Source organism: Nuphar pumila, chromosome 15 (genome assembly GCF_984573655.1).
Source record: "Nuphar pumila chromosome 15, dmNupPumi1.hap1.1, whole genome shotgun sequence".
In the NCBI taxonomy this organism is placed as follows: Eukaryota; Viridiplantae; Streptophyta; class Magnoliopsida; order Nymphaeales; family Nymphaeaceae; genus Nuphar; species Nuphar pumila.
Window position 1 is genome coordinate 46063079 of NC_143263.1, and position 72089 is coordinate 46135167.

At 39.6% G+C, this 72089-nt stretch overlaps 2 protein-coding genes across 2 annotated transcripts; both read left to right on the forward strand.

Annotated features, from left to right (window-relative positions):
• The first annotated feature begins 16495 nt into the window (after positions 1-16495).
• LOC149815318 (phospholipase D alpha 1-like) lies at positions 16496-28455 on the forward strand. Its single transcript, XM_089988450.1, has 3 exons — positions 16496-16799; positions 24806-26702; positions 27914-28455. Exons 1-3 carry the CDS (start codon positions 16692-16694, stop codon positions 28345-28347), a joined length of 2439 nt encoding a protein of 812 aa, XP_089844576.1. The 5' UTR covers positions 16496-16691; the 3' UTR covers positions 28348-28455.
• Positions 28456-42788: 14333 nt separating this feature from the next.
• On the forward strand, positions 42789-44406 carry LOC149815319 (uncharacterized). Its single transcript, XM_089989830.1, has 2 exons — positions 42789-43251; positions 44035-44406. Exons 1-2 carry the CDS (start codon positions 43098-43100, stop codon positions 44310-44312), a joined length of 432 nt encoding a protein of 143 aa, XP_089845956.1. The 5' UTR covers positions 42789-43097; the 3' UTR covers positions 44313-44406.
• Positions 44407-72089: the final 27683 nt, after the last annotated feature.

Genomic DNA, 72089 nt, shown 5'->3' on the forward strand with positions numbered 1-72089 from the left:
ATGATGTACACAAGAAATCGCAATATTAACGAAAATCAAGATGCAGTATGGCAACATGTTTTCTGGTGTATTTCATTGATATATTATTTCAAAAATGGATGTCTAAACTTAGGCAAACACGCAAGAACCAGTGAAACGCTAAGTAAATCAATGAAGGCAAATATTAGGAAAACTTATGATACAAAATAAAGAGAAGGAGAAAAGAAAGAACATATAACTAAAATCAAGAGAGAATAAACACATATTGCAAGCATTAAACCAAAGATATTGATGTAACCATCCCTGCCAAACTTCCGATCCTCAGGAGCATATGTCAATTAAAATATCAGAAACAACATGATGGACCGATCTAGGCAAATGGCCTCAAGGACAAATGCATAGATGGTAAAAATGACCTAAAATCGAAATGTTGAATGGGAGGAAGAACAAAGAAATGATATGTTCAGATATTGAGGATATGATACAGCATAGTGAGTGCTTATGAAAAGCACATGATGGAAGTGTCGTTCCTGAGAAAATGGATTGTTGAATGACCCAGCAAGCTCTATATCATCCCTTATAGAAACATGATCTTAGAGCATGCCTATCGCCAAGGCGATTTCAATCGTTCCAAATCGTAAATTGCTTAGGCAACAACAATACATAGTAGATAATGGAATGCACAATGTCATAAACAGGGAATGGCGAAAGGAGATTGAAAGGGTGAACTAAAAATTGACCAGGAAGCAACATAAACAGGATCTTACTCATATATAGAGTGAGGAGATCCGGTGAAATGAATCGTGAAAATGAATGTGGGGATTTAGAAGATCCTGTTGGTATTGCACGAGATGAGCCGAAGTTGCTATAAGCAATCCAACACCACCCATGGTGCATAAATGGGGACTAAAACAAGAATAATGAGATTGGTTTAAGGCAACAAATACAAATAATCAAGATAAAGCGATGATGATGAGCAACATGAAAACCAAAAATTTGGCTTCAAAAGCAAAGAGCACCATACGAAGCAGAAAATCTAAAAGGGGAAGTCAATGTATAAACTTAAAGCCATGAATCAACAGGAAAAATAGATTAAGATTCAGATGAATTACCTAAAAGGATTGGATTCGATTCTGAGTCCGTGGAACAGACATTTTTGCTCTGAATCTTATATTTATAGATTTGTTGGAAAGCTGTGCAAATTGCACACAACTTTTATTTGAACCACCTCTGTCGAAACAGAGCACACAGGTCCCAAAAATCTGTTTTTTAGAGTTCTATTCAGACTCAGCATCATATAAGCTTCCATGTGCATTTGGATTCTGGATCATGGATCGGTGTGTACCGAGTCCACACCGTACCATTGCATCATTTTGGTATCAGAGCGAAGGTTGCCAGTTTTTTTGATTCGACACAAGTCCCAGTGTGTTGGAAAGTCAATTTTTTTTAAGTACCATTCACCATGGTGGGTCAGATCGGCGATCGGAGTCAAAATGACCTTAATAGAAGAAGAGATGATCGTGACCAACGATACGAAGTTCGAAATCTTTAAAGATAACTCGATGAAGCTAGGCGCTAAATTAAAGAATTAACTCATCAACTGGCCGAAAATGTGAGAACACAAGAACGATGAGTGGAGCAAACACGGGGTTCCCAAGGAACACGCGAGACCCAATCTTTTGACTTTGACGATGATTTTGAGTCAAATCGTCACAGCCCAGAAAGAAGAGATAACTTCCAACCGAGGAGATCACATTGGGATTTTGGTCTCCGTTTCAAAATCTCAGAATTCAAGGGAATTGGAACTTCCGAAGAGTTCTTAGATTGGATTAGCGAAGTTCGTGAAATCCTAGAGTTCAAAGAAGTTCCAGAAGATCGTTGTGTGAGATTGATATCCCTTAAACTGAAGGGTCGAGCTGCAACTTGGTGGCGACAGCTCAAGCAAACATGCAGACATCAGGGTCGTGCGTCGATTGAGCGTTGGGAGCACATGGAGGAGAAGCTTTGTGCTCAATTTCTGTCATTGAACTATCATCGAGAATACCAATGTCTGAAACAACGAACCAGATCGGTGGATCAGTACACCAAGGATTTTCATGATCTTGTTGCATGGAACGACATCCATGAAAGTGAGAAGCAGTGAGTCTCGAAGTACATTGGAGGTCTGAACTTTCAATTACAAGATATGTTGAATTTTGTTGAGTGTTGGACAGTGTCTGAGGCACACCAAAAGGCACGTCAATGGGAGAGGTCCACCCAGAGAAAGACCTTAGCTAGGCCTAGTCTTGTGACTAGACCAGTAGTGCAGGCCCCTACAATCCTCAATGTGAAAGTTGCCCCACCCTACTGTCACCCTAATGCGTCAAACCCACCTAGGGTTATGAGCCAGAATGGCCTGGTAGTAAACCAGGCTAGGACCTCTAGTTCGAGCATCCCCATCAAGTGCTATACTTATGGGAAACCCGGTCATAAGTCCATAGAATGTCATGGCAAGGCCTTATTCGTCAAGGGATCTCATGAGGAAGAGGATGCTCAATTCAACCCCAATTTTGATCCCATTTATGATCTGAAGATTGAATCCTTTGAAGAAGAGTTGGAAGAGGAATGCGTAGACGAGGAAGTGTTGCTACCTGATAGAGGCAAAGCCCTCATCTTTAGACAAATTTGTTTAGCCCCGCGTTAGGAAATGAATGATCGTTGGCTTCGGACGCACATCTTTGAATTTGCTTATACCATCAATGGAAAGGTGTGTTGCTCCATCATTGACTCTGGTTGCTATGAAAATGTGATATCGGTCGAAGCCATGACCAAATTAGGCTTGAGTTACCGGACTCACCCCCCTCTATATCATATGTCATGGCTCCAAAAGAGCACTGATGTCTGTGTCGAGCGACACTGTTTGGTCAAATTTTTCATTGGAAACATTTATTTCGATAAAGTCTAGTGTGATGTGCTCCATATGGATGCGAGTCATATTATTCTCGGAAGGCAGTGGCAGTATAATCGATCTGTTATCCATAATGGCTAATCTAACTCATAATCATTTACGTTCGAGGGACGAAAGATTCATTTGAAGTCATCCAAGGACTTACCACCTTTGTTTTCTTCATCTTCATCTTCATCTTCATCTTCATCTTCATCTTCATCTTCATCTTCATCTTCATCTTCATCTTCATCTTCATCTTCATTTGCATCATCATCTCGTACTCCATCTACCACCCAAATCTCCCACCCCACTTCATCTAAGCCTACTGCAATGAAGGTTAAGCTTTCAAGTGCTTTTATTGCCAGACATGAACTCCAAGAGGCTCTCAGTCAATCAAGCATGTGTTACTTCCTATTCTCTGTTGATTCTAGTTCATCACCTGGCGAGCTTAATTCTATCATTGTGGATTCTAGAGTTACACCAGTGTTAGAAGAATTTCATGAAGTCTCTCCCGATGAATTACCTGATGGATTACCCCCTCTGTGGGAAATCCAACATCATATAGACTTCCATCCAGGGTCAGTGTTACCACATGCCCCACATTACCGCATGAGTCCTATGAAGTATGAAGAATTTCATAGACAAGTTGAGGAATTATTGACTAAGGGTTGCATTTGTGAGAGTCTTAGTCCTTGCGCGGTTCCTGCTCTTCTTGTGCCAAAGAAGAATGGGATATGGCGAATGTGCATTGATAGTCGAGCTATCAACAAAATAACCATCAAGTATAGGTTCCTCATTCCAAGATTGGATGAGTTTTTGGACCAACTAACTGGTTCAAAAATATTCTCTAAATTAGATCTGCATAGTGGATATCATCAAATACGAGTTAGACTTGGAGATGAATGGAAAACCACATTCAAAACTCGTGGTGGTCTCTATGAATGGCTCATGATGCCATTTGGATTATTCAATGCTCCATTTACCTTCATGAGAATCATGAATCAAATTTTCTGACCTTACATTGACAAATTTTTGGTCATCTATTTTCATAATATTCTCATTTACAGTCAAACTGAGCCCAAACATATGAAACACTTACATTTAGTGTTCGACATCCTTAAACGAGAGCAATTTTATGCATCCATAGATAAGTGTGTCTTTTGGGCCACTGAAGTTTTGTTTCTCGGTTTTGTGGTGTCAACCTCGGGTATATCTATTGACCCTTCGAAGGTCGAGTCTATTCAAGATTGGCCTATGCCAACTTCTATCACTGTCGTTCGCAGCTTCCATGGATTAGCTTCTTTCTATAGGAGGTTTATCCCACATTTCAGCAATATAGTTGTGCCATTGACTGATTGCATCAAAGGAAAGACTTTTCAATGGAATCTGGAAGCTCAACAATCTTTTGAGCGTTTAAAATCCTATCTTTGTTCGACGTCTGTGTTGGTCTTACCCAATTTTGATCTTGGTTTTGAATTATCGTGTGATGCGTTTGGAGTAGGAATATGTGCTATTTTGAGTCAAGAAGGTAAGCATCTTGCTTACTTTAGTAAGAAGTTGAATGAAGCTAAATTGAAGTATAACACCTATGATAAAGAATTATATACGATTGTTAGAGCCTTAATGCACTGGAGGCATTATTTAATTCATCAAAAATTTATTCTTCATACTAACCATGAAGCTCTCAAATACGTCAATGGTCAGCATAAATTGAATGCACGTAGAGCCAAATGGGTCGAATACCTGCAAGAGTTTACTTTTGTTCTGAAGCATAAGGCAGGAAAGGATAATGTTGTGGCGGATGCCTTAAGCAGAAAAACCATTCTTCTATCTACCATGAAGTTATTAGTTTGGGGTTTTGAAGAATCCACTTCATTATATGAGTCAGACAGTTATTCTTTAAAAATTGTTAATGAAGTGAATAATCATTCTCATGATAATTTTTCTCTAGTCGATGGGTTTTTATTTAAGGGCAATTTGATTTGTATCCCAGATTGCTCCCTAAGACAATGTTTAATTTCTGAGATATATAATGAGGGACATTTTGGTCGTGTTAAAACTATGCAGTTGGTTTCTTCAACCTACTTTTGGCCCCACATTCGAAATGACTTGAATAAATTTGTAGAAAAATGTCATGCGTGCCATATCGCTAAAGGAAACATCACCAATGCAGGGTTATATTTGCCTTTACCTATTCCTGAGAAACCTTGGCAAGATATAACCATAGATTTTATTTTAGGATTGCCTAAGACCACTCATGGTCTTGATTATATTTTTGTGGTCGTCGATCGATATACAAAAATGACTCGATTTATTTAGTGTCGAAAAACCATGGATGCGTCTCACATTGCAGATTTATTTTTCAAAGAAATTTATAAATTACATGGCATTCTAAAAACTATCACTTCTGATAGGGATGTTAAATTTATAGGGCATTTTTGGTGACAATTGTGGAAAAAGTTAGGAACCAACCTCCAATTTAGCATTGTGTACCATCCGCAGACTGATGATCAAACTAAAGTTGTTAACCGATCTTTTGGAAACCTATTACGAGCCTTAATTAATGATAAAACCTAAGACATGGTCACAAATACTTGCACAAGCCGAATTTGCTTTCAATAAGTGTAACGCCCCAAAATCCCAGCTTGGAAAATCCTTTAGATTTTTAGGGTAAACTCTCTCTTTTTTTGAAAATACATTGCGTAAAGCGGAAAAACCAAAAAGAAAAAAACAAGTGGAAACTTTGGGCAGGTTACAAAGGAAACAACAAGAAGAAATATTTTATTTATCATAGTTTATGAAATGATACAACATTTTCTTTTACAAAAGACAACTGCCAAGATCTTCAATGTTCTAGAGTGTGAGTTCAGTCCTCCGACGCACATCGAGCTCCATCGCACCACGAGAATTCACCACTTGTATCCCCATAAAACAGGGTCAGTACTCTTGCGAGCTGGTGAGAAATCAACCATGACAATCCATTTACGCAAATCATAGCATTAATAACATAATTAATCCAAGTGATAACATAAGTGAACTTATCATGTCGAAACAGGTAAGATATCGCAAGTAGTGCATATGTACAAGTGAATATATATGTGCATCGTGGTGAGACAGTTAGCATATTTGAAATAATTAAACAAGTGTAACTGCATCGAGTAAGGAGAAATGCTAGCCATAAGAAGTAATGTCAAACAGTAACATACATAAGCAAGTACATCAATCATTTAAGCAAATGAGCAAGAAGATACAACTCTTGCTCCATTCAACAACAAGCAGTGAGATCATGATCAAACGACTAACATGATTAACCTTAGCATCCATGTGGTCATCGCAAAATTTTTCCTCTCTTGTGGTTTCTCTCTCTTCCTTATTTTTTCATTTTCCAACCTCTATTTTCCTTCTTTTTGAAGGGAGAGAAATAAAAGAAAGAAAAGAAAGAGAGAAGAGAAAAGAAAGAAAGAAAGAGAGAAGAGGAACTCTTTTGTGGGGTTTCACTTGACCTTGATTTGAAAATATTTAGCAAATTACTTGCCTCCGTTTTGAAATATATTGCGGGAAAAATGGAGAGACGGGATTCGCTCGTCGGTACGAGGTTCGACTAGACAAAATTGCGCCTGCAAATGGAAGTCCTTTCACGGGATTCACCCTACCTGTGGATGCATCTATGTTAACAAGTTCGGAGGGTTTTCCACTTCTTTGATGCCCCAACGAGAGTTGGACCAGTTGTACCCTTTTGTTCAAGATAACCTGATTTTGGCAATTAACTCAAAATCTAAAATAACACAAACTATGTCTCACAAATGATTTAAAGCAAGCAACCATCTGTATATGGAATGGTTGTGGCAGGTATTGTACAGAGGGATAATGCAATGTAAAGGCAATGGATATGAGGCTAGTGATGGTGAATTGCTGTGAGTACTTACAAATGAACAATACACTGAAAGTGGAAAATATGCATGCAGGTACTGTGAGAAAAAAAGTGGTGATGAATGTCAAGGTAGTTTGTAGATACCAGTATGAATTACAAAAGGTACTGTTATGGTGAACAATGCCTTTTGCAGAAAATGCAAGTGCAGCAGTGTGTAAGGTGGGTTGTGTGCACAAAGTGTTGGGAGGCAGCTACGTGAAGCTATAGTGTTGAAGGGTATGTTACATATGATATGCAATGGAGGTGAAGGTGGAGATGCGTGTTGTGTAGATGTAATGGGCAACCTGCTTGGGCAATAAGAAGGGCAATTGCACACACAATGGGGTGATGTTGTAACAGGTAGCAACAATAGGGAGGGTGAATCTGAAGGTTATGAAAGCTCAATCCTGGAAAAGAGCACCATATGTTGTAGAGCCGATGCTTTCTGAATGAGAGGAAGTTCCTTAAATTTAGAAGTAGTGCGAGAACACCCAGATAGGTGATCAAAAAGCCTTGACTCAGTGGCACAGAGGTGCTGCAGAAGATTTTTTATCACTAGTGCCTATTATCACACGTATCCCAACAATTTTTTGCTAGGACACCTAATACAACTCCTGTTGACAATCCTTTCATAAGTCCCCTCTTCAGGATCGTTTTGCCATGCAAAGTCACTGCAAAGTGATGAACCCATGTCCATGTGAAGAAGGCAAGAGAATTCTCAATGTATAAACTGCCTGCAAACCCCATTTGATCAAACTATAATACCCCACCAAATCATGAACTGGAGATTCGGGAATGCTAAGGGGATAAACCTATGCTGGGCAGAACCGCACGTCAATGTACCTCGAAAGGTAGTATCTCCTTGAGATACTTCAACAAGTAGCTAAGATATATCACCTGAACTTCAAAATACCCTTTTAATCATGGTTTAGAAAAGAGAGTCTGGAATATCAACAAGGATTCAGAGATGCAGCAGTGAAGAGTCTCACCTTCAGAAATCATCCCATTCTGGGTATGAATTCACATAAAGTTATTGTATTTGTCTTCTTCATTGAGGACATATAGGAATTCATGAATGGTCTCTTGCTTTTGGTAATATTTTTTTTTTTGTGAAGAGATAGGTGGAGAGAATTTCGCCACTTACGTATGTGCACACTGTGAAGACTGAAGATACATTTAGCATATACGAGTGTAGTGAAGATGAACATAATGGCATGCAGATACATGGAATTCCTTAAGAAAATATAATGGGAAAACATCACTTAACAGAGAAAATGCACAGATTCAATATGCCAGGCGAGGATGTTCTGAACCAATACAACTCTGCAATGCAACAAGCATCAACAAAGCATATGGTGATGCAAGAGCATGAAAATTTTGTATGAAGATAATGTTAAGATCGAACATGGATGTAATGCAAAATAGAATGGTGAAATGAACAGTATGAATGCAAAGAATATGGCGCCATGATGTATAATGACTATAACAGTATGACTATAATCTTTAAATTTAATGGCTTAGCACCATACTTATACAATAACAGAGGACTGGTGCTCACATTTTACGACAAAATCAAATGATAGGTGACCAACACCTTATCTCAGAGAAATCGAATCTGGATTTTTTTTTTTTAGCAAACCAAATCTAAATCCTCTTTTAATCTGGAACGACCAGTAGGTTATGATAGACACAGGGTTGGTGTTGTGGGTTTGGTCATAAGACATTCAAGATAAATCATGGTGAATCAATTGCAGGAAAAGGGAAATTTACAGAGTAGCTGATGAGCGTGATCTGATATGCAAAATAGGTTGAACTAATGAATGCAGTTGATCCAACAAATGTTGTATCCAAAATGATAAGCATGAATCAACTTAGCTGAAAGCAAAACAAAACTAAAAAAATTGAAACTAACACATTTTTAAGAAAGAATTAGAGGATGCGACAATGTTGAAAACGACCGACGATGCTAATGAAACAAGCGAATGTAAAGCATGTGGATATTCATGAACAAAATAGAAAAAATGATAATGAAAGTATCAATACAAAACCAAAGAAAATTGGTTAAAAAAAAGAAGAAGAAGAAAGAAATTATTGGAATCAGATGATTCTGTTAATATTGCACTATTATGGATCGATTTGCTATAAGCAAATCGATATCACATGGGGTGCTTAAATGGAAAGATGAGCAAGGAAGATAGAGAAAAAAAATGAGAGAGGATAAGGGGATCCTTACTGTATGTAGAGTGAAAAGAGAGAGAGTCTCTCTCTCTCTGGATGCAGCTGCACGTATTTGCTTCAAGGTCGACCTTCGCGGCTCTACTGATTCGCTGAGCTTCGATTTAGGAGGGAGCAACGCCTCCTGTAGGCTGTTGGAGTATGAGGTTAGTCGCCTCCTTCAGCCAAGTTGGGAGAAAAGAAGAAGATACAGAAGGGGAAGAAGAAAATTGGGACAAAGGGGAAGGAGGAGAAGAGGGGAGCGATGGTGAGCCAGGAGGGGTGAACGACAGATGCCCTACCCCTTTCTCGGTACTTTCTTATATAGAAGGAGGAGAATGATCGAGAAGAGGGAGAGGTCGTTAAGAATCGATGGCTGAGAGAGGCGAGGGTGATCGGAGGGTTGATGGAGCTCTCTCTCCTGCGGTTTCTCCTTGGCAGCGGAGGAGGCCGTTGGGGTTTTTCGTGGGAGGTCCAAAAGATGTTTTTGAAAATTGTTAAAAGGTGGATCCCTTTTAAGAAATTCTCTAAAAGGTGGTTCTAAGCAAAATAGATGGGTTTTCCAAAAGGGGGTTTTAACCCGTCTCTTTTTGTATTTTTCTATTTTTAATTTTTTTTGTTATTTTCTCTATATCTTCCATTTTTCGGTGTTTTTTATATAAAACTTTGAAGCTAAAGGTTTTTTAAACTAATTTTGTAAAATTTTTAAAGACTTTTACAAGAAAAAGCATTTTCTGAGAATTTGGGTTTTAATTTTGACAATTTTTCAGGAAATGGGTATAGGTCCGGATTTTGAGGAAATATTCGAGTTTTGAAACCTCGAATTGAGAAAATACAGGGTTGTGGATCCAACTGGATACCGAATGGACTGTCTGAACCTTTCAAAACTATTTTTGGTATTTTTGAAAATTTCAAATTTAAAATTAGATAATGAGGCTCAGATTTAAATTTTAGCAATGGATCCGGATCCGAAATTGAGTCAGATATATAAAATGAATTTGATTCCAGTAAATTCGAGAAATGACTGGAATTTAGATTAAGAATGACTCAATTTACTCAGAAAATGGGAGCCAATGGCAAAAGGAGAATATTTACAAACTTTTGAAATATTTGGGGTGTTCACATCCTGACAGTGTCAATGCAAAGACCGACATCAATCAACCTCTCTTTAGTGGTAATGAGAGTCCCGATCACGGAATTGCCATCCCTACTTCTGATAAACTACCAATGCCTATTGAAATGGATCCATCGATTTATACTAGTAAAGAGGATCCAGCAGACCGTACGGCTCTTACATTGCCCACTTTAGAACCACATCGGACTCTACATCATATGGTGACCCGAAGTATGACAGGTATCATCAAACCAAATCCTAAATATCTTAATCTTCATGTTTTGTATAATTCTATTTCCAATGAACCCAAGTCCATCAAAGAGGCTCTAACTCATCCGGATGGAAACTTGATATGGATAAAGAAATCGCAACCTTGGTTGATAATCACACTTGGGACTTGGTTCAATGGAAATTGTCTATGAACATAGTGGGTTCAAAATGGGTTTTTAAAACCAAACTAAAAGCTGATGGAAGTTTGGACAAACTTAAAGCACAATTAGTTGCTCGCGGTTTTAATCAAATAGAAGGAATTGATTTTTAAGAGACTTTTTCTTCTGTTATTTAGTCTGCCAGTATTAGAGTTGTCATTATAGTGACCACTATCAAACACTAGGTTATTAAACAATTAGATGTCAAAAATGTTTTCCTTCATGGTACCCTGAATGAAGTTGTTTACATGAAACAACCACCAGGTTTTGAAGATGAAAAATATCCCAAGCATGTATGAGAACTCAAGAAGGATTTGTATGGTTTGCATCAAGCGTCTCGTGCCTGGTTTGAAAGATTAAGAAATTTTCTATTCAACTATGGCTTTTCAAGCTACGTATCAGACCCTTCCATGTTCACTTTTTATTCCAAGCAGGATATCATGATTTTACTGGTTTATGTCGATGATATAGTTTTGATGGGTAACGACAATACTCTGAACATTTTTTTGGTGAATTACAAAAGGAGTTTCCTATCAAAGACCTTGGTAACCTCCATTATTTTCTTAGCATCAAAGTGGTCTATACTGAAGATGCTATATTTCTTTGTCAAACAAAATATGTTAAAGAAATTCTGGAATGAGCAAAAATGCTTGATTGCAAGTCAATGAGCACACTGATGATTTTTAAGGGACAAGTGAACAGGGAAAGTGATCAAGATTTTGAAGATTCTACGCTATACAAAAGCATTTTTGGTTCCCTGCAATACCTCACCATTACAAGACCATAACTCTCTTTTGGATTTAATTATGTCTATCAGTTCATACACGCACCAAAAATTGGACACTTTCAAGAAGTTAAGAGAATCCTCCATTACATTAAAGGCACTATCGATTTCGTGATGAAAATTTTGTCTCACAACATCCTGGAGTTATATGCTTTTTGCGATGCCGATTGGGTTGATTGCCTTATCACAAGACGCTCTACTATTGGGTTTTATACCTTTATCAGAAGCAATTGCATATCATGGAATGCAAAGAAGCAAAATATTTTTGCCAGATAAAGTTCTGAGGTAGAATATCGTGCTATGGCATCTACTGCCACTTAACTCACTTGGTTGCTCTCGTTGTTGCGTGACATTGGGATTCCTATTATAAAGCTGCCTACTCTTTATTGTGACAACAACAATGCTCTTCACTTGTCTATAAATCTTGTCTTTCATAACCAATCTAAACACATTCAGATAAATTTTCACTATGTGAAGAGATGGTTGCTCACGAAAATCTCATTACAAAGTTTGTGAAATCAGACAGCTTGGAGACATCTTCACCAAGGCATTGGGAAAATCTTCATTTGGAGTTTTGAGGGGTAAACTTGGCATATGCACTCAGCTTAGTGTGAGGGAGACCAAGAATTTTTTATAATGAGGAATGTGTTGGATAAAAGAAAAGACACCACATTTGACGCTACATTTGTTGCTACTTCTGTGGATAGAAAGTCACGATCAACCAAAGATTTGGTTATCGTCAAATCACAAGTGATTATTTATAAGAAGAATCCACCGGCTATGGATGATAATAAATCTCAATTCAAAGAACCAGTTCTACAAATGAAGGAGTCGGTTCCACATATGAAGGAGTCGTTTATTATAAAAAATGTGTAAATGGATAAAGAATTGGTTACAAATATTATCCAGCCTCAAATGAAGGAATTGGTTCCACAAATGGAAGGATCGGTTACTAGATACAAAAATTGATTGGTGGACTCTCTCTCAGCCTTAACGTTTTTCTATCTTCTTGGATTCAAGCATATGTATACTCTTCTATCAAAATAACGAAGATTGTTTTCTCTTTCCGTGGATGTAGGATACCCATATCCGAACTACATATATTTTGTGTTTCTTTTCTCTTTTCTCTTTAACCCTCACTTAAAACCCTGTTTTGTAAGATGTGAATGGTGTTGAAAGCGGAGAAAGGGGGTGGCGATAGGCCATTTTCAACTGCGTTGTAACAAAGATGTAGTTGATAACTCAAGTCTCATCTCTCATTTTCTTCTCCACTCCCATCACCCATCTCATTTCATCTCCAACACTGACCCCCAAACATATCAATAGAATTCAGAGTCGTTACTGAATTTGCAATAATAGAATTTTGAGTCAGATTCAATTGTAAATGGAAAAAACTATGACAATCTTTTACATGTTTGAATATAGAATCCTGAACCAAATCTGACCCCATTAGTTGATCTGCTTTAAAATCTTTTAAGGGCTATTTTTTTCAATCAAGGTTGTTGATCTTGCAATATTTTTTGGCAATCTCTGGTCTAATGGTTAATGAGTCCAAGAGCCAAGTTATTCTTCTTAATGTGGATGAGGTGATGAGTATGGTTGCACCTATTATATTCAGATGTCCAAGGGCATCCTTGCCTCTACACTACCTTGGAATACCACTCCACTTGAGGGTTACCAGGGATTCACATTGGGCAAAGGTGAAAGCTAGGGTGTGTAGAAGAATGAAAAGTTGGTTGAGTCATCTGCTTGCAGCCTTCAGAGGGTGGTCTTGGTGCATCATGTGTTGGTGATAATTCCTTTTCACCTAATGCAAATTCTCAATATGCCAAGGAGTGTGAAAAAGCAACTAACCCGGATGATTAAGAGATTTATTTAGGGTGGGCCAGATGCCCAGAAAGAAACACATCTCGTTTCATGGGATCTCATTTCCAAACCCTTGAATCATGGTGGGTTGGGTATTCGGGATTTGAAAACCTTGAATATGGCATTTCAAATTAAGTGGCTTTGGTCCTTATGTTTAATTTGGGGATAATGATTGAGCCTTAATCATGGGGGCCAAATATCTGTGTGGCCTTGGTGGTGGACCAAGAATAACAAGTGATGGTTGGGCTTCAGAATTTGGAAAGCATGGAGCAAAGTACTTGATTGCATTATTGATAGGGTAATAGTGAAAGTGGGTAATGGATTGAGCACTCTTTTTTGAAAGGATCCTTGGCTCCTCGATTCGCCGCTTATGAAAGTCTACCTTTTCTTATATCGGGCAACGAGGAATAAAGGTTTCGGATAGATGGTCATCTATTAGTGGGTGGGATGTAATGAAGACTGTCCCCTTACCCCCAAGTTGCCCGTGAATGAATGCAACTCATGGGTTTCCTCTCCTCCATTGTGCTTAATGAGGACCCTGACCAGTTTTGGTGGAAGACGCTTAGGGGCCCCCGACTTTCATTGGTGACTATATCTTCGAGCTAATGGTACAATGGCTCCCCAAGCATGCTTTGTGGGGGTGATGGACTTCCGGCTAAGGCATCTTTTACAGGTTGATTGGTGCTTTTAGATATGATTCTAACAGATGTCAACCTAAAAAAAAGAGGTTTTAGTTTTCCTAATCGTTTTTTCACTTTGTTTGGCAAATGAGGACTCAACACCTTTTTGTGGCCTACCCTAAGATTCAACTTCTTCTTACACATGCTTGGGAGGATAAGATCATACCTTGGGAGTCTACCGTGTCTGCTCATAGCAGAGGAAATTATGAGTTGGTGTTTGAAGTGGCTATTCTTGTGATGATGCTAGATTTTGACTGTAGAGGTGTGTATGGTTGGAGCGGAATGACAAGATTTTTGGGGGGCAAGCATGCCTCCTTTCTCTCGTTGTTGCACACTATTGGTAGGATGCTTTTGGAACGTTTGCAGCTCAAGTGTCCTGGTTCGAAATTACATTGGGTAGGAAAATACCGCATTGGTAAGGCTGGTTCGGCCTCTACTGATGCTCACTGATTCTTCGTGTCAATGTTCTTGTTTTTTTGCTCATCGGCTTTCTACTATTTTTTGTATGTGAACTGTGGTGACTCTGTTGGTCATACATGACCAAGGATAGCCATGTTTCACACATGGATTTATGCGTTGAAGAGAGAGGTGGGTCTCCTCTCTTTACAATGCATGAAACCACCCAATAGTGAGGTGTGTTTTATTTGGATAAGCATGATATGTGAAGTAGTTATCGATTTTCTCTAATCGGTAGATCCCTTGATACTTGGTAACGGCTACTTATGGGGGCGTGAAACCTCTAGCACACTCTCCTTTATTAAAGGAGAGGATCTCACGTAACGAAATCAATGTAAAACAGAAGTGAGAAAACCCATCGAAGAAGACCTTTTACAATACCTCATATCTTCATCACCTCTCATCCTAACATACTCCTCGTCCCCCATTCCTTGACTTATACTTTAATATAATGATTATCTTTCTCTCAAACAAAAAAATGAAGTCCCCACAATTTCATAAGAAAACGCTTCCTAGAAGGAAAGTATGAAACTTCACACTCAGTTTAGAACATGCCTCATTTTTCATATGAAATAGGTTGTTTCCCACAGACTTGAGAGAGACAGTCGGGCCCTTATAGAGTCTTAAGGGAGTGTTTGTTACACCACCACCAGGAAGCCACTTTTCCTTGAAAGGAACACTCAGATGGGAAAGTGCTTCCCCATAGAGGGAGGTGTGAACCCATTTTTGGCTCTACCACGTGTCTCCATATTTACTTAAAAAAAAAAAAAAAAAGACGGCCTCTTAACTATGAAATAGGGCTTCTTTCATAGGAAAGAGCATCAAAATGCCCCCCTAATAAGGGTTCATGTGTTAGACCAGGTGAGAAAATTAGAAATGCCCTTCACATGGACGACACTTTTCCCGAAACAATCATGCGGCAGGGTGGGAAAAGTTTCTCCGAGGGAGACTACAAAAGAATTTCCATCCAAAATCTTCAGTTTCATCCGAAAATGGTGGAGTAATGTGGGGGCACATACATAGGATGAGTGTTTGTTTCGTGTCGGATTGAAAATTGACACATAATATTTGTTATTAGTTTTCACTCGATACAGAACGATTCACTTGAGTATCGATACAGCTGAATCGATGGCCCAACGATTCAGGATCGACTGAAAACATTGGTCTAAATCTCATTTGGGTAAGTGTCTACTTTTTCTTAGACGAATGTGTGGGGGCAGAGCATGTACGGTCTTTAATAATTGAAGCAGTCAACATGAAGAGAGCATCAGCTCTCAGAAAATCGATACGGTTCACTCTTGAATTGGTTATTTTCTAATAAATATAAATATACTTAAAATTATTTTTTAATATTATTTTAATAACTTTAATAAGTGTCATATTCTGATTGACACATTTCATTTTTTATTATTTTTTGGCCGATTCAGAATGATTCATTTGAGTATCGATATCAGCCAATTCACTGAATCGTTGGCCAAATGAGATTGCTAAAAGGAGCTGCCTTGCAAACCATTTATTATTTTCATAAAAACCAAGAAACCACTCCCAGAGTAGGAGACCTTACCGTGCTGGATTAAGCCTGCCAACCTACGGTTGCTTCTCCGATGGCATAAAACCGTGGCTAGTAGGGAGTTACCTTGCTTGTGCTTGAGCAAGAACTTGACGTCAGTGAGATTTGAACCTCAACCACCCGTCTAGCGGCCTAGGCCCCGTCCCACTACGATAAACCCTTTGGGGCTAGGGTACATATACTTAGCCCAGTCAGGTGCCCTACTTGAGCATCTGGTCTTACAAGGATTCCCAAAGCAATGCCTTCCTTGCGGAGCGATGTGAAAATGAGGGTGACTTGCAGGGTGGTGGTCCAGTGCTATTTCCGCAAATTTGTCACAAAGCTGGGGCGTCCAAGTAAAATTGGAACCTATACATACGGAATACGGTTGCAAATACGTATGAGAATGCGACCACTATATAAGCCTTACTGCTGCCATCTAAATGCAACTCGGGATTAGAGCCAAGACTGTTGTGGTTTCTCCGTAGTCTGGAGTCCCTCGCTCTGTCTCCTTCAGTTCAGATACGATTTCTTTTTCTTTTTTTTCATCTCCTTCTCAGGAAGGTTCTCTTGGCTGTGATCTCTCCCCGTTGCTTCGTTTCTTTCTCCAGTTTTTCCTTTTTTTTCTGGTTTTACGTTTGGAATTTGTGGAATCTCCCTTTTGTTTCACGAAAAAGAGATTTTCTTACCGTTTGCATTCAACTCGCCCTCCCGGATCGGGAAATTCGCTGCAAAAACAGTGATCTTTAGGATTTCGGTTTGGTTTCGAGAGAGACCGATCGCTAATGGCGAATATCCTTCTTCACGGTACGCTCCACGCGACGATCTACGAGGCGGACTCGCTCTCGAATCCTCACAGAGCTACCGGAAGCGAGCCGAGGTTCTTCAGGAAAGTAAGATCTTCGCTTTTTACTTGGTTCGGATTTTGGAACTCAGTTGATTCGAGCTTAGGGTCTCTGTGATTTTTTTTTCTTTTTTGTTGGCGGGAGAATGATTATTTGAGAGATCGGAACTGAATGAGGCCTGTTATAATACTCTTAATTTGCAAATTTAGTGTTTTTGGAATTTTCGCCATTTTCTTGCAAGAAAAACAGAACATTTTGACAGATTTCTTTAAATCGAGGGTACTAGTCCTCTTCTGTGAGGGATTGCCGGTATGATTCTGCAATGGGCGCAGATCAGGTCATGCTGAACATGAGCGTTTTTGCTCATGCTGACATCGTGGCCATCCGATTTGCATTTTAAAAAGCTCAGAGGTCAACAAAACCACGTGGCATTCATCCAAAATGCAAACAGACGGCCACAATGTCAGCATGAGCAAAAACGCTCATGTTCAGCATGACCTGATCCGCTTCCAACAGTAGCTTGTTTATTTGGATTTTCCTAGTGCTGAAATTTTGTAAAGAAGGGGCACTCAATGAAAGAATGTCGATTTACTTGAACGTTCGTGCTGAATTACTCGAAATTTTGGTTTTCCTGTGATTGAAGTACGGAACAGAGACCTTAGTGACTAATCATGTCTCTTGCTCTTCTCTTTTTTGGATTCTTTATGATGTTTAATCTTGAGAGTACGTGTCGTAGCAAGATGAGTACAAATGTTTGAGGTGCGCTCGTGCTCGCACACGCATCCACTTAGATTTTGCATATTCAGCACGTGCACATACATTATGGTACGTGCACACGCACATCAATAGTTCATAGATGTAGATTGTAGACTACGATCAGAGAGTCTGAAATACTAGAGTCTGCAGTGTATATGCGTTGTTCTCCCGATATTCTGTATTGTTTAGTGTTCATAGAAGTGATCACTTGATTTCCTGCACTACATTTGGTTAACGCATGTCTGCCTTATCTGAATCCTGGACTCGGAATGCATTGTCGATACTGAATTGGTATCAATTTTCATAAACATCATCATGCCAAATTTCACCCAAATTCTGTATTAAATTGCCCTACGTATGTCACTATGTCAGTTATGGATTTGGATACCTCCAATATCTCAACTGAGCCTGTTAGATGTATCGACCAGATATCCCTGTAACCCATGCAAACCATTGTTGGTGAAACACGATAACAACTATGTAACAGCGACACACTATTTGGGCGGTCGTACCCGTGTCCATACAGGTTTGGGTACCGGATGCACCATGGGTCGGATCCCTCACTGAGCTAAATCGGGTCTAATTCAGATTCAAAACTCAAAAAAAAAATGCCTCCCACCGAAACCCTCAACTCTCTCTCCCTGATCTCGCTCCCAAATCCCTTCCCTCGGTTGTCCCTCATCTTCTCTCCTCTCCATTTCCCTCTCCCTCGGTTCCCCTCTTCCCCCTCTCTGCTTTGAAAAACAAGAGGAAAAATCGGAGAGAAAGGAAAATAGAGCCGAACTATTACCATCAACATTACGAAACAGGTTCAACCAACATTGAACCTGTCGGACAACCAAAAAGGCCCAAGACATGCCAAGGAGCCCCAAAAAAAAAGAAAAAAAGAAAAACAAGATACAAATACAGTTAGTCCAGCATCACCCTAGATCATGAGGGAGCCATGGTGGCAGATTGCGCTGAAGATCAGGGATGCTGATGCGCAAAATGGCGTATACGTCCGCCAAAATAAGGTTCACCAGTTTATTGAACACTGCCGGAATATGTTAAAAAATAGCGTTGTTGCGAGTCATCCATACGGCCCACCAGGATGAGAGAGGCCAAGTTCGTCAAATAATCCGCTATTTGTTGCAATGACGAACTGGCTGAGGACCCCACAACAAATCGTTGGCGAATGATTCCTGAGGCACGTTGACCCCCAGCTTATTCAAGGTCACCTTAAAGATGTTTTGAAAAACATAGCACTCCCAAAAAAGGTGAAACGTAGATTCTTCGGCCGCCTCACACAACGCACATTTACTCAGCAGATGGAATCCGATGGATTTGAGAAAGTTGTCAGTCTACACCCGATCGTGTAAGATTAGCCAAGCCAGGAAACGTGATCTAGGAGTCGGTCCCTTGCCCCAGATCAGGCTCGTCGAGAACCGGTCCACCCCCGAAGGAAGGAGAGCGAGGTAGCTTTCTTTTGAGCGGAAAGATCCGTTCGGAGCAAAGTTGCGTCCAAAGAACTGAGACTGTGAGTCAACATTTCTATTATTTGAAAGAACCGCAGACCATTATTGGATCCATGATCAACGCAGCTTTGGCATTATTCGCTTACGCACGCTTGTAGCCCCCACCAACGACTCCATACCCTCGTATTTAACTAGAAGAACACTTGCACACGGGGACCTAGGTTGGTGTGCAAGTCAGCTCTGCTTCACGACGAGTATCATACTCCTCAGCCTGGGATCCTTGATTCCCAAACCTCCCCTATATAGAGAAAGTCAAAGGGTGTCTAACCCTATCAAGTGACGCTTATTGTTGGGACCTCGCCCAGACAATAGGAAGTTTGCCACTACCCGAGCTAGCTTCTTACTAACCCCCATAGGCATAAGGAACATAGACATAAAAATTCTGGCATAGCATTAAGAATGTGCTTGATGAGAGTCAGTCTACCAGCGATGAAAATGTAGGAAGCTTGTCAGCCCGATATTTTATTCTGAACCCTTTGAAGAGTAGCGCTCCAGGTTGTCGTTATTACACGACTGATCTGAAGCGGCAGACCCACATAAGAAAAGGAGTTTTTCGATACCGAGCACCCAAATATCCGCTGGCCCATGGCCAGCATTGACGGAGGGACATTTACCATGGACAGACAACACTTATCGTAGTTCATGGATAGACCTGGCATCGATAGAAAAAAAAGGACAAACTTGAATCTTAACATTTGTTGGATAGAAGCCCTTCCAAAGATAATTATGTCATCGGCGTATGTCAAGATCTGACTACAACACTCCTGTATATCGAGAGGCACATTTAGACCACACTCCACTGCCCTCTTAACCAAAACCACTAGGCCTTCAGAGACGACGTTGAAGAGTAACGGAGACAGGGGACATCCTTGCCAAAGACCACGACCAAGTTTGAATTGTTTTTCCTTGACCCCATTGATCTGAATCTGTGACTGGGCATTGGTTACCAGCTCATGTACCCAGCTAGAGAAACGCCTACCGAAGCCCAAGTTCGCCAACATGTTGAAGAGTAACGGCCAATGAACTTAGTCGTAAGATTTATGAAAGTCAAGCTTAGGAGTGAAGAAAGGTCGTTGATCTTGAGAGTGTGCAACACTTCTGTGGCCAAAATGAAGGAATGTTGAAGCCTTCTATTAGGAATGAAGGTGAATTGAGCCTCCAAAAAAATCTTAAGAGTAACTGACCGTATCTTATTAGCCAAGACCTTGGCAATAATGTGATATAAACCCCCTAACACTAATATAGGGCAGAACTGCGAGATGTCTGATGTGGCTTCCTCCTTAGAAATAAGCGACATAATGGCTAGGTGAGAATGAACCGGCAATCGGCCGTTGCAATGAAACTCAGCGAAGACACTAAGAATGTCACTCTTAATGCATTGCCAGAATATGCGAAAGAAATCCACCGGATACCCATCAAATCCTGAAGCCTTCCACCCAGACGAATCCCGCACTGCCGATATAATTTCTTCTTCAGTGAACAACCCCTGAATTGAGTTGGAGAGTGCCTGATCCATGGACAAAAATAAAGTCGTACCCATATAGTCACTTGCAGCTTGACTGCAGGAATACAGGTTAGAGAAATAGTTGGTGACAACATGAAGTACCTGATCGCTCGAGAAGGAGACACCGTTGATATACATAGAATGAATCACATGTCTTCGATGCCTATGAGATGCTAAAGAATGAAAGAACCTTGTGTTATCTTCACCCGCTTTAAGCCAAGTCACCCTTGACCGCTGCTTCCAGCGAATCTCATCATTTAGACGCCAAGATTGCAATAGAAAAATCAGCTCGACCGATCTAGCATTGAGGCTTTCAATATCTAATGCATTCATATAGGTTGTATCCAAGAGAGACTGATTGATAGAAGACAGCTCGCGCTTCCAATCCCCTATATTTTGGAATTTACTTATTTTATTGGAGATAAGCCTAGATTTGATGTCGCAAGATAAGCGAAAAAGCTTAATCATGCATCGTGTAGCTGCCTAGACCGTATAGCAAGGTCTACTCCAAGGTTGTTGGACTAACGACTCGAAACCCACCTCCTTAAGCCACCATTGCTCAAATCTGAAGGTTCTGTCGCCGGTGAAGCCTTGGCCCCATCGAATAACAATCTGACTATGGTCCGAGACGGATGGTGAAAGTAGGCAACATGAAATGTCATTAATAGAGCTCAGCAGATTCGACGAAATGAGCACCCTGTCTAGCAGACGGAAGCATGATCTAGATCGCCGATTGGTCCAAGAGAAAGCTTCACCTACATGGGGAACGTGGTACAACCGGTTCATCTGAATAAAGTTTTGGAATCCCCTCATTGAAGCCGAGTAGGTTACCAAAATGCTTGAGTCGATAGGTGACAGAAGGCAGTTGTAATCTCTCATGATAATATGTTGGTCTCTGAATGAAGCAATGACCTTATTCAAGTCCGTCCAAAACTCCTCTCGACGGCTTTGGCGGTGGGGACCGTACACCATTGTGACCACAGTTGGAGTCGTCTTTGGCGGTATGGGAAGAGCGATGGATATGGAAAATGCTCCTTCGTCCACCCATTGTAAGGCTAGAGAATGCTTCCCGAGGATGAGGAGGCCTCCCACATATTGAATCGTAGGCTTGAAGAAGAAATTTGCACCACGCCAGATTTTGGAGACGACGGAGCTTGAGATATCCGTCATCTTTGTTTCACAAAGTGCAATCAGATCGGGCTTTTCTTGACGGATCCAACTCGCCAGGAAAAGACGCTTGGAGGGGCAATTCAGTCCCCGAATATTTCAACACAAGATCTTCATAACTGAAAGTCCAAAAAATTTCGAGGAGTGCGGATCCTCACAGACCGCCTAGGAGAAAGCCGAGACTCGCCGGATGGAGATAGCGAAGGTCGATGACGTCTTCTTATTGGTAGACCACCCCACCTAGTTTGAGATGTGACTCCCCGACCGAAGGAGATTGGGTGCTGACGTTCGTGATACGCCAATCATCTGCGACCAAGGTCGGTAAACTATCTGCGATCGCGGCCAAGGACTCACGCATAATAGAATCGACGCTGAGTAATTGGGGTTGGGTAAGCGCTAGGTCGAGACGTCGAGCTGCTTCGTCCACAGATAGACCCATAATTGATGAAAGATGACTACTCATAGAGTGTGAACCTGCAAGCGATGGATAGACCGAGTTTGAGGAAACCCGCAAGCGACGGAGAGAGAGGAAAATAGAGATAAGAGGGAACGAGAGAGAAAGAGGGAAGAAGAAGAAGAGGACAAGATAGAGGAGGAGGAAGAAAGTTGTGGAGAGAGAGAGAAAAGGATGTGAGGGGATGCATGGATTTCTCTCTTTCTCTTTCTCTTTCTCTTTCTCTTTCTCTTCTTCTTTCTTCTGTTGGTGCTGGAGGAAGAGTTTACAGCAGAATACCTGATGGGTCATGGCAGCTCTCTCTTTCTCTCCATCTAATGTCTTTCATAACACTTGGTTTGCATGATACGGTCTAATGGACCCAAGTCTTATTTGGATCCATTTAGACCTATGCCAAATTCATATTCGGATATGTTTCTCTTTTTTTCTCTCATGTTTTTTCTTTTTTTTTAATGTCTTCCATAACACCTGACATAGGTGTTATATGTTATGATAAGACCTGAGTAATGTCAAGTATGAATTATTCATACCTGGGTCAGACCTGATCTTGATCAATTTCAGCTTAGGTCCGCGTCAAAGCTGACCCATGTTAAAGTCAAAACCCAAGTCTTAGTCCGATCAGATCCGGATCTGTTTTAACCTAGTTTTGAATCAGACCTATGTTAAAGCTGACTCAGATCCAAATTAGACCTATGTCAGTCCAAACAATATATATATATATATATATATATTTGTGTCCCCGTACCTAAAGTTTTTAGAATTGTTGTGTCGTACCCTCCGAACCCATACCGGTAGGGTAACAACATAGACATCATACATTGCATGAACACTTATACAATCAACACATGCCCATGACTTTCATTTTTAGATATTCTCGAGTTTTTTTTTTCTTAGTTGTATTTATTGATATGCTTGAGTCTTGAATTAGTTCATAGCTGTTTATAATTTGGAGTCTTAGGCATACAACGTGCATAGTGGCGGATCCAAGATTTTGCTTAAAGGGGGAAATTTTTTTATAATAAGATAAAAATAAAATAGTTTAAAATAAGATTATTTATGTGCCTCGTCCCATATAAAAACATCAAATTGGAACACCCAGCATCTCAGAAATAAAGATAAAAAAATTGACCAGATTCATGAAATACTAAAAGAATCGGTGAAATGGGTAAGCACAAAATTTCAAAAAACTCAAATTTCAAATACATAAATTGATAAACCAAGCAATCAAGCATTGTTTTCAAATACATAAAGGTCTTTCGATGGATGAAAAGTTCAAAATTTCGGTGTTTTCTGGCATCCGAGGCTTCATCGAGTGTTGTGACAACCACCCATATAACGGAAAACCAACAGTCAGAAGATTTCATGTAGGTTTCATGAGGCTTTCATTCGATTAACAATAACCAAACGCTTCAATCTAGTATGGCTTCAAAGAAAACACTAGACTTTGGGGTTGTGTCGGAGAACTTACCGTAAAATGATTTTTTATGAACTAACTAGGATTCTTCAACCGGCTCTTCGGGTAAGGGCTTCCTGCCACCAAAGAAACTTACTTCTGGCACTTGAAAACAAAAAAAATGGGTTTTCAGAGTCCTATATATCTGGGTTTTTTACTACCCATTAGAGAGAGAGTACCAGAACTAGTCCGCAACGGCTTCCAACTCAAGAGCTCAATGGAGATAGAGGGATCGAGAATGTCATCCCTTATCAACCGATCTCAGCTCATCCCTTATCAGCCGATCAGTGAGAAACCATAAGAACAAAAATCATACCGATCTCGGCTAAAAAAATGCCATTTCTTATCAACCGATCTCGGCTAAAAAAATGTAGTTTGGACCGTTAATCTTATATACATAAATGCACACATAAGAACAAACATCATACAATAAAGAAAGGAAACAAAAAACAAAAAGTTCCCTCTTTCACTAGGGTTTGACAACACCTCGAGGCTCTACAAACTAAAGCCCATCTGGTGAACTTTGAGTTCACTGCCCATTGAAATGTCATTCCCAATTCCCCACCTCCCAGGAAATTTTCAAAACTTCAGCATGGGCTCCAGCCCCTCCTCGCACCCCTGATCCGCCCCTGCATGTGCACAATGATGCGTGTGCATGCGTGCACGTATGTACTTTGTAATGCATCTTAAAGTCACCTTTTCTTGTTCATAATTTTGGAACAAGTGAATGGAAAGGAGATTCTATTTGTGCAATCAATTAAAAGGTTAATGCCAAAAGGTTTTCTACAATCACACTATTGTCCATTGACTGATCATGGCATATTAATTTATCCTGTGAACTTTGGTTTTGTTTCTTATTGTAAAACCTTGATGGGTGAGAGTGGAGGAGTTTAACTTATGCATCCCTTCCACAGAAAATGGTACATATCACTAAATGATCCTTGCAATTTTATTATATACTACTTGTTTACTTTTGTTCTTCATTGTGTTTGCAACTGGAAATTTGGAGACCATCGCTAAGCAAACAGTCTCAAAGAGCGGCCTTTCAAAACGTCTTTCATGGATCAGGAGGGTATCGTTTTGCCGCCCTAAGGTTTCATGACATTCTATTTGAGCCTCAATTTCTTTAGTTATATATTTTGTTGATGCTTCATTGTTTCTTTCTTTTTGTGATTCGTTATTTACTCTTGGCAAATCCTTTTACAGTTTGTTGAGGGCATTGAAGAGACGGTTGGATTGGGCAAAGGTGGTAGCCACCTTTATGCAACTATAGATTTGGAGAAAGCCAGGGTTGGCCGAACCAGGATCATACACAATGAACCTGTTAACCCCCGATGGTATGAATATTTTCACATTTACTGTGCACATATGGCTGCCGATGTGATCTTCACCATAAAGGAAGAAAACCCCATTGGTGCATCATTAATTGGAAGGGCCTACTTGCCGGTTCAAGAGGTCCTAAATGGCGAAGAAGTGGACAGATGGCTGGATATATGCAATGAAGACCGTATGCCCATTGGTGGAGGAGCTCGGATCCATGTTAAACTCCAGTTTTTTGATATCTCTACTGACCGATCATGGTCAAGGGGGATAAGGAGTGGTAAGTTCCCTGGTGTGCCATTTACATTTTTCCCTCAGAGACGAGGATGTAAAGTTTCCCTTTATCAAGATGCTCATGTGCCTGACAATTTCGTTCCTAAGATCCCTCTCGCAAATGGGAAATTCTATGAGCCCCATAGATGTTGGGAAGATATCTTTGATGCAATTAATAAGGCAAGCCACTTGATTTACATTACTGGATGGTCTGTGTATACTGAGATCACGTTGATTAGGGACTCGAAGAGGCAGAAGCCAGGAGGAGACGTTACTCTTGGTGAGCTTCTTAAAAGAAAGGCAAATGAAGGTGTGAGAGTTCTTATGCTAGTTTGGGATGACCGTACCTCCGTTGGTTTGCTTAAGAAGGATGGGCTAATGGCTACACACGACGAGGAGACAGCAAATTATTTCAGGAATTCGGAAGTTCATTGTGTATTATGCCCTAGAAATCCTGATGATGGTCGAAGCTTTGTGCAGGATCTGCAGATCTCTACCATGTTCACCCATCATCAAAAGATTGTGGTGGTGGACAGTGAAATGCCTAATCGAGGAAGTCAGAGGAGGATTGTAAGTTTTATTGGTGGCATTGATCTTTGTGATGGTCGATATGATACTCAATATCACAGTCTCTTCAGAACTTTGGATACTGCTCATCATGATGATTTCCATCAGCCCAATTTTGTTGGTGGTTCAATCAAGAAGGGGGGGCCTAGAGAGCCATGGCATGACATACATAGTCGCCTTGAAGGGCCAATTGCATGGGATGTGCTGTGCAACTTTGAGCAGAGGTGGAGGAAGCAGGGTGGAAAGGATTTGCTAGTTCCTCTAAAAGATCTTAGTGACATCATTATCCCTCCATCTCCAGTCACTTACACTGAAGACAGAGAAACTTGGAATGTGCAGTTATTCAGATCGATTGATGGAGGTGCTGCTTTTGGCTTCCCAGAAACTCCTGAGGATGCTGCTAAAGCTGGGCTGGTTAGTGGGAAGGACAACATCATTGACCGAAGCATTCAAGATGCTTATATAAATGCTATCCGTAGAGCCAAGGATTTTATCTACATTGAGAACCAGTACTTCTTGGGGAGCTCATTTGATTGGATGGCTGATGGCATTAAGCCTGAGGATATCGGTGCTCTGCACCTAATACCTAAGGAGCTCTCTTTGAAGATTGTGAGTAAAATAGAAGCTGGAGAGGGGTTTGCTGTCTATGTTGTGGTGCCAATGTGGCCAGAAGGAGTGCCTGAATCTGCTTCAGTTCAAGCAATTCTTGATTGGCAAAAGAGGACAATGGAGATGATGTATACGGATGTTGCTCAGGCTCTACATGCTAAGCAGATCGAAGCAGACCCAAAGGATTATTTAACTTTCTTCTGTATTGGGAATCGGGAGACAAAGAAGAGTGGTGAATATACACCTGAGGAATCACCAGAGCCAGATACTGACTATATTAGAGCTCAGCAAGCAAGAAGATTTATGATATATGTTCATTCCAAGATGATGATTGGTAAGATATCTCTATCCTGTAGACAATTCGTTCCTTTCATTTCATCAGCTGAACTTTTATTTGTTGATTGCTTACTACATCAAAGGTTCTTATTATTATTTGTTTGTTCTAAACTGAACTCATGAATATCATCAATATACCTTCCTAACATTTTAAAATTGGAAGAGGTTCATCCCTGTTAAAATTAAGAAAATCCATTTCTCTATTGAGAACTTTGCTTTTAAAAGTTCTTCCACCATGAGATATTTCTGAGATGCATCTATTGAATGACTAATTTATCAAGTCATTTCCCATCATGCCTGTTAGATGAGGAAATTCCATTTCTCTTTTAAGAACTCTTGGTTTGCTTTGAAAAGTCCTATCATGAGATATTTCTGAGATGCAGTTTACCGGATGTCTAATTTGCATTTCTGAATGTGCACTAGACAAATATCATGTTTCTTTATGTAATGCCTGACTTTCACAGGATTAGTGATCTGTTAACTTTGTAGTTTTCAGAAAAGCGAATCTCTTCAGGATTGTGTGGATCCTATGAAATGGTAATACACTCATTGGGCCTTGTATTAAAATTTCGTTGAAGAGCTCTTGTCTCTCCCCTTTTCTTCGTAAGTTTTCAGAACGGCACCTAACTCTGGCATAATCCAGAAATGCATCTAATGTTTGGATATTTTCAAAAGGCAAAAAAAAAAAAATCATTTTTAAATCTCAATGCAGTAGCACTAACCTATCTTGGCTGATACAAAGATATTACCATTTTACCCTCGAGGAATTTGAATGCCAGCCTTGGTATGCAAGGCTTATGAATTAAGATGGGTTTTGTTTTGATATCTTCCTCCTTTAATTTTTTATTTTATTGTTCTATATTTGTCCACATGCTACACCAAATTGGTTCAACTTATAGAACAGGGAGTTCAAAATTTGGTGCAGAGAGAAATTGTGATGAGTAAATTTTTAAGATCACATGATGAGATTTCTCTGCATATTTAATGCCAAAACTGTCCATAAGTTTGCTTGATTAACCATAACAAAATTTAGGTGCATTTTAAAAGCATTGATCCATTTTTTGTTTATGCAGAAAACTTAGGTGCCAGTTTGAAAAATACCCTCTCTTGGAAGCAAATTTCTCATGAAAACTTGGATTTATGTTCTCAACTGCAGTACTAACCTGTGAATGATAAAAAGCTTATATCATGATCTCCATTTCTTCGCAGTTGATGATGAGTACATAATCATTGGATCCGCCAACATAAATCAGAGGTCCATGGATGGAGCCAGAGACTCTGAGATCGCCATGGGCGCCTACCAACCATATTATCTGGCAACTAGAGAACCAGCCAGAGGACAAATCCATGGCTTCAGAATGTCATTGTGGTATGAGCACCTTGGCATGCTCGATGATCTGTTTTTGCAGCCACAGAATGTAGCATGTGTCCGCAAGGTTAACAGAATCGCATACAAATATTGGGATCTGTACTCCAGTGAGAACCTTGACCGAGACCTTCCTGGCCACTTGCTTAGTTACCCAGTTGGAGTTACAAACGATGGCAAAGTCACTCAGTTACCAGGATTCGAGTTCTTCCCAGACACCAAAGCTCGCATTCTGGGAGGAAAGTCTGAATATTTGCCGCCAATCCTCACTACATAAGAGAGTGGAACTAGGTAACTGCTATCGAACCATTTCAGTTTCTTACGTTTTCATCCTAGCAGAAAGTTTTAAATTTGAAATAATGATCAGAAATTGTTTAAAATTGCCAAATTGTTGTTAGATATCTCTGTAGAAAATGTTTTTAAGTCCATGTATATGATGACGGTGATCACCTGTGTATATTTTCATGGTGCTTGATGTGACTTGAGCCTGTTAATTGACTGCCAATGTCCATAAGCTTTCTGACTTTGTTCATGCTAGATCTTTATATCTCGTTCTTCGCTTTTTGCTTGTGCAATATGCTGAAATGTGACCACAGGGGATTCATATACCCAAAAACAAAACCACTAGTAAATGAAGGGGTAAGCTCACTGAGTTTTACGCTGTCAGCGGCAGGCAAAGCCACGGCTAGGTCTATGATCCTTGGGGTAGTTTCTCTGTGTAAATATATAATAAAAAAGAAAAGAAAAAAGGGATGGGCAACAAGGAGCCGGCGGGAGGCTCATCGTTGTTTTTTAGCGATTGAGAGTAGGCCCCCTATACCTATTATAAGAGTGTGGACACGGGATGACCTGTTTCAAGCCTGCACGTGCCACCTATGACCCAGTTTTAGACGTCGGCCTGCCTAACCACCCCTGTGGACAGCTAATGGGATTGGTGAGGAGCCTTAGTTGCTGTCGATCCACGTGATGACATTCGTCTGCGTGACTGCTTTGCTGACCGCCTTTTCGAGTGCGGATCAAGTCAGGGTGCCCCTGGTGGTATCGCTGTCAGGGGTCCCTTTAAAACTGTTCATCCATGAGATGAATGCCACTCCCGTCCATTCGAGCTCTCTCTCTCAATATATATAGTAACCCGTATCATCAAACGCATAAAATGTTTTGGATGATACATCTGGCTCAGGTGTCGCTATCACGCTTGCATCAACAATGAAAAGTACTTTTAACAGCAGTCGCAACTCCGTTTAACAGTTTTTTTTTCTGCTCAGGGTATTAGCGGCGGTTTCTGGCCTAATGCCTGTTTTCTTACTGACATTAACGAACGAGTGTTGTTTGACGTTCGTTCGACAATTGCCTGTTTGATGTTATGGGCAATCGTATATATATATATATATATATATATATATATATATATATATATATATATATATATATATATATATATGATACAGTGTTTGCGGAGCACCTACTCTCCTTTATTAGTGGTTTGGTCTCAAAAGATATTGCACTTTAAATATGCATGCAGCTTATACTTTCTAAATTGTCACTAAAAAATAGGGTTTACTTTCTTAAATGACTCTCTCTCTCTCTCTCTCTCACACACACACACACACACACACATGATATCACATGCATCCACGCCCAACGACCTTTGACTTCAAAAAAAAAAAATCGTTTTGTAAAGTCTCTTGTTAACGCCTACGTGCACCCTACACTAGTTTGGCTAACACCTACACCCTACACTAGTTTACAAAAGTTCATCAAAAAATATAAAACTTTTGTTACACAACAAATTTGAAAAAATAAAAATAGTTTCACACATTATACGGAAAAGAAATACAATGTATGTAGGCTCTGTTGTGAATGAACATAGATGCATGTGCTCACATGCCATGTTATGTGAGAGAGATAAAAAGTAATCCCTATTTTAAATGCTCGGTTTTCTTTTTAATGAGAATTTGTAAAGCATGCAGCAGCTACCATTTAAATATACACTGCATATTTATTGTGCAGCACAATCATATTTAAAGTGCCTCATAATAGTTGGGTCTCAAAAGATCCAATAGTTAATAAAAAAAGATTTGGTGTTTATGGAGTTTATGGAGCGCGCGCGCACACACACACACATACACACACACATATATATATATATATATATATATATATATATATATATATATATATATATATATATATATAACCGACGGATGGATGACCACAGTAAAAAACAACACAAAAAAAAAGACAAAAACATGAATTTGCACGTCTTTGCCTCAGTTTTTGACTGCCGCTAAAGTACCCAGCAGAAACTGGACCTTCAGGGGCGGTTGTAAAGAGAATTTTTTGCTTTTTTTTGGGCGCTGGGGCCAGCACCATTCCACTTTTGCTGCTTATATATATATATATTGGTAGCTGCCTAACCCTTATGTGCACAGCTATCTACCGGACACTTAGCATTTTTTTTCGCAAAACAAAATGCACAAAATGCTGAAACAGCGTAAAAAATGCCAAAAAATAGCTTAAGTCCTTTATAGGTTTCAACAGCTGTTTCGAGCACGGCTAATTCTTTTTCAACATGAAAAAAACTTCCCTTCCATGTTTTTTCTGCTGGTCGTCCATCATGCTCTGCAATGGGCAGCCAACGCGATCCCGTAGACAGCTGCGCACCTAAGAGTGCCACAGCTACCACTTTTTCTATATATATGAATTCGGATTAAGTTTAAATCTAATCCAAACCCACATATTTGGGTATAAAAGAAGAGAGGAAGGGGGCAAAAGGGTTTTGCCTCTCTCTCTCATACTAGAAGAAGAAAAGGGAAGAGGAGGCAGGTACATCTCTCTACCGCCCCTTCTTTATTTTTTCCCCTTTTCCTCTCTTCTTGGTTCTTCCTTCTTTTTCTTTTTCGTTTTAGCTTTCTCCTCCTTCCTCTTCTTTTCTCTCCTTTTCACTCTTTCTCCTCCTCCATCTGCGCCAGTGGCATTGAGATAAGAAGAGAAACTAAAAAAAAAAAGAGGGTTTGAGGATGAGCTGGGCCGGGTCCAGACCCGACCTGGCCCATGCCGCACTGGGTGCACAGGGGTACCTGCCTCCCCGATGCACCCATGTGACATAGGTTGTATGGTTTCCATCCAACCTTCTCTCTGTTGTTGAGATGGGACGAAGGATAAAATTAATGGAGAATAATTTGAACTTGCACGCGAAAATGGATCACTGCTAGATTCCATTCAATTTGGATATTAAAGTGGATTCTACTGTTAGATGTAGTAAGCTCTATGTGGGATTAGGGGCCATGCAAATTAGATACAGTTGGATCTAAGTTAATCCAAATCTCAAATTTGGGTAATGTAACCAGTAATGAGCTTGGATGATAATCAGATCCAATGAGTTATGGTTGTTAGCGCCCAGTAATAGAGAACTGAAATAGGCTCTTTATATGTAAATAGCGGAATTGGATTAGGTTTGATCTGAACTTGATCCGAATTTGAACAAAATCTAACTAAGCAAATTCAAATCTAACCTAAATACCCATCCACTCCTTATTTTAAAGATTTGAGGCTTCGATCAAGCCCTGGTCTTATCAAGCTGAATTATAAATGGGTCAGGCTGGGCTCTTTAAGCCCAAGCTACTAAATGAGTTGGTCAGGCTGAGCTCCATTGAGTTGCCACTTTACTACTACCCCAGCCCATAACTTTTTTTCTTTTTTCCATAACAGAGCTGGGGGAATTAGGGCCCCCTCCTTTTTAGAAATAGCGTTAAGCCAACTCAAACCGGCCATGGGCCTGTTCATACTACCAGGCAGTTATGCAACCACCCATATACCAGTGGGGTTCGAACTTGCAAGTTCACATCCCATGGTGACTTGCACAAACTGCTCCCACCAGACAGTCGGAGCCCCAGTTGGTCCTGGGCCCATACTTAGTTGGACTGACCCAGCCCATCTTGGCTCCAGTATCCAACTGCCCATAGGATACCCGGAATCCGAGGTCTACCCCTACACACAAGTGAGAAAGGGCATTGCCGGACCGGTTTGAGGCCATATGAAAACTTGCTAGTGGATGCTGAACCAATATTATTGATTTATAGACGTCTACGTTCATTCTAATTAGTTCAGGTAAAGTGAGACTTTTGTTGACAAATTGGAGTGGATTCCATTAGCCTTATTATATATCAATATATCTAAACTAGCGTGGATATAATTATGGAACCCCTTTTTGGAGAACAGAGGCCAAAACTTCAAGGGACATGATACTAGTAAGTTCTATTTCCAAATTCAGGAAAAAGCTTGAGAGAGGAGAGAGAGATTGCTTTAGTGAGATCTTCATTGATCTGAGAGTCAAATCAAGGGTGTGGTCCAATGCCTTGATCTGCATGAGCCCCTTTCATGGTTAATATCTCTAAGCACATGTCAGTCAAGTTGGCATCTTCAGTACCCAGCGCAACCCAATGGGCTTGCCATGCATTGACCATGACATAACTGGGTCCGATGGCTGGATCGGATCTCCTCTCCTCCTGAACGTGCCAAACACACTTGGCAGTCCTTTTTTTCTTTTTTAAAGGCAAGCTGGGTTTAGGCAAGCCGCAGACCCCAGTTATTATTCAACGTGCCACTGGGGTTTGAAACTGCAATGTCCCACCACAAGGAGACGTGCACTGACAGCTCCTACCAATCACGCAGAACCCCATTGGTAAAACACTTGGCAGGCCTGGTTTGTCTGTCCAACAAACATTAAAATTTAGCCTGACCAGATGCCCACTCTTAGGCCACATATAATATAACGAGGCTGGGAAAAACAGAAAACAAGATGGCGAAAAAAATAATTAAGATGGTCCATTATGAGGCTGGGAAAAACAGAAACAAAGATTGCAAAAAAAAAACATACCTAGACCCACATTTCGTTTTCAGTTCAAGACCTCCAGTGTTTGGTGTCTAATATAACAACGTAGCAATCACTTTCTCTAGCATTTCTCCATTTGTTTTTGGGAAAAAGATGAGAGTACGAAATGCCTTTCAAAAAAGAATACGAAATGGAGAAGGGTGACTCAATTACCGAGGAATTGAAATTCTATGTTGTATGTTTGGAAGCCGATTGACAAAAGTACATTCCACCCAAAATGAAGAGTAAAACACTTCAACAGTAAATTCTGTAATGAGAACACACGTTTCTTTCAAGTTCCAGCGGCGAGTCTAAGGGTGTGTTTGATGATGCATCCAAGATTGGACAGAACAGAAGAATATAACAGATGGAATTAGGGATGGCAATGGACCAGGGCGGGGGTGGGGGCGGGGGCGGGGGCGGGGGACAGGGTCTCCACCCCCGCCTCGTGTCAAGATTAGAACCTCCATCCCCGCACGGGGATGGATTTTAACCTCCACCCCCGCCTTCATCCCCATTTCATGTCCTCCATCCCCGGTTCAAACGGGGGATGAGGCGAGGCGGGGCCCCGTTTCCCCGTAGTCTATTGCCATCCTTTAGAAGGACTGGGGATGGGGCGGGGCGGGGCGGGGCGGGGCAGGGAAAAGTGTAAGTCCATCCCCGCCTCCATCCCCAAACAGGGATGGATTTTAACCTTCGTCCCCGTCTCCATCCCCATTTCATACCCTTCATCCCCGGTCCAAACAGGGTGAGGCAGGGCGGGCCCCCACTTTCCCCCGGTCCACTACCATCCCTAGATGGAATGCATGTTATGTAACAACTCTATTGTACTACTGCGTCAAGTGTTTGTTTCAACTGGACTAAAAGTTGTGTTTCTCGTGTACACCACTTGGTTTTTATGTTGTGCGGTCAACTTGGACACATATGGATAACTTCGTTTTGGATTGTGCGACTCGTTCCGCTCAATCATATAAGCATTTTACCATTTTTATTATGGATTTTAGCTCCAGATATGGATCTTGGATTAGATCTAAAATCTAAAAAATGTTTAAAATTTGGATAATTTGAGAAAAAACAAGAATTTATATATTTTATATATAAATGCTTTAATCAGTTTCATATTGGATCTAATTATAAAAGTTTATCAAAAAATATGGATCTCAAATTGGATCAAACTATGAAAAAATGTTTAAATTTTGGATAATTTGAGAAAAAATAAGACTTCATATTTTTTTATATGCAAATGCAAAATCCATAAATAAATCATAAAAACCCTAAAATAGAAAAAAATGGATCATAAATAAACCATAAATAAACTGTAAACTATAAGTAAAATAAACTATAAAATCAAAGAAACCATAAAATTAAATATAAAAAGCCTTAATTTATCAAAGAAAAACAACCCTAATCAATTACAAGAAAAGTTCTAATCAAATTAAGTATAAGAAGCCCTAATTAAAGAAATTTGATTCAACACCCTAATCAAAGAAAATAAAAATCCTAATCAAATTAAATATTAAAAATCCTAATTAAAGATATTTGATTCAAAGCTTTAATCGAAGAAAATCAAAGAAAAAATATCCAAACAAATCAAATGAAAGCCTTGATAAAATTAAATAATAAAAACTCTAATTTGAGATATTTGATTCAAAGCCCTAATCAACAAATATTAGACAAAAACCAAAATCAAAGAAAATCAACCAAAAATCTCTAATCAAATCAATGGAATTTTTTTAATAAAACTAAATATAAAAGCCCTAATTTAAAAAAAAAATATTCAAAGCTCTGACCAAAGAAATTTCTTATTTAGAGCCCTAATTAGCACTACAAGAATTATGTGGATTAGTGACGGATGTTATCCGACGCTAATCCATCGCTGAACTATTTTGTGACGAATTAGCGACAACGTAGCGATGGATAGTGTCCGTCATAATTTTCTGATCGCTAATTAGCGACAAAACTGATGTCACTATTTTCATTGCTAATTCACGACGGATTAGTGAATGTCATGATCCGACGTTAATTCATCGCTAAATAAGGACTGATCTGATTTTGCGACAGATACATATCCGTCGCTAAAATTTAATGACGAATATGTATTTGTCTCTAATATTCGTTGCCCATTTAGTGGTGGATTAATGATGGATAAAATCTCATCGCAAAACATCGGTTGATTCAGTTTTTGAGACAAATAAATATTTTTCCCTAATCTGTCACTAAATTGGCGACGGATATTAGCAACGGATAATATTTGTCACTAATCTATCACAAATTTTTTTAAAAAAATTAAAATATAAATATCGAGAAAAAATTTCTCGTAATACAATTTATATAACTTGTTTATAAAAAACAAAGTACACATAAAAAATACATAGTGAAACAAATTTAACAACCCAGTATAATCATCGTCAAGTTTTAATTAGTTACAAGTGAACATATATAAAGAGTTTTGTTTGAAACAATAAGTACGTGAAACAAATTCAACACATGAATCTAATCCTCGCCAAGATTCGGAGCATCATCATCTTCATTGCCTCAATTTATCCCTTCATTCATACCTCCATCAGCTCCGCTACGCTGATCATCTCCAACATCCTACAAGAGAACCAAAATGTTAGTATTGATAAAAAAAATATAATGATCTAAATTATATGCAATGCACCTAATCTAAGGCAATTAAAGTAACATGGCTGAATGACACATAGACTAGCAATAAAGTGGAGGACATTAACAGAATTCAGAGGTTGTCAAAAAACTTTTATAGTGATTCAATCATGCATATATGTGTTATAAGGCAGTAAAAAAAAATCATAGTGAATCAATCATGCATATATGTGTTCTAAGGTTGTCAAAAAAAATTATAGTGATTCAATCATGCATATATGTGTTCTAAGGTTGTAAAAAAAAATTCATACTCATTCAATCATTTATATATTTGTTCTAAGGCTGACAAAAAAAATTCATAGTGATTCAATCATGCATATATGTGTTTTAAGGTTGTCAATAAAAGTAAAGTTTATAGTGATTCGATCATGCATATATGTGTTGTAAGGTTGTCAAAAAAAATACATAGTGATTCAATCATACATATATGTGTTCCAAGGTTGTCAAAAAAAACCATAGTGATTCAATCTTACATATATGTGTTCTAAGGGTGTCATAACAATTTTATATTGATTGAATCATGCATATATGTGTTCAAAAGGTGTCAAAAAAATTTATAGTGATTCAATCATGTATATATGTGTTTTAAGGTTGTCATATAAAATTCATAGTGATTCAATCATGCATATATGTGTTCTAAGGCTGTCATAAAAATTGTATAGTGATTCAATCATGCATATATGTGTTTTAAAGGTGTCAAAAAAAATTATAGTGATGAAATCATGCTTATATGTATTCTAAGATTGTCAAAAAAATTCATAGTGATAAAATCATGCTTATATGTGTTCTAAGGTTGTCAAAAAAAAATCATAGTGATGAAATCATGCTTATATGTGTCCTAAGGTTGTTAAAAAAAATTTATAGTGATGAAATCATGCATATATGTGTTATAAGGCAGTCAAAAAAAAATCATAGGGATGAAATCATGCTTATATATATTCTAAGGTTGTCAAAAAACTTTCATAGTGATTCAATCATGCATATATGTGTTATAAGGCAGTCAAAAAAGTTCATAGTGATGAAATCATGTTTATATGTGTTCTAAGGTTGTCAAAAAAAATTCATACTGATGAAATCATGCTTATATGTATTCTAAGGGTGTCATAAAAATGTTATAGTAATTCAATCATGCATATATGTGTTGTAAGGCTGTCAAAAAAATTCATAGTGATTCAATCATGCATATATGTGTTCTAAGGCTGTCATAAAAAATGTATAGTGATTCAATCATGCATATATGTGTTTTAAAGGTGTCAAAAAAATTAATAGTGATTCAATCGTACATATATGTATTCAATCATGCATATACTAGCTTGAAATCTAACGACATAAAACAAATGACATAAACTATATTCTAACAAATAAAAATGTTATTTGGGTCAGTTACATAACTCTTGATCTTAGCATGGATATGACATGTTCATGAAATGTTAAAGATTTAAAGGTTCTACATGAATCAGTGTTTAAACTATGCATGTACATTGATAATTCAATATTTTTGTATGTAACACCATCACATCATATTTATATACATCACAAGGATATTTAGAGAGATGAAATCACATTCACAAATACGATACATTCATTTTAAGCATGTTTTCATGATACAATTTCACATGGAATGCATAATCAAATCGAAAATAACTTCATGCAAGCATGAATAGTCATGTCAAATATTGCAATACATTCAAATTATTCATATCACAACAATGTCAAACATGTACCTGCAACAAACACACTTCAATATCCCGGTAAATACTACCATGCCTAGCATGAAATCTGAACTACACAAATAAGAGCACTTCTATTCTCATATATTCAAATCATAGTCAACATGATCTCCAAACTTCAGCAAAACAGTCATAGATATCCACAACTAAGTGAGTATGTGAGCAGAAAAGTATTGCATCCAACAAAGTAAATAACATGTGATGTGCTTACATCACTTACTCATCATGGGTATTTATCTGATTTGCATGCTTTTGCATTTTTATTTTTATTTTCTTTCTTTTTGCATGGTGTTTTAAGCCGCATGCGATACTTAGCATTAAGCATCACGCATTTTGCTCTGCTATGCACCTGCAATGACAAAGACTGTCGGCCAATGACAAAGACATAGACAAAGGGCTTCGTCCCGCCCTGCTTGACAAAAGGAGAACATGACAGGGGGTAGAGCCCCCTCCCTCTGTCGACAGAAGAACCACTCAGGTAGGGGCTTCGCCCTCCCTGCCCGACGAGAAAAGACAATAGTAGAGAGGCAGAGCCCCTGCCGGTTGGAGAAACAAAGTGGACATGAGCTGAGGGGCTCCGCCCTCTGCCAACTAAAAGAACTAAGGACAGGGAGTTCCGCCCCCTGCCGACCGAATGAAAACAAAGAACGGGGGAGGGGCCAAACCCCTCCCTCGTAACCCAAGCAACAGGGAGGGGGTCTCGGCCCCTCCCTTACAAAGAAGGAGAAACGAGAGGGGGCTGAGCCCCTCCCTCAAAATCGAAGAAAATGAAGACATAGAGAACAAGAAGGGGGTCTCAGCCCCTCCCTTACGAAGAAGGAGAAATGGGAGGGGGTTGAGCCCCTCCCTCAAATATTCTTTTGGTAGGAAATATTCTTTCAGAAGGGAGGTCGAAGAATGTTTCCTATCAAAAAACATAGTTTAGAAAAACTCTCTCAAAGAGATATTTTCTCTCTTTTGAAAGGGTTAAAAAAGCAGTATAAATTTTTTTTTTACTTTGTATCACTTTTCCTACATCTTTCCCACTTCAAAACGTGCCCTAAGAGTGTATTTCCATGCTGAGAAAGAGGGCTCCACCTCTTCTGCTGATTTGGAGTCGGATGACCCTCCCCCTCGCCACCACGAGAAGCCCTTGTTTGCATTGCCATAGTAGGGCTTGCTAAAATGCATGGGTTCCCATGCGTTTATGTGGAAACCCCCAGGTTTTGGGGCATGCAAACGCCCCCTATCTAGTAGTTGATTATAGACAAAGTTGACATTGGGATGCCTACCTATGTGACACCAGCCAATCACATGGCAGCATTTTGAGTGGGACCTGCATTCTGTTGCTGTGAGGCGAGAGGGTTGTGTATGTTCGCCCCCGATGATTCACTGAATCCCACGTCCGTGTTCGGGGGATCGAATGAGCGCCACGTATTCATGCACATGGGGCTCGTATTCCCGTGTATGTTGACATAACTTTGCATCGGACTCTGGTGCTGTTGCAAAGACTTAATCACCCTTATTTGCTTTTCTTGCCCTGAAATGACGGTTCGAGGAAATGACAAAAATATCCTTCATTCAAAAGTTGTGAAACGACGGGTGGGGAAAAGGACAAAAAAGTCCTCCTTCCAGAAAGTTTGATGTTAACCATTTAAAGTGGAGACGTTCGCCTGCGCCATCTGCTGTAACAGTGCTCCCATTATCAACGTTCCAGTGTTACAAAACATTCCAGTGTCTTCTCTTCATTACTGCTTTCGTTAGGCATCCTACACTCTGGCAGTCTGAAAAGCATTATAGTGATTCACTCATGCATATATGTGTTCTATTGCTGTAAAAAAAAAATCTTAGACATTGAATCATGCATATATTTGTGATTAAATATATGTGTTCTAAGGTTATCAAAAAAAATCATAGTGATTCAATCATGCATATATGTGTTCTAAGGCTACCAAAAAAATTTCATAGTAACTCAATCTTGCATATATGTATTCTAAGGCTCTCATAAAAATAAATCATAGTGATTCAATCATGCAAAAAAGTGTTATAAGGCTGTCAAAAAAATATCATAGTGGTTCAATATTGAATATATGTGTTCTGAGGTTGTCAAAAAATAAATAATAGTGATTCAATCATGCATAAATATGTTCTAAGCTTTTGAAAAAAAAATTATAGTGATTCAATCATGCATATATGTGTTTTACTGCTGTAAAAAAATTTTATAGTGATTTAATTATGCATATATGTGTTCTAAGTTTGTAAAAAAAAATTATAGTGATTCAATCATGCATATATGTGTTCTACGGTTGTCAAAAAAATTCTAGTGATTCAATCTTGCATATATTTGTTCTAATGTTGTCAAAAAAAAATCATAGTGATTCAATCAAGCATATATGTCTTCTAAGGTTGTCAAAAAAAATTCATAGTGATTTAATCAAGCATATATATGTTCTAAGTTTGTCAAAAAAACTTCATAGTGATTCAATCATGCATATATGTGTTCTAATGCTTTCAAATAGAGAAATGACAATAATGATTTCAAAAGACAAGTGGAGGTGTCGGGAACGTGAAAGATTTGCTGGAGAAGAAGTTGACTGGAGGTGTATGGCGATTTGTGGTTATCGTTGAATAGCGATCTGTGGCATCGCAGCACAGTGATTGACAGTCCTACGCTGCGATGCCACACATCGCAGCACACTTGAACAATCCTTCGCATCACGCTAAGATTGACAGTCCAACAATAATCAACAACGTTCTACGCTGCGATGCCACATATCGCTATCCACGTGTGATTAGACATTCGAACAATACTCAAAAATCACTATGCTGCGATGCCACAGATCGATCTCCGACTCAAAGCACGAAGCTAATTAATTGATTGCGTTTAAAAAAAATATAAATACGGCTTTTCGCATGCCGCCTTTTTTTTATAACCGCCGCCAAATTAAATGTTTGCGTTCGAAGTATTCAAAAATACATCTTTCCATGCCGCTCATTAAGTTTTAAATATTCAAAAATACGTTTTCCACGTGTGATTTGACATTCGAACAATACCCACAAATCACTATGCTGCGATGCCACAGATCGCTCTCCGACTCAAAGCACGAAGTATCCAGCGATGGCAACAAATCCTTTCCTTATCTATTGATTATTTGCATCGCTGTAATCAGCGATGGCAAACAATCGCTGTATTTGTCTTCGCCAATACTTTGTGCGCTATTCTTTCGAGGCGAAGACAAATACAGCGATTGCGAAGACAAAGATCTCTGTAAAAGTAATTTCAATTATAATCATTGCATTTTTGGAAAAATGAGAAGCTTGACTATAACGGAGCACCGTCCGAGGAAGAGGAAGCGAATGGCGGTAAAGGTTACTTAAGTCTTTGCTGCGGCACCAAATTACGATGCAATATGATGGCGACCCACATGGGGATACATGCCGGTCTGCATCTTATACGTGGCGCGGTTTGGAACCCCCGAACATGAGATCTCAGTACCGGCTCTGTAAATAATTCCGCAAATCGCTATAGCGATTTGTAGTGTCTTCCGCAAATCGCTATAGCGATTTGTAGTGTTATTCAGTAAGCAAATCGCTGTAAATCCCTACCCGAATTAGGACCAACTTGTCAGGGCTATATCTCCCTAACCGGAGGTCATATTCCAAATCCGTAAAAAGTGGTGTCTTCGTTATTGAGTCTAGTTTATTTTTGTAAATTTTCAGCGATTTCTATTGTCAGTTCATTCCCCATTTTAACTTCAACGATACATTACAACCACAATCATCAAAAGAAAGATTGCCCAAGCCTTGCCGGATTCTGCACTGTTGCTCTCGAGCGAGCTCTCCAATCTTTCTTTTGATGATTACAACCACAATCATCAAAAGAAAGATTGCCCAAGCTAAGAGTCTTGAGAGAGTAGAGGAGGGCCTCACCACCCACCGAATAACAAAAAATACAACGACTCAACTTCAAGTGCAGTAAGGACCCAGAGTCGAATAAATTTAGAGGCAGCTCATCAGTAAGGACCCACAACAGTCAATGTGCAGGTCAATCGGTGCTTGATGGAGCAATGTAGGATCTTCTGATGGATATGCACAGAAGCAGAAATAGAAGGGAGAGAGAGCGAGAGAGGGTTGATGAGCCCCCGGACCCCCCTCCTGTAAGGGCAAAAGGCCATGAACACGCTGGGAGGAGCCCTCAAACCCCCCTTCTGTAAGGGTAAAAGCTCTGAATCAGACTCCATAACTCTTCAAGTTGAATGATGCTACCCACACTGGGAGGAGCTCTCAGACCCCCCTTTCTGTAAGGGTAAAAACTCTAAATCAGACTCCACAACTCTTCAAGTTGAATGATGCTACCGACGCTGAGAGGAGCCCCCAGACCCTCCTCCTGTAAGGGTAAAAACTCTGAATCAGGCTCCACAACAGTAAATGTGCAGGTCAGTCTGTGCTTGATGGAGCAATGTATGATCTTCTAATGGATGTGCACAAAAGCAGAAATAGAAGGGAGAGAGAGAGAGAGAGTTGAATGATGCTACCCACGCTGGGATGAGCCCCCAAACCCTCCTCCTGTAAGGGTAAAAACTTTGAATCAGGCTCCACAACAGTCAATGTGCAGGTCAGTCGGTGCTTGATGGAGCAATGTATGATCTTCTAATGGATGTGCACAGAAGCAGAAATAGAAGGGAGAGAGAGAGAGTAAGAGGGTTGATGTTCATGGCCTCCTCCAGGGGAGATTTCTTTTTCGGATAATCCTTCAGTGCAGAGACTGGGTCTTAAATAATCATCTTCGGGGCACTTAAGTCTTTACAACCACTCCTTTTCAAGAACCGTCATTTTTTTTTTGCACCAATGGAGGAGAGGGTACTTAAGTCTTTGCAATCGCATCAAACTCCAACGCTAATTAATGCTGACAAACATGGGGATACGAGACGCACATGCTTACATACGTGGTGCTCTTTGGGACCCCCGATCATGAGATGTAGCTAACTGCCCTGTTCAGGGGGGGACATATAACCTGCTTTGCTGTGAGGCCTATGGAATGTTGTCGTGTGACTGGCCTGGGAAACATAGAGGATCGCTTTAGTCCATGACATGTCTGCTTGGGTCAGGACATGAATCAACCAAATCTCTATCGGAGGCTATCCTGGCCACATTAGCCCCAGTCAATGAGGTAGCTAGCCTAGCCTAGCTGGATGAGCCCCTTTCTCCTTAAGGGCTTATGTCTTGGACCCTCTTTCTCTGCATCAATTCGAATCAAACTGGCACGAGGAGATGGATGGGCCAACCATTTGGATGCTGGATCTTACCCATCAATAACTTCACTCTCTCAAAATGACCGTCTCCTCTCAAGGACATGTCGGTCATTGTAAAACAACCAAGCATATATATATTTGTCATCATCTACCAGGCCACCAACTTTGTTCCCCAAAGTTAAAAAGGCCAATTGGATCATATAAAATAAGCATATGAAAGTAAAAGAAATGAAAATTTCCCATTCTGATTGGTGACGACATACAAAGTTGGTGCGGGGGACCAGACGTTTCCTTGTGGTCTAGAATCCACGAGCACCCATTTCTTCATGTTTTGTTCACAAGAAATCGAAGGAATCTGGACGCATATGACATTTCGTGTTAAACTATAACTAGACCCCAAATAAATGTCCTTTCTTTTTCTTTTTTTGTTTATAAGAAGGCCGCCTAAAAAGTATCAATCTATGTGGACTCCTTCCTTCACCATTATTCACACAACCAACTTCCTCTCCCCTTCCTGCAAAAGTTTGGGATGTCTCCCCTTGTGGGTTCTCAAGGAGCAGCTCTAGCCACGGCCATGGTGGTTTCCGGCACCTTAATTCTCTTGGTTTTTCGCCGGAAAGGGATATTTCCGGCTACCCATTTGGAGGCTCAGCCCTGCAGTCCACGATCGTGCATCTCTTCAGGTTGGTGGCTCTTCTCTGCATCAGTGCAAGCTATACAGTAACTCCCCAACTGTTGGCAGTTATGTCCCCCCGGCGTTCTTACAGTGACACGAGGCGTGGTTAGGTGATCGGGCCGAGTACTTTTACAAAGTAATTGGGCCACATGAAACACAGAAAATCGTAAATATGTGCAGCGATTTTCCATGTTTTGTTTTGTGTCCCATCACTGGATCTGCTTGGCCGTGACACTGCCTGTTTATAAGCTAACTTGCACTAATACACATTCCTTTCATTCCACTTCATCATGTTGGCCTTCTCTTTTAAATCCTGTCCTGATATATAAATCAGCGTTCGCCCTCGGACCGTTTGCAGTCCAAGTGGTCAAAGTCATGGGTCATATGGGCTCGTTTAATTGGGAATTCTAGGGATGGCTACAGACCAAGTTGTTGGATATGGGATATGACTTATTTCTTTTGTGTGCATCATAAAGAAGTGACCATCAGAGTAGGACACCTCCGAACTGGACCCTCTAGACTGAGCCTTTGCGGAGTCCCATGCATTATGAGTAATGGCCCAAATTAACAGAGACCCGTCCACCCTGGTCTAGTGCTGGTTCCTGGGCACCCAAGACAGTGTAGTGCCCAAGTTACTATCCTTTCTTTAAATAGAATTTTATTTTCATTCAAAAAAAAAGACTTGTGATTTTTGGAAGTTTTGCTTTTTGCTCATACCATTTTATTCATACTTTGAATGATATGCCGACATCATTCTTTCTTGTGACTCAACATGATGGCTTTTTCACAGGAAAGAAAAGGGCCGAGAAGACGAAGAATAAGAGGGTACGTTTTGCGCATGATGTGATGGAGCCGTGTGGGGACAATCAAGAGTTTAGAAGGAGGCACACTCTTGCCTTGAAGCTAAGATTCGAAAACCAGCCGGAATACCAGAAACCAGAAAGCGTACAATGTGAGAAACCCGCTGCGCAAGTCTACCGGAAGGCGCAAAAGATGCCGGAAAACCGGGTGGCTTTGTACAATGGGATCCTGAGAGATCGTCTCCGAAGAACGGCAACAGCGTACTGATTTTGACTTCTCTGTTGACTGCTGTGTTCATCATCATGTACAGTTTCTTTTGTTTACTTGACTTGAAAAGATGGCCAAAATGTACCCGTCACATTATCATTTTACCAACTCTTTTCCCCCACAAATTTCGTGATGAATTGGGAATACCATGCATTTACTCAAGCGCTTTGGTCTTACTTGGACCAAATGGCATGAGCCAACTCTATCCAATCACTGTACGCCACGCCACATGATCCTCTAGGGTTAGTCCAGATTTGACACATACTTCTTTGTCTTTTTTCCACCATCAGCGTGATATCATGGTGAAGCCCCAAACCATGATGCCATACTCCATCTGCATGTGCATGTGCATGTGCATGTGCATGTGCATGTGCATGTGACGTCTAGTGGGTAAACAGCACATGCCAATAATGCGCTCATGTTCACGAGGGGGGCCATATGACTAGACAAAAAAAATGTATGACACGGTGCATATGGAGTAAAAATGATGTCAACATCCTTGTAGGAGTAATTATTCTATTAGAATGATTGTTTAATTATAATATAAAAATGAATTTAGATATGTAAGCATCTCATATGCTTGGTCGCCACGAGTCTATCACAGTAAATCATAGATTCATTTCAAGAGTAAGATCCAATTCTTAATATATATATATATATATATATATAATCACACGAATCTGAGAATTAGAAATATGGGCATTTCCAACACTTTTTTTGCAAATTCAACCAAGTGGATGTGCTTGGCATGGTGAATTTGCTAAGAATCAACCATTGGATCATGTATTTTTGATGAAAAAATGTGACTTTTGAATGCTTGAATATTTATAAAGATTTTGAGCTATTGATTTTGAAGTCTTAAAAAATCTTATTTATGCATCAAAATCATATGAATCAAGAGTGGGTTTTTATAAAACCAAGCATGCAGGTCACATCTATGTGGTTAGATTCAGAGCCGTACCTGTGTTTTATGGGGCCTCAGGCGGAGGGAAAAAATGGGCCCCCTATTAATAGTAGGAGTTCGGGGGCAGCGCCTCCGGATTTTTTTTAAAGAATCAAAATAACAATAAAATTTGCATTCACATTAAACAAATATAATATTTCAATTATTTATATTATATTAAATAAAAATAGGGGAGCTCGGGCCTTAAAAATGGGCCCCTAAAATTTTTTTGGGCCCAGGGGCCCTGAGGCCCAAGCCTCATTGGCCTCTTTACAGGTCCGGCTCTGGTTAGATTCAATAAAAAATAACAAAAAATCTATGAACATTGTTGTTCATTCGTTAGTTTTTATATTTCTAGTTCTCATATTCTAGTGATTCTCTCTCTCTCTCTCTCTCTCTCTCTCTCTCTCTCTCTCTCTCTCTCTATATATATATATATATATATATATATATATATATATATATATATATATATAAACTTTAATATGTTTGCTAATATGAATTAAAATTTTCATAGGTTTTTATGCAAATCTAAACAAGCAGATGTATTCAGTGTGGTCCATTTGCTAGAAATCGCCTTTTGGATCATCGTAATCAGATCAAGAAATATAATTTTTTGTGCTTGAATATTTATAAAAATTATAAAATCATTGATTTTCAACTATTAAAAGATCATTTTATATATCGTAATTAGATCATCAAAGTGTCTATTTTTATAAAACCAAACATCTAGATCACATCCCGGTGGTGAAATTTTTGAAAAAAAAAGTAAAAAAACTACGAAAGTCTTGGTTCATACCAATCAACATATTGTATTGGTAAATATATTTCAGTTTTCCTATATATATATATATATATATATATATATATATATATATATATATATATATATATATGAAAACCCGTATCATAGAACATGTGGCCGCACATTGTGCATCTAAAAAAAATTCAAAATGACCTTTTAGCGGTGGTTCTTGATTGCCGTGTTAAACCAAAACAAAATTACATTGTTGATTATGCACATAATCAATGGCACAAAAAAGCATCTAATTTTCATTGGACGTTTTACATGTTTGACAATACAATATGTGTGTGGGTTGGGGGTAGGGGGAGGGGGAGGAGGGGGGGGGGGAGATATCATTTGTTACTCTCATGGGTAAGGATCACTAGTTGGAACTCATAGAAAGTTGTGTTGACTAAGTTTTACCTCATAAATATGTTCAAATATGGTTAAAATAATAGGGGCTTAGATCATAGTAAAAAACTATGTTTTTTTGAGGTTTGAAAATTTGATAGATTTTTGGTCATTGATCTTTCAACCTTAATAGAAAATGGTAATACAAAAAAAATGAAAAAAATAAAAATATTATAATTTTTCACTAAGGGTTCCTTACCCATGAGGGTAGCAAATGCTATCTCCTTTAGGAGTAGATTTTTTAATTTGTGGACACGAAAATCATTCTTGGGATCAGAGACCTAGTCACAGTAGCTAAGCAAGGGCTTATCCCTTGTCTTTATTAATAAAAGGGGGTTTGCCACCAAGCCCTTTCTACTTCACCAAACCCCTTGGGACCCTTATAGGAGTATCCCTACTCTCACATAGTAAAAGCTTTGATTTTTTCAAAATTCTTGAGTTCTTTTGTTGATCAAACCTTATATGTGATCCACAAGAATTTTTAAGTATAAAACAAGTTTTGAATCATGTTATTGTGATGATTATACAGGTTAAAGACCACAAAAAACTCACAATGTGTGAATGTTTTATGATTTAAAAATCTTACTTCATATCAATAAAACATTATTCAAGACATGATTCTTATCAAGTGAACTATGTTGAACACATCAATGAAGCTTTGATTGAGAAGATGCAACCCATATTTACGATTTTCACTAGGTGGGTGTAGGTTTTTTTAGCCCACCGAGGCATTACTTTATATATATATATATATATATATATTGAGTGGTAGGTGCTTAATGAAAACAAACCAAAATTGAGCTTCCATTACATTTTACTATAAAAATAGCAAAATGATTTAAAGAAGGGCTTTAGAAGCGCTTTGAAGCTCCACTAAAGGTCCCAACCAGTGGCGGAGCCAGAGGTGGGCGTGGGTGGGCGGTCGCCCACCCCAAAAAATCATATTGGATCCGGGTCCGGACCCGACCTGGATCTGAGAACCCAATAGGGTTAAGGAAGTAGGGTCGCGGGGAAGGGACAATGCCTTTCCTTGCACCGCCCTCCCCCTTCCTCCTCACCTCCTATAGGCTGTAACAGCCATCGTCGGCCGTGCTCCTCACCTGAGTCACCTCCCGTAACAAACATCGTCGGTCCCGGTCATGCTCCTCACCTCCCATAACTCCGACCGTGCTCCTCACCTCCTATAACGGCCATCGTCGACCGTGCTCCTCTCCTCACCTCCTGTAACGGCCATCGTCGGCCGTGCTCCTCTCCTCACCTCCCGTAACGACCATCACCGGTCATGCTCCTCACATCCCGTAACGACCATCGTCGGTCGTGCGCCTGCTCCCTCTCCTCTCGATTTCCCCCTCTGTGATTTCCGGCGAGCCGATGGCCCGATACCTCATGCTAACCCTGCCGCGATGAGCACCGGTGCCTCACGCAGCTGCAAATAAACCCCAATTGATTTATGTGTTTCCAATATGATTGCATTTAGTTCTATTATCATTAATGTTGAATGTGTTTTGGGTTTAATTTCTATTGTTTCCAAACTGTTAATCTAGATCAGAATGTTTGTTTAAGTTGGGCGTCAAGTCTGTTGAGTCATTTTTACTAAAAATCATTACTGAACTGTTCTAGTTGAATCCAGTTTTGGCATCCATTCTTGTCTCGTTTATGACTGAATGTGTTTTCATGTTATTTTATCCATGAAATCTATTTTTTTATGCATTATATTACCTTGCAAATTCCTGTTATTGTTGAACAGGGGTTTGAGCTTGTCAAGACTGATTTATGAAATAGTTTGGATGATTGATTACACTTATATATTTGGACTATTATGCCTCTTAAATGTGGAAATGGAAATTGAATTTGTTAAACTAATTTTGTGTTTTATATATTGATTATAATAAATCTGTTTTGAGAATTCTATATAAATCATTGTTTATCATACCAAAGTTCTGTTTAAGAGGCGCTCACTAAGTGTTCGGTGAAATGCCTCAAAGATCAATGAGCCTGAACGTGTTTAAATAAACTGAATTTTTTGTTGTATGTTTGGCATATTATTAAAATATATTTGCACATGTTGTAGTCTCGTTTTGGGTTATGTGGGTGTTCGTAACCCATGTCCCTCATAGGCATATGCATCAGCGAGTTTGGTGGAGGTTTAGTTGTATCCCAAAATCACATTGTACCGTACTACACCAGATTTTATACCAGTGGGAAGGAGTGATTGTCGCTTTTCAGAGAGTGCTTCACAGCGTGCCTCCAAGCTTTCAGTCTGCATCCATCCTTTTATAGGTCGCCTTCTCAAAACTATTTTTTCAAAAAAACATGCACATGAATTTTCCAAAATCATGAGAACTATTTATTTTGTGTTTGCATCCTTAACTGCCATCAATTGGCAGTCCAAACAAGACCATACTGCTTTTGAAATTCCAAGTTTTTCTAGAATAATTGTTCCTAGTGCAATTTTTTTTAAAGAAAATATTCAAATTTGTATTCAGAAGAATCCAAAAATTTATAATATGAATGATGAGATGCCACTCCATAATCTTGTTACACATTGATATCAAATCTTAGGTAGACAAATGTAGTGCATTTTCCTCATCTGTTTTGCAAAGGATGCACTGGCTAGGTAGACAAAAAAACCCTTCTTTTAATCACACAATTTGTGAGTAGTATATCATGAACAATCAACCAGCTCTTGAGAGTATCCTCATAGAAGATTATTATTTTCATTTTGCTCGATCCTTTTTTTGCAATGAGATTTGGCTCATAGAACATTGTCTTATTTTTTTCCGTTGCATAGGAATGGATAAGTTTATAATGAAAAGGTCAATCTTTGATAAATCTTCTGTAACTCGAGAAGGAGAACCAAGTCAGAAAATAAGCGAGACAAAAATTGATGAATTAGAGTTACCTGCAGACCCTACACTTCGTCCTTCTATTTTTAGTTATCATCCTAATATCTAAGATAATGTTCGTAGAGCAAATATGATCTGAGGTCCTTGTCAACCTTGAGATTGTACGTTTCAACTAAACCACCAAAAATGAAGGTTCATTACAGCTTGGTATGATGAGTATAAGGATTGGTTGGAGTATAGTACAAGTAAGCATAAAGCATATTGTTTGCAGTGTCATCTGTTTAGGCCAAAAAGTACATAGAAGATTAGTGCAGAGGCATTCGTATCTGAAGGATTTGATAACTGAAAAGACAAGAAGAGGTTTGATAAACATGTTGGAAGCTCTAGCAGTTTTCACAATTCAGCACGAATGAAGTGTCAAAATTTGATGCAACAAAAACAACATATTGATGCTATACTTTATAAACAAAGTGTTCGACAGAAAGATGAATATAGACTTCGTCGTTGGGCAACTGTTAATGCAATCAGATACTTGTTAAGTCAAGGATTGATATTTCGAGGGCATGATAAAGCTGAAGAATCTCTTAATAGAGAAAATTTTATTGAGTTGTTGAAGATATTTGCAAAGATCAATGATGACATAAATAAAGTTGTATTGAAAAGTGCTCCAAAAAATAACAAATTGATATCTCCTTATATACAAAAGGATATTGTCAATGCTGCTTCTATACAAACCACAAATGCTATCATCATGGAACTTGGAGATATTTTTTTTTTTTTACTTGACGATTCTCGTTGTTGCACCCAAAATCTCGGAGAGCCTTGCAACGTGCCATAGGTATGGGACTTGGTGCGGTGCATGGGGTTGAAGAGACGTATGCATGCCACTGATAGTGCTATGTGCCTAAGCTTGGCACTGGGCTGTGCAAAGGGGTGTGGCATGTGCACGGGTTGGTGCAACGCAGGTGCTGAAAAGGTGTGTGCATGTCACTGATTGTGTCATGTGCCTGAGCTTGGCACTGGACAGTGAAAGGAGTATGTGACATGTGCACTGGCAAGGTGCAGTGCACATTCATAAGAGGCACGTGCATGCCACAGATGGTGTCGTGTGCTGGAGTGGGGCACAGGACTGTGCAAGGAGTGTGGCATGTGCCTGGTGTGGTGCAGTGCAGATGTGGCAACAGATGCATGGATGTGTGTGTAGTGCGGTGGAAGTGCCCCAAGAGTGATGGATTGGTTGGTTGCGGCGTGCATGAGGCGTCGGGCCAACCCCGTGACAAAGAGGCCTTGCCCATCTGTGTAGAGTTTGGTGCACATGCATAACAGTGGCGTCGTGTGTTGCACAGATCATTGTCATGCATGATGCATGTGGCGTGCGAAGCACAGCATGCGGTGGGCACGTAGTTGCGGTGAGCATGGTCAGAGCTTGGCATGTGCAGCAATGTGCACAGTGTGGGCACAGTTGCGTGCACAATCTTTGAGGCGATAATCCAACGAGCATTTGAAGTTGTTTGGGGCCAAGATCGAAGATTCACCGTGTAAATGGACTATGGGGAACACATGGGTGAAGGCGGATTTGAAGAATTCTGAAGTTGAGAAATTTATGGTTCCCCAAGTGTTATTCGGGTTCCTCTTGCTGGCAGGGGCTTGGCTCCTAAAACACCTATATAGAGGACCTCCTGTTTGAGCTGTTTGGCACATGTTGCAGCAATTTGGCATAGGCACCCCCTATATCGCACGGGCAGCACTGGGAGTGCATGGGGGTGTCCGTGTGTAGTTCAAATCCCCCATGGGGCGTAGGCAAAGACCTTGGGTGCGTAGGCAGGCGGCCCTTGGTGCGGTGATGCGGTCCCAACCATGCCAAGTGGCATGGGGTTGTGCAAGTGAGTGCACAACGCCGGCGAACGAGTTTGGGTGGTGCTGTTCGCTATGGCAGATAATCATCAACTGGTCTGCGGACTGGGGGTCGAAAGATCTTGTCCCTTCTATGGTGAGGTTATGTTGGGGGTGTGCCCATGGGGCTGCTATCTGCTCCATGGCGCGCGAGGCTAAGGCTTTCGTGCGTTGTTGGCTCGGATGGTTGGGCTTGAGGAAAGGTGGCTTGCAATGATGGTTAGAGGCATGGCATACATCGATAAAGGCTTTGGGGATGTGCCATGCTCCCCCATGACCCGTGTTGGATGTTGGTTAAATCGATAGTGCTGCGAAGGCACGTTTCAGCCCTTGTCAACGTGCGCTTGCTTGTGGGAGTTGTAAGACACGTTTGGCTTGGTGGTTGAAGGTGCTAGCCGGTATGGGACGGCTATGCACGTAAGTGGCGATCAGATGCACGATGGACCATGTTCGGAAGGATTTCTTGAAAAGAAGAGTTTGTCAAGTTGATGTTCCGCTGGGTAAGAAGTTATGTGTGGGAAACACGTGCTGTGAGGCTGACTAGGCCGTGAGGCCTAGTGCCGCACGGGGCTTCCTTGGCTTGAAATGCGAAAAATTTAGCCTTGGAAAGTTAGCTCGTGACAACTGGTATCAGAGCAGGAGCATCCGAGTGCCTAAGTGGTGGATGTGTTGGAGAGCCTTTGGCCGGGTTTCTCTTCATGTTGCCAAAGCATATTCGGAGCACCGAAGTCGGAGTGTGATGCTTCATGGTGGAGTTAACATGAAGGCTGGTTTGTTGGAGTGGTAGTGGCTATGTCGCACGGGCAGCACTGGGAGTGCATGGGGGTGTCTGTGTGTAGTTCAAATCCCCCATGGGGCATAGGCAAAGACCTTGGGTGCGTAGGCAGGCGGCCCTTGGTGCGGCGATGCGGTCCCAACCATGCCAAGTGGCATGGGGTTGTGCAAGTGAGTGCACAACGCCGGCGAACGAGTTTGGGTGGTGTTGTTCGCTATGGCAGATAATCATCAACTGGTCTGCGGACTGGGGGTCGAAAGATCTTGTCCCTTCTATGGTGAGGTTATGTTGGGGGCGTGCCCATGGGGCTGCTATCTGCTCCATGGCGCGCGAGGCTAAGGCTTTCGTGCGTTGTTGGCTTGGATGGTTGGTGTGATCATCGCAAAATTTTTCCTCTCGTAATGTTCTCTCTCTTCCTTCTCTTTTCCTTTCCAACCTTTTATTTTCCTCCTTTTTGAAGGGAGAAAAGATAAAAGAACGAAAATAAAGAGAGAAGAGAAAAGAAAGAAGAGAAGAGAAGAGGAACTCTCTTGCGGGTCTCACTTGACCTTAATTTTGAAAATATTTTGAAATAACTCGCCTCCGTTTTTGAAATATTTGCGGGAAAATTGGGAGACAGGATCCGCTCGTCGGTACGAGGTTCGACCGTTCCTGGCGCTTTTACCAGGGGTAATCGAACCAAGGGTCGAATTTTATGCCTTTTGCTTTGCAAAGAATTTATCTAAGTATTTATCCTAAGTCTAAATGCAAGATGAATCATACTTGTGCAAATGCAAAGATGTATGCTCTTTTTGAAAATATTTTGAAGAATTTCCAAGTGAATCAGATAAAGTGAAGAAATGTTTTCTAACTTAGAACTTAAGATTTGAAGTTCTAAGTTTTTAGAATAATCAGAGCTTTAGGAAAATGAATTTGGATCTTTGAGAGAAGTGATCTTGAAACTGAAAGAAAGAAAAATTCAAAGTCATGAATGGACTTTGAATTTGGAAATTTGAACTTGGATGAATATTTGGAATGGAATTGAATTCTATCTTGAAAGTTTTGAAGTTAGAAGGAAATGTGGGGGATCTAAAGGAATTGAGGAATGGGATTTGGAGCAGTTGGAATTTCAAGATGAAATCTGAATCCAAGTTCTGGATTCTGAATAGAGTTTTGAGTTGATTTTTTGGATTTAGGATCCGAAATAGGAACTTGGTTTGAATGAAATGGAATTGGCTTTAAGAATTGGAATTTAAAGTGGAATTTGGATTTTGGAATTTTGAATGGAATCGGATTCAAGATTTGGAATCCAAGATGGTATTTGGATATGAAATCTGAGATCCAAGATAGGGTTGGACTCTGGATCCTAAATGGAATTGGATCTAAAGCTGAGATCCAAGGAAAAAGTTTGGATCTTAGATCTTAAATGGAATTTTGGATCTGGAGTCTGAAATCCAAAATGGAATGAGGATCTGGATCCTAAATGGCATTTGGATCTGTAATTGGAGATCCAAAAAATGGAATTGGGTTCTGGATCCTAAAGATGGTTTTTGGATCTGAATCTGAGGTCCGAAAATGGGAATGAATTCTGGATCCTAAGATAGGTTTGCGGATCTGGATCTGAGATCCGAAATGGGAATGAATTCTGGATCCTAAGATAGGTTTGGATCTGAAGTCTGAGATCCAATGTAGGATTGGGTTCTGGATCCTAAAATGGAATTTTGGATCTGAATCTGAGGTCCAAGGTAGAATGAGGATCTGGATCCTAAGAATTTGGAATTTTGGATCTAAATCTGAGATCCAAATGTAGAATAAGGATCTGGATCCTAAATGGATTTTAGATCCGTAATTGGAGGTCTAAAATGGAATGGAGGTTATACTTGGAAATCTGGATCCAAGTTTGAGACTAGGATTGGACTTTGGATTTGGGTTTTGAGAAGTCTAAATAGGACCTTTAAAGATGGATCTGGTTTTAGAAACCCAAATTTTAAACTTGAGATTCAAATCTAAACCTTGATTGAAGATAAGGGGATGAACTTGATTTTGAAATCAAAAGATAACTTCAAAGTTAAATTGAACTTTGAAATTGAATTTTGAATTGAGTTGGAAATTTGGAGTTTGAATATAAAATGATTTTGGAATTTCAAAGTCAAATTGGACTTTGAAATTGAATTTTGAATCTTTGAAATGAGATAGAATTAGATTTGGATAAAATTTGATCTGAAGAAGAAGAATCACTTGGAATTTTGAAAAGGAAATTTTGAAAATATGATGCGATTCTATCCTATATGATGAATGAATTTGAATAATTTTGAAATTGGAATTTGAAAAGCTATTTCATTCTTTAAATGAATTAAAATAAGATTAAAAATATAATACATCCTTGACTATGGTCATTGAATGTATTATATAGTAATCTATATTAAAATTCTAGTAAAGAATGAAAACACATTTTTGTGCTTTTATAGAGTTTAGAATGGAATTAACTCTCAATATACCCTGACTATGGCCATTGGTATATATATTGAATTAATTCTAAGTTAAACTCTGATAAAAGGTAAAATATTTGAAGAATATGATGATTTTTGAAAGAGGATCCAGTGTGGATCCAGTATTATTTCATAAAAGATAAGAATACTAAGTCTTGTTTACACCCCGACTATGGCCGTTGGTGTAAATCATCAACTTAGAATTAACTTACCTTTTATGAAATGGTGCACGTGCCATTCGTGTTTCACCATTGTGAGAATTTGAGAAATGAAGAAAAAAATGCATGGAATAAACAGTTCATGGTATTCTATGATGCTCATTCATTCTACCTAAAGCAAGGAATGTAAATTTTTATTCCAACCTAACTATTACAATAGATAAAATCAAATGTACAACCCCAAGTAATGATAACTTTTCCACACATCCCCTGCAAAGGATGAGTTAGCACATGATGTGTATGGGAAATCATTTATATAACATCATCTTGATTTCAAAGCATAATTGATGGAATGTTTTATGCATGTCAATGAAAATGCAATGACAAAGTATGTAGTGAAATGATGCTTGTAAACTAATGAAGGGTAGAGATGTAATGAAAATATTGATGTAAAAGGTCATGGAAGAGGCTGCAGGTGGCTATGCTGTGCACAGAAAGCGCAAAAGAATGTGAACATGTTGGTGGATAACAGGCTAAATGAAGAATTGTGGAGGGCACAAAGGTGCGGCTGAAGATGTTAGGTGATGTTTGCAGGAAAACACAGCAAAAAGGTAAGTGATGTAGATAGGGACAAATGGGGATTTATTATGAACAGTATACTGTTATGAAACAGAGTATGATATAAATGTGAGGAAGTTATAAGTGGCTACATGAAGTCCTATATTTTCAGGATGGAACATGTGCAGTGAGTAGGAACCGACCTACTGTATTGATACTTTTTACAGCCGAGGATATAGTGCACAAGTAAATGAATGGCCATCGGTGGTTCACAGCAATAGGGGCTTGTTGTTGTAAGTGCTGAAGGTAACAAAGGGCTGGTGCACAAACAACAGAGAGCTGCAGCGTGTTAATACACTGCTTATGAGATAACACAATGCTGTCGCTGAATGAAAAGAGTAGATAATGTCAAGGACATCGTGAAAGGACTGGAGACGAACATGTACAAATGGCAGTGAGGGTGATAAAGTATAACAGATAAGTATAGGTAGCTTCAACATGGAGTATGGCTGTAAAAGAGGCTGTGAAGGATTATATATCTATGATAACAAGATATGGACATTGCTACAGAAGTGTTTGCAGAAAATATAATGAGGGTGTTATGAATAAACAAAAGTGAGCCGTGTGCTAAAAAAAATGTAGTGCAGGTGTTAATTTATCCTATCACACAGATATTTAACTAACATAATGTACAATGGGCGAATGTCACTTCTGAAATGAACTGAATACATGTGGTAAAACTGGAGCAGTAATGCTACAGTGGAGATATATTGGTTGGCTACAACCTATCTATGAGTTCAGAAAGTGTTGCTGGTTGCAAAACCCTCAGTTCAACCTGCAAGCTTCTTTATCGTCTCCTCTGCACGAAATATATATGTGGACAGATGCTCTCTCCTATCCCAATCATCCCTTTTGGACTATTCCTGTAGGATCAACCATCTCAACCAAAGCATTCCATAGCTTACCTCCACACAGCACTATATCTGAACTTTCTCTCTTTTTTTTATCTTTTTTTTTTAGGAGATGACCACCAAGACGATTTACACTTTTTAATAAGTTGGGATCCAACTTGATAAATGGTACACAGATTTAACAGGACTTGAATTGGTTCAGATTTTACAATGTTCAATTTCGCCTCATTATCTCTGATTCTTCTAATGGTAGTGCATTGTTGGTAATAATATACATCATATTCTTGCAATCAGATAACTATCTATGCCTAACAAGATATAGCATCCTTACATGTTTGAAGTTGTAATGGAATCTGTACAAGTTTTATCTATGAAATATATACACTAAATGATGAATAGAGTAAAATTAAAAGCAAAATTCATGGCTAAAACAAAGAAAAAAAAAAGGAATTCATCATTAGTCATCTATATCACAATTTGCATCAAAGATGCCTAGATCTCCCATATCTGAATGAGCACATTTCCTCTGGAGGATAATTTCTCTGATTTCTTCATTCAGTGTTATTCATACAGATGGAGTAACAGATAGAGGAGATAATATATATCATAAGGAAGAAAATCAGGCAGATAAGAATCATAACTTGATGAGCGATTACCCTGCTTATATAAAAATCAACCGTGAAACGGGTCAGTGCATTGGTCAGAGAAGAAAAAAAAAATCAAATGAGAAGGGCTGTGATGGAAGACAATCTAGACACAGGTCTGGAACTAGTGAGTTCACAGATCTATTATCTGACCAAATCCTAATGGTGAAGTAAATGTTAAACCGAGATAATAAATATCACATGAAGCGCAGAGATGTGAAGTATAGTGCTCATCTTAAAATCGAAGGAGATAGAAAACTAACATGAGAGGTAAGCTGGTCTGCAGAAAACCAAAAAAAAGAAGGACATAGAAATGATGCCAGATCTAAAAAAATATCGAACTAATGGAGGAAGACGATTGATTCTAACACCCAATTTTAACCAATTAAGTTCCCTTTACCAATGTCGGCCATGGATGGTCATCAGCCGATTGAGGCAGGACGTGAAATTGCTGATAACGCTGCCAAGGCCTGCTGTAAGCATATTTTACTCTATTGAGCTTAAAGCAAGCTCCATATTATTCAACCGGAGCCTACGTCGATTGTCAAGAGGCCTTTTTAGTAGATCATATGAAGTGTAGAAATGGGTCCCAACTCTAAATGCAATCATTCCAGAAATTGCATTGTTTACAGTATAGATGATAAGCAGATACCCCCCAAAAAAAAAAGAATATATCGGAATGAAACATCCCATTTGCTGTAGCATTACATAGATCGACCATCTGCTAGTCGATTCTATGTATTATGCAAAACGAAATCTCAAAGAGAAAAAAAAAATGAATGAAATCAAGAGGATTGTAAAAGAGGAAGAAAAGAGGGCGAAAGAGAGAGAGAGAGAGAGAGAGAGAGAGAGAGAGATCACTTACCTGTAAGACCAATCGATTCTTTTAGCCGACAGGGAAAAGAGTGGATGCTTTTGAAGAAATTGATTGATGCCCGATGCAAAGGAGATAGTTGTTAGTAAATGAAGGATAGTGATGGTCGATCCTCCAGAAGCAGAGCCAACCTTCGGCTTTCTTGCGGGGGAAATGTCTTCGAGGAAAGATAGCTTTGTCACGCTTGTTTGTGGAGAAACCCTTTTGAAAAGAAAATCCGCTGGATTGTTGTGTGAAGATGGGTCTAATGGAGGGATACTTGAAGAAAAGGGTGGATGAGGTCGATAATAGATGCTTGAAGTAAAGACCGATCTCAAGGAAAACAAGGGGTGCCGAGAAGAAGCTGGGAGGCCTCTTCTTAAAGGCGCCGTGGAGGGTTCAGGAAGGAAATTTGTTGGGAATCAAAGGCTGAGAGAGGAGGAGGCCGTTTGAAGATCTGCGATGGAGAGGGGCAGCGAGCCTGCAGCCGTTGCAAATCTTCTCCATTTCAAAAAGGAGGTCCCCTTTTAGAAAAATTTTTGAAAAGTGGTTTAAAATGAGGTTTTTGGTAAAAATGGCTTCAAAAAGCTTAAAAATCATCCATTTTCCTTGTAGTTTTTCCCAATTTATGTTATTTTTCTATTTTTTTTTTGTATTTTTAGAATAAAATCCTAAAGTTTTACGAGAAAACAAAGATTAAAACTAATTTTTTTGTGTTTTTGTAAAATATTTACAAAAGAGAGTTTTTCTGAGAACTCAAGGCAATTTTTTTGAGAAAATTTCTTTAGAAAGTGGATTTATGTCCGGATTTTTAGGAAATATCCGAGGTTTACAACCTCGAACTGAGAAATATAGGGTTGGGGATTCAACAGAATGCCAGATGAATTGCCCGAGCCATTTAGAACCATTTTTGGTATTTTTATAATTTTAATTTGAAAATCGGACAACGGGACTCAGATTTGGATTTAGAACACTGGGTTCGGACCCGAAATCAATTTTGAATGGATCAATATGGTTTTTAGTCCAGAAAATCTAAAGAATGACTAAAATTTAAAATCGCTTTGATTTTCTCAGAAGATGGAGTCAGGGGCAAAAGGGTCATTTTTACAAAACTTTGAAAAATTTGGGGTGTTCACAGATGCCCCTCTTTGCTACTAAGCCGGTTGAGAGCCGAGCTTAGTGGCAAAGATAACACTCCAAATTTTGAAAATGCCCCAGTCAGCAGGTCTAAACTGGGTGTGGAAGAATTATTTTGAAAATATGGTTTTTCAGGCTTGAAACCTTACCCTGAATGGTTTTGGGGAGACGAAATCCTCGATATGATTGAGTAGAAAATGAGGAAATCGTGATGGGACTCTTAGGTGGAAATTCTGAAATGGTGGGAAATGAAGATTTTGATCAGGTCTGCCAACTTCAAAAGACCGACATGATTCACCACTTTTGAAGGACAGAGTGGAGCCCAAACTGGCTAAACCATCGGCTATTTGATTATGCTCTCTTCTGATATGACTGAGCTGAAATTCTTCGAAGCTGTCCACAAGAGCGAGGACGATCTTCTGGTATGGAATCAATTTGGAATCCTTCACTTGCCATTCAGTGTTAACTTGACTGACAACAAGTAGGGAATCACCAAAGGCGTGTACTCTTTTGACATTGAAACTTTGCAAGATTTTGAGGCCTTGTATTAAAGCTTCATACTCGGCCATATTATAAGTACATTGGAAACCAAGCTTGAGAGAATAAGGGATCATTTCTTTTTCTGGAGTGATCAACAGGACTCCAATCCCGATGCCAGACATGTTTTTAGAGCTATCGAAGAACAAGTTCCAAACTGGGGGCTGTTGGACATTACAGATGTGCTCGTCAGGAAAATCATCTTCTGTTTTAATTTCTTCTGTTAGAGGGAAATCTGTCAACTGATCTGCGATCGCTTGGCCCTTAATCGACTTTTGAGAAACATACTCTAAATCATATTGCATCAGCAGGACTTGCCACTTTGCGATTCGTCTAGTGAGAAAAGGTTGTTCAAGAATGTATCTGAGAGGATTAAGCTTCGATAGGAACTTAATTTCAGAAGCCAACAAGTAATGTCTCAATTTCTGGCACATTCAGACCAAAGCCAGACAAGTCTTCTCCATCTGAGAATACTTCTTTTCATAATCAATGAATGTTTTGCTCACGTAGTAGATGGCGTGCTCTATCAGGCTGCCTTCTTCATACTGAGCGAGGAATCTACCACAAGCATTCTGATTGACAGAAATGTATAGTAAGAGAGGCTTTCCCAGCTTTGGCGGCTTCAAAACTGGTGGATTAAGGAGATACTGCTTGATGCGCTCAAACGAGAGCTGACATTCCGATCCCCATTCAAATTTAACTCCTTTTCTTAGCAAATGGTTAAAAGGCTCACATCTCATAGCCAAATTGGAGATGAACCTGCGAATAGACTGAATACGCCCTTGAAGGCTTCGCAGTTCTCTCAGATTAGTTGGAGGCGGCATGTCAATAATGGCTTTTGCTTTGGCCGGATCCACCTCGATCCCTTTCTTGCTGATGATGAAGTCGAGTAGTTTGCCGGACTCTACTCCAAAAACACATTTCTGAGGGTTAAGTCTCAATTTGTAAAGAATAAGTCTTTCAAAAACTTGACTAAGAGCATCGAGGTGATCCTCTTCTTCTTTAGACTTAACCAAAATGTCATCCACATACGCATCCATATTCTTGTGCATTTGATCGTGGAAAATAACGGCCATTGCCCTTTGATAAGTTGCCCCGGCATTTTTGAGTCTGAATGGCATGACTGTATAGCAAAAAGTTCCCCATGGGGTAGTAAATGAAGTCTTCGACTGATCACGCACGGCCAGCTTGATCTGATTATAACCTGAATATCCGTTCATGAAGGAAAACATGGCATGACCTGCTGTGCTATCGATCAACAGGTCAATATTAGGAAGTGGATAATCATCTTTCGGGGTGGCTTTATTTAGATCCCTGAAATCGATGCAAATCCGAACTTTTCCGTTCTTTTTAGGGACTGCTACGATATTTGCCAACCAATCTGGGTAATCAATGGCCCAGATGAAGCCTGCTTTTAATAAATCTTCAAGTCCTTCCTTGACTTGTTGCTCAATTCGAGGGTTTAATTTCCTCAATTTCTGCTTGATTGGTCTGGCTTCTGGTTTCAATTTGAGTCGATGCTCAACCAGCTTGATATCCAATCCTGGCATATCTTCGTAAGTCCAGGCGAATACTTCTTGATACTTTTTGAGGAATTGGATGAGTCTAGCTTTCTCAATTTCACTTAGACTTGACCCAATTTTGAGAATTTTCGGATCATCTTCTGACCCAATGTTAATATCCTCAGTTGGATCTTGAACCAAAGATGATGGTTCATCCTGCTTCTGAATGTGAGCAAATTCTGGCAAATCTTGAATAGTGGAATCAAATTCAGCTGGCTCTTCAGTCTGCTCTGTTGTCTGACTGACCTCTGCTCTGTCTTTCATCTCAGGAAACCTTGCCAATTTTAGATACTTGGGATTGATAACAACTCTTGTCATTGATTCAGGAGTTAATGGTCCTGAAAATGTAAGAAAGGTTTTTATTTAAGAGAAAGTACGAGCCAAATCAAACTTTTGTATAAGTAAAGAACAATGATATAGACAAAATATAAGAAAAAAATGATAGATGCTCAAAATGTGAAGAGAAAGTTGATCTTTCATTGATTAGAAATGAAGTATTTACAAGACATTGACAAAAGATGGGATCGTGTTGTCCCTACAAGATTTAACAAAAGATAAGAAAAGAAAGCAGGAAAACTAAGGCATCATCTCTTTATTGGCTTCCTCTGACAAAAATGGTCTTCTTGCTGGAATCCTGGCCGGTGAACCCCAACCCTGAACTGTCCGCATGCCGAACTGGAATGATGGGCTCTATCATGCCGTCTTCATCTTTCCCCATGCCTCGGAATGGCTGGTATCCATGTTTTATCAGCAGATCAAATCCCTTTCTTGCTTTAGAAAATTGAGGAAATAAGGGATGATCTTTGAAGGAGGCGTAATCAATGCGTCCTCCTAACTTGAAGAAACAAGGTCCCTGACATTGGACCGTGGCTGCCATGTTTTCTTCTTCCATGACATCTTTTAATTTTAGCATCTCCAGGCTATCACTGAGATTAATTTCATCCGCTTCTCGGATGCTTGGAATATCAGCTGTAAATGTGGGACGAGGAATCATAGGCTGTGGCAGCCTTTCTTCAGGGTCTTCGCCCAAAACAGTAGTAATCATTCCACCCTTAGACCACTTAATGCACTGGTGGAGAGTCGACGGAACTGCATTGGCGTTGTGGATCCATGTTCGTCCCAACAACAGATTGTAAGTTGGCGGCACATTGACGACATGGAATAACACCATATGCACTGAGTAGTTAATAAAAATTTCTAGGAAGATCTTGCCCTTGGCAGTCTGCCCGTGATTATCAAAGTCGTAGATGGTGATGGGATCAGGCACATATTCTTCCTCTTTCAATCTCAATGCTTTCGCTGTCATCTATAGACAAATATTGAGGCTGCTGCCTCCATCAACCAGTACATGCGGGACAGTCATGCCCCTGGTCCTTACCACAATGTATAGTGCATTGTTGTGGAATGAATGAGGCTTAGGCAAGTCCTCATCTGAAAAGGTAATAGGCGCGTTTGTCATTACTTGATTTACAATCTGCGCCATGTCTTCGGGCGTGGTGCCCGGCTTTACTTTGATCTTCCTCAATAGATCATCTAGTTTTTCTTTATGCTGGGGAGAGTCGTGAGTCAACTCAAAAATGGAGATGTTGGAGAGCGCTGTAATCGGCTTCTGGCCCGCTCTTCTGCTGCTTTTGAGGTTTCTGCTTCCTCTGTGCAGATCTCTTTTTTTACGAATCTTTTTGGAAAAACTTGGATTTTACCACTCTCAACTGACATGTTTCTAATATTTAAAAATGAGAGGATATCCCCTCTCTGAAATGCAGGTTGATTCTGATGTAGAACCATCACCTGATGCTGTAAACTTATTTCTTCGCTGGAGCAAGGATGTATGTGACTTTGTGGGAGAAAAGAATCTTCTGAAATGGTTGACGCTGAATGTTTCGGGAATGGGGCGGACAGAATGTCCATTTTGCCCTCTTCTTCATCCTCGATGAGGATGCTTTTATCAATACAATCCTGAATCAAATGCTTCAGGACAAAGCAATACTCAGTGTCGTGGCCCATCGCTCTGTGGAACTTGCAGTATTGTTCCTTAAATCTTCCCATGAGCACTGGCGGATCCGCAACCTTGGGAAGCTTCACCATCCCGTGAGACAGCAAGTATTCCAGAATTTTTTCTAGAGGCTGGTCGAGGGGAGTAAACTTCCGATCCCTGCTCCAGTTTATATGTTTGGGCTTTTCTTGAAGGTCCCCCTTTTGTTGAGGACCGGCTGGAGGAGGCTTATCATTGTTCTTGAAGAATTTTCCTTTCCTTCCTCTGCTCTGTTCGGGCTTTGTGCCACTGCCCTGCTTACTGCTACTGCCCTGATCATCCCCTGGAACCTCGGCGGAGTAGGTGAAGTGTGCCTTCTTCTTTGGGTCTGGGATATTCTTGGCCAAGGCGACACCTTCATACATTCCGTTCTCCACCCCCATCTCGAGCCATTCTGCTCGCTCTGTTAGTTCGATGAAGGATTTGGAGGGGTATGGGAAGAGGAGGCTTTTTAGGGGCTGAGAGAAATTATTGAGGATGACTTGGAGAGCATGCTCCTCAGAAATAGGGTTTCTCATTTTGTTGCACAGGCTTCTCCATTTGTGAATGAAATCCCTAGCCTTCTCATTGGGCTCCTGTTTCAGGTTGCACAGGTGGTTCAGAGTAGGTAGGGCTTCCGTGTTGAACAGGAAGCGTTCAACAAACATGTTGACGACTTTGTCAAAATCCCTTAGCTCAATGGGATTGACGTGCTCGGCGTACCATTTGGCAGCTATCCCCTCCAGACTGCGGGGGAAACGGAGGAAAAGGGCACGGTTGTCTTCGCTGAATCGGGCGCATTCCGCAAAGAACATGGCAAGATGGGCCTTGGGATCTCCGGATCCATCGAATTTAATGAATTTTCGGGGGAGATTCTCCAAATTGATGTCTCCTTCCAAACCGATGTAGAAATCCTGCCTGGTGTATGACCTTTTTCCTTTATCTCGGACTTGCAGGTCTTTGACTATTTTGGTCAAGGCCTGGATTGAGTCCTCTGCGGGGGGCCCATGCTTGGGCTTGTTTACTGACACTGGCTCCTCTACCGGCCTCTTGGACTGCCGCAGATGTTTCGAGATGTAGATCAACTGCTCTTCTTCAGAATTTTCTTCTGCTGACTCAGAATCTTCAGAGGTACTATCACGCTGTACCTTTTGCTTGCTGATCTTGACGGGCTTCTTCATGGGCTTTTTCTTCGCTTTGCTCTTGGAAGCTGCCTTTTTGGGAGCAGCTTTGGCCTGCTCAGCCATCATCTTGGTCATCATTTTCTGAAAAACCCGATACATGGCTGGATCAACATCACTCTCATCTCCGGAGTTATTCTTCTTAGACAATCTAGGAGAATTCATCTCCCCTGACTCGCTGTCACTATGTTGTTGAGTAGCCCTCTTATCAGCCCTCGTTTGAACCATTTTTCAGATGCCTAAGCTTCCTGTAGAATATGGGAATGGTTAGAGTATAGAGAAGTTTTTTTGAAAATCATAATTTCTTTGAGAGAAAGCAAGAAATGAAGGGTTTTGGTAGACAATTTCAAGAGATTATCCCATTACCCGGGATTGGGTCATCACACGATTTGTGATAATTGTATTACCATTTGATGATAACAGAGAAATGTGCCTTGTTACCTAGGCAAGGTCGTCAACCATGATAAGATTTGAAGAAATGCGGAAGGAATATCCCTTTTACCCGGGATTAGGTCGTCACTCAAGTTTTTGTGACTTTTATTTGCGCTACAAACAAAATACAGAAAGCAACTTTTTTGGCCAAAAAGTAAAATTTTATTGATATTTTTAACTTTCAAAGACAAAGAGAAGGTGGGCAGACAGTTTGCCACCACTCTTGATATTCATATGATACATTTGGCCCAGGAAAAATAGACATAGAAATAAAGGAGTTCCAGATATATTTAGCGACATGATATGCCCCAGACCACTGATCCGACTGCAGGTTGAATTCTGACACGTTGCCTGTCGAGAAACGGGTGTTGGCACGGACCTGTCGCTGCGAAAACTGTCTCAGACATCGCTCCGGCTGATAATCAACACAAAAGAAGGGTCTCATCAATTTGTAGCGCTTGTCACGAGCATAAGTGTATCGAGGAACAGTCTCTCTTCTGTCAAAGAAATCCCAGGTGATCTGCTCCTGATGCAGCTTCTCGATCAGAGCTCGGCATTGGATGACTGTCTTCGGCTGCTTACTGTTGAATCTGAAAGAACTGGCCTTCGAAGGAACGTGTCGCAAGAACCACGACTGCAAGGCGTAAGTGCATCCTTCTACCAGAATGGCCTCCCCAAGGGCAAATCGAGCCAAGCCTCTGTAAAGAAAGGCTAATGCGGCCATGGAGACTGAAAGTTGGCGGGTCTGCTTGCTTCCCCATCTTCGAAAGAGCTGAGCGACTCTGATATCTATGAAATTCTGACCATCTTGGAAGAAGGCTAACCCCACTGTGCACAGGATCATGGCGTGCTGAATTCTGTCCTTCGCTGCTCGAAACAAAGTGTCAACCTCTTTGTAGGCTCCGTACTTTTGATATAGTTCAAACAGGTCGATGAACTGATTTCCACCAATTTCAGTGAGAGGCCAAGATCTGCTCCCTGTTGCTCTGGCCAAGGCTTCTCGAACATCAACCCCTTTGATGTTGATCAAAAACTGCTGCTCGACAGGATCATTTGGCTGACTGGCTGGTTCGGGCAATCCCATAATATCATTGAATTCGTCCATCAGCAGAGTCATCTCTCCCCAGGGAAACCAGAAGGTGCAGGTATGCGGATTCCACCGTTCTGCCATAGCCTGAATCAGAGCTCCGTTGATGGTTCGCTTGCCTACCGCTGATACCATTTCCAACCCACAGTCATCCAAGTGGTCTGAGAACATACGTGAGAAGGTGGTGAACCAAGAATAATACCACCGAGGGAAGAAAGGACGAGACTGGATGACCCGCAGATCTGGGGTTCCATCCCTTATTTGATAGAAGACATGATCCCAAGGAAAGATAGTATCGGGAGATTTGGATGCCATCGGAGTGATACTGAGGCAAAAAGAGGAAGAGAGTCAGATAGAATGCAGGACTTACGGATAGACCTGGAAATTTTGAAAGATTGAGGAGATTTTTAAAAGAATTTTCCAGGGTTTTGAAGAAAATTTGATCTAAAAGAGAAAAAGAAATGTAGGTAGATAAAAATATACACCTGGGGTTTTTGAAAATAAGGGTAAGTTTTGAATAATACACCCAGGGTTTTTGAAAAGGGTCTGATACATATATATGAGAGAATAAGAGAAATATCACACAACCAAAGCTGCACAAACAAGGATGCGCATACAGCACTCCCTAAAGGCAGACTCTAAATGCAATATTTGAAATGGCTTGTAGGACCTTAATCCTAACTCTAGGGTTCAAATCATCTGATTCCAATCAAGGTACGCCGATATACCCAAGCCGAAGCTCGAAGTACGTGGCATAGAAATATTCCTCCAGTTCTAAGGTAATGGCTTCCCAACATCCTTGAGCACCTACCGATATACCTCGGACTATGGCCCTTAGGTACGTGGTAAGGGGGCGCGAACCCAAATAAGTGGTCCAGTTGTGAGGCTCTCTCCCGAACTATGGTTCAGTGAGACAACCCAGCAACGTGAAGACCGGGACAATGTAGGTAGGGATGTTTTCAAAATATGATCAACATGCAGATAAAACCAGAAGGCTCTGATGCAAGTCCTAAAGAAGATAGATTAAAATAAAGAAGAAGCATACACTTGCATACATTGTTTGCATTCAATCCCTAAAATTGAGGAGAGTTGTATTTAAGACCTAAGTCTAATGTGAACATGGATAATCTCCTCAATATGGTCCTACCAAACCATACTTAGATCCTATATGCAATGATGTCAGCTTAGGACAAAATCTAGGCTTCCTAAGGTTTGCATGAAAAATGTAGCTGACATATGTTAGAATAAAGACTTAGATTATATAAAAGCAAAGCAAAGGCATATATCCAACCAGACGAAGACGAGTCCCATCTCGGTCGCCAAAACTGTGATCATCGCAAAATTTTTCCTCTCGTAATGTTCTCTCTCTTCCTTCTCTTTTCCTTTCCAGCCTTTTATTTTCCTCCTTTTTGAAGGGAGAAAAGATAAAAGAACGGAAAGAAAGAGAGAAGAGAAGAGAAGAGAAGAGGAACTCTCTTGCGGGTCTCACTTGACCTTAATTTTGAAAATATTTTGAAATAACTCGCCTCCGTTTTTGAAATATTTGCGGGAAAATTGGGAGACGGGATCCGCTCGTCGGTACGAGGTTCGACCGTTCCTGGCGCTTTTACCAGGGGTAATCGAACCAAGGGTCGAATTTTATGCCTTTTGCTTTGCAAAGAATTTATCTAAGTATTTATCCTAAGTCTAAATGCACGATGAATCATGCTTGTGCAAATGCAAAGATGTATGCTCTTTTTGAAAATATTTTGAAGAATTTCCAAGTGAATCAGATAAAGTGAAGAAATGTTTTCTAACTTAGAACTTAAGATTTGAAGTTCTAAGTTTTTAGAATAATCAGAGCTTTAGGAAAATGAATTTGGATCTTTGAGAGAAATGATCTTGAAACTGAAAGAAAGAAAAATTCAAAGTCATGAATGGACTTTGAATTTGGAAATTTGAACTTGGATGAATATTTGGAATGGAATTGAATTCTATCTTGAAAGTTTTGAAGTTAGAAGGAAATGTGGGGGATCTAAAGGAATTGAGGAATGGGATTTGGAGCAGTTGGAATTTCAAGATGAAATCCGAATCCAAGTTCTGGATTCTGAATAGAGTTTTGAGTTGATTTTTTGGATTTAGGATCCGAAATAGGAACTTGGTTTGAATGAAATGGAATTGGCTTTAAGAATTGGAATTTAAAGTGGAATTTGGATTTTGGAATTTTGAATGGAATCGGATTCAAGATTTGGAATCCAAGATGGTATTTGGATATGAAATCTGAGATCCAAAATAGGGTTGGACTCTGGATCCTAAATGGAATTGGATCTGAAGCTGAGATCCAAGGAAAAAGTTTGGATCTTGGATCTTAAATGGAATTTTGGATCTGGAGTCTGAGATCCAAAATGGAATGAGGATCTGGATCCTAAATGGCATTTGGATCTGTAATTGGAGATCCAAAAAATGGAATTGGGTTCTGGATCCTAAAGATGGTTTTTGGATCTGAATCTGAGGTCCGAAAATGGGAATGAATTCTGGATCCTAAGATAGGTTTGCGGATCTGGATCTGAGATCCGAAATGGGAATGAATTCTGGATCCTAAGATAGGTTTGGATCTGAAGTCTGAGATCCAATGTAGGATTGGGTTCTGGATCCTAAAATGGAATTTTGGATCTGAATCTGAGGTCCAAGGTAGAATGAGGATCTGGATCCTAAGAATTTGGAATTTTGGATCTAAATCTGAGATCCAAAGGTAGAATAAGGATCTGGATCCTAAATGGATTTTAGATCCGTAATTGGAGGTCTAAAATGGAATGGAGGTTATACTTGGAAATCTGGATCCAAGTTTGAGACTAGGATTGGACTTTGGATTTGAGTTTTGAGAAGTCTAAATAGGACCTTTAAAGATGGATCTGGTTTTAGAAACCCAAATTTTAAACTTGAGATTCAAATCTAAACCTTGATTGAAGATAAGGGGATGAACTTGATTTTGAAATCAAAAGATAACTTCAAAGTTAAATTGAACTTTGAAATTGAATTTTGAATTGAGTTGGAAATTTGGAGTTTGAATATAAAATGATTTTGGAATTTCAAAGTCAAATTGGACTTTGAAATTAAATTTTGAATCTTTGAAATGAGATAGAACTGGATTTGGATAAGATTTGATCTGAAGAAGAAGAATCACTTGGAATTTTGAAAAGGAAATTTTGAAAATATGATGCAATTCTATCCTATATGATGAATGGATTTGAATAATTTTGAAATTGGAATTTGAAAAGCTATTTCATTCTTTAAATGAATTAAAATAAGATTAAAAATATAATACATCCTTGACTATGGTCATTGAATGTATTATATAGTAATCTATATTAAAATTCTAGTAAAGAATGAAAACACATTTTTGTGCTTTTATTGAGTTTAGAATGGAATTAACTCTCAATATACCCTGACTATGGCCATTGGTATATATATTGAATTAATTCTAAGTTAAACTCTGATAAAAGGTAAAATATTTGAAGAATATGATGATTTTTGAAAGAGGATCCAGTGTGGATCCAGTATTATTTCATAAAAGATAAGAATACTAAGTCTTGTTTACACCCCGACTATGGCCGTTGGTGTAAATCATCAACTTAGAATTAACTTACCTTTTATGAAATGGTGCACGTGCCATTCGTGTTTCACCATTGTGAGAATTTGAGAAATGAAGAAAAAAATGCATGGAATAAACAGTTCATGGTATTCTATGATGCTCATTCATTCTACCTAAAGCAAGGAATGTAAATTTTTATTCCAACCTAACTATTACAATAGATAAAATCAAATGTACAACCCCAAGTAATGATATCTTTTCCACACATCCCCTGCAAAGGATGAGTTAGCACATGATGTGTATGGGAAATCATTTATATAACATCATCTTGATTTCAAATCATAATTGATGGAATGTTTTATGCATGTCAATGAAAATGCAATGACAAAGTATGCGGTGAAATGATGCTTGTAAACTAATGAAGGGTAGAGATGTAATGAAAATATTGATGTAAAAGGTCATGGAAGAGGCTGTAGGTGGCTATGCTGTGCACAGAAAGTGCAAAAGAATGTGAACATGTTGGTGGATAACAGGCTAAATGAAGAATTGTGGAGGGCACAAAGGTGCGGCTGAAGATGTTAGGTGATGTTTGCAGGAAAACACAGCAAAAAGGTAAGTGATGTAGATAGGGACAAATGGGGATTTATTATGAACAGTATACTGTTATGAAACAGAGTATGATATAAATGTGAGGAAGTTATAAGTGGCTACATGAAGTCCTATATTTTCAGGATGGAACATGTGCAGTGAGTAGGAACTGACCTACTGTATTGATACTTTTTACAGCCGAGGATATAGTGCACAAGTAAATGAATGGCCATCGGTGGTTCACAGCAATAGGGGCTTGCTGTTGTAAGTGCTGAAGGTAACAAAGGGCTGGTGCACAAACAACAGAGAGTTGCAGCGTGTTAATACACTGCTTATGAGATAACACAATGCTGTCGCTGAATGAAAAGAGTAGATAATGTCAAGGACATCGTGAAAGGACTGGAGACGAACATGTACAAATGGCAGTGAGGGTGATAAAGTATAACAGATAAGTATAGGTAGCTTCAACATGGAGTATGGCTGTAAAAGAGGCTGTGAAGGATTATATATCTATGATAACAAGATATGGACATTGCTACAGAAGTGTTTGCAGAAAATATAATGAGGGTGTTATGAATAAACAAAAGTGAGCCATGTGCTAAAAAAAATGTAGTGCAGGTGTTAATTTATCCTATCACACAGATATTTAACTAACATAATGTACAATGGGCGAATGTCACTTCTGAAATGAACTAAATACATGTGGTAAAACTGGAACAGTAATGCTACAGTGGAGATATATTGGTTGGCTACAACCTATCTATGAGTTCAGAAAGTGTTGCTGGTTGCAAAACCCTCAGTTCAACCTGCAAGCTTCTTTATTGTCTCCTCTGCACGAAATATATATGTGGACAGATGCTTTCTCCTATCCCAATCAGCCCTTTTGGACTATTCCTGTAGGATCAACCATCTCAACCAAGGCATTCCATAGCTTACCTCCACACAGCACTATATCTGAACTTTCTCTCTCTTTTTTTTTTTTTTTTTTTGAGGAGATGACCACCAAGACGATTTACACTTTTTAATAAGTTGGGATCCAACTTGATAAATGGTACACAGATTTAACAGGACTTGAATTGGTTCAGATTTTACAATGTTCAATTTCGCCTCATTATCTCTGATTCTTCTAATGGTAGTGCATTGTTGGTAATAATATACATCATATTCTTGCAATCAGATAACTATCTATGCCTAACAAGATATAGCAACCTTACATGTTTGAAGTTGTAATGGAATCTGTACAAGTTTTATCTATGAAATATATACACTAAATGATGAATAGAGTAAAATTAAAAGCAAAATTCATGGCTAAAACAAAGAAAAAAAAAAGGAATTCATCATTAGTCATCTATATCACAATTTGCATCAAAGATGCCTAGATCTCCCATATCTGAATGAGCACATTTCCTCTGGAGGATAATTTCTCTGATTTCTTCATTCAGTGTTATTCATACAGATGGAGTAACAGATAGAGGAGATAATATATATCATAAGGAAGAAAATCAGGCAGATAAGAATCATAACTTGATGAGCGATCACCCTGCTTATATAAAAATCAACCGTGAAACGGGTCAGTGCATTGGTCAGAGAAGAAAAAAAAAATCAAATGAGAAGGGCTGTGATGGAAGACAATCTAGACACAGGTCTGGAACTAGTGAGTTCACAGATCTATTATCTGACCAAATCCTAATGGTGAAGTAAATGTTAAACCGAGATAATAAATATCACATGAAGCGCAGAGATGTGAAGTATAGTGCTCATCTTAAAATCGAAGGAGATAGAAAACTAACATGAGAGGTAAGCTGGTCTGCAGAAAACCAAAAAAAAGAAGGACATAGAAATGATGCCAGATCTAAAAAAATATCGAACTAATGGAGGAAGACGATTGATTCTAACACCCAATTTTAACCAATTAAGTTCCCTTTACCAATGTCGGCCATGGATGGTCATCAGCCGATTGAGGCAGGACGTGAAATTGCTGATAACGCTGCCAAGGCCTGCTGTAAGCATATTTTACTCTATTGAGCTTAAAGCAAGCTCCATATTATTCAACCGGAGCCTACGTCGATTGTCAAGAGGCCTTTTTAGTAGATCATATGAAGTGTAGAAATGGGTCCCAACTCTAAATGCAATCATTCCAGAAATTGCATTGTTTACAGTATAGATGATAAGCAGATACCCCCAAAAAAAAAAAGAATATATCGGAATGAAACATCCCATTTGCTGTAGCATTACATAGATCAACCATCTGCTAGTCGATTCTATGTATTATGCAAAACGAAATCTCAAAGAGAAAAAAAAAATGAATGAAATCAAGAGGATTGTAAAAGAGGAAGAAAAGAGGGCGAAAGAGAGAGAGAGAGAGAGAGAGAGAGAGAGAGAGATCACTTACCTGTAAGACCAATCGATTCTTTTAGCCGACAGGGA

Bases quoted from the DNA above. Each gene is read 5' to 3' on its own strand.
- LOC149815318 (XM_089988450.1), top strand. From the start codon at position 16,692: ATGGCGAATATCCTTCTTCACGGTACGCTCCACGCGACGATCTACGAG. The intron at 16,800-24,805 runs GTAAGATCTTCG...ATCCTTTTACAG, and splicing joins AGCCGAGGTTCTTCAGGAAA to TTTGTTGAGGGCATTGAAGA. The intron at 26,703-27,913 runs GTAAGATATCTC...ATTTCTTCGCAG, and splicing joins TCATTCCAAGATGATGATTG to TTGATGATGAGTACATAATC.
- LOC149815319 (XM_089989830.1), top strand. From the start codon at position 43,098: ATGTCTCCCCTTGTGGGTTCTCAAGGAGCAGCTCTAGCCACGGCCATG. The intron at 43,252-44,034 runs GTTGGTGGCTCT...GCTTTTTCACAG, and splicing joins ACGATCGTGCATCTCTTCAG to GAAAGAAAAGGGCCGAGAAG.